Below are 72,089 nucleotides of genomic sequence, written 5' to 3'. Positions count from 1 at the left end.
CTACAGTTTGCAATATACATTTACAGCTAACCCAAGTTCACTTTTAAATAAAACTTCACTGCTTTGTGGGTAGTCTAAACACCTTAGAGTGACAAAATAATCCTAATTCCTGCCTCCCATCCCTCGTATTATTGCTGTCATTCATTTCACTTATACATGCGTGTATGTAAGCATGTACATAAACACACATAACTGAATATGCTGTTGCTCTTGCTTTGAATAAACTGTTATCTGTTAGATCATTTAAGAATAAGAAAGTAAAAGTTTTGTTTTTTCTTCACTTATTCCTTCTTCTGTGCTCTTCCTTTCTTTATGTAGATCTAAGTTTCTGACTTACCACATTTCTCTCTGAAAAACTTTTCTTGCAAGACAACTTTATGGCAACAGATCCTGTCATTTTTTTGTCTGAGAAAGTCTATTTCTCCTTCATTTTTGAAGGATACATTTTTGCTAATTTTAGGTTAGCAGGGGTTTTTTTGCTCAGTATTTTAAAGACTATTTATTTATTTATTTTGAGAGAGAGAGAGAGAATGGCTCAAGCGGGCGGGACAAGGAGGCAGAGGGAGAGAATCTTAAGCAGACTCTGTGCTGAGCGTGCAGCCTGATGCAGGGCTTGATCTCACGACCCTGAGATCATGACCTGAGCCAAAATCAAGAGTTGGACGCTTAACCAGCTGAGCCACCCAGGTGCCCCTCTCTTAATATTTTAAATACTTTGCTGCACTCTTTTCTGACCTGCATCAAGTCCTCTATAAGTAAGTTTTCCCCCCTCTAGCTTGTTGGATAATTTTTTCTTTATATTTGATTTTCTGTAGTTTTAAAATAATATGCCTAGGTGTAGTTTTTTTTGCTTTGTTTTTGTCTGGTTTTGGTTTATTTATGCTGCTCAGCGTTTTCTGAGCTTCCACAACCTATGGTTTGGTGTCTGATGTTGATTTGGGAAAATCTCAATTATTATTGTTTCAACTGTTTTTTTCTGTTCTTTTCGCCCTATCTTCTCCCTCTGGTATTCCCATTATGCATACATTATACTTCCTTCTAGTTGTTCTTGGATATTCTATTCTGTTTTGTTCAGTTTTGGTTCTCCACTTTTCAGTTTTGAAATTTTCCAAAACTATTGAGACACCCCCAAGCTCAGAAATTCTTTCCTCAGGCTTGTCCATTTACTATTCTAATAAGGCCATCAGAAGCATTCGTTTCTCTTACAGTGTTTTTGATCTGTAGCATTCCTTTTTGGTTCTTCCTTAGGATTTCTCTCTGTTTACATTGCCCATCTGTTCTTGTGTGCTCTCTATTCATTGGACACCTTAGCATATTAATTGTAGTCATTTAAAATTCCTGATCTGATCATTCCAGTCTCTCTCCTGTGTCTGCTTCTGATAGTTGTTTTGTCTCTTCAAATTGTACTTTTTGCTTTTTAGTATGCCTTGTAATTTTTTCGTCATAACTGGGCATGACGTACTATGTGGCAGGGCTCTAAATAGGCTTTCCTAATGCAGTTTGGTGTGGGGATGGGAAGCATTGTATAGTCCTAGGATTAGGTCTCAGTCTTTTAGTGAGTCTATGCCTCTGGACTGGGAACTTCACATGTGTTTCTTAGGGGTTTTTCTCCTTAGGTAGGACAGGATGACTAGAGCGGGCTGGAGTTGGATATTTCACTTCCGCCAGGTCCATTAGGCTCTGATTATATCCCAACAGCTTAGGCACTGGTTACTTAGTTTCTCCTAAGGGCAGATCTTATGAAAAGAACAGAGGACTCTGGTGTATTTCCAAATAGTTCCTTTTCCCCCTCCCCCTGCTAGAAGCACAAGGAGATTTTTCTCTAATATTTACTGTGAGAATCTGGTCAAGCACCCAGAGGTGAATCTCACAAAATTGTGGAGTTCCCCCATGACTGGGTCTCCCTGAAGTTTTTAACTGTTAGAGTTGTCCATACTGAGCTTCCAGAAACTTGTCAATAGTAGTTTAAGTTTTCCTATCCTGGCACCAGTTTCCTCAGTGGTTTCTATTTATGAGATTCTGCCGGAGTAAGATTTAACTCCCTCTTTTTGCTATCTCTACAATCTTGGGGGCAGCAGTTTGCCGTGTGCCCTCTCTTCCCTTACAGATCCTAGAAGTTATTGATTTTTCAGTCTCTTCAGCTTTTTACTGTTGTTAGGACAGAGTGGTGACTTCTGAGCTCCTAACATGCAGAAATGGAAATCGGAAGTCCTTGAATTTTTTTTAACCGTGAACACAGACTTATTTCATAATCAGAAACAATAGCTATTTTCATTTTGGAGTTTTTAAAAATGAAAAATTTTAGAGATTTCAGAGAGATAAGAGACAGTTTCCGTAATTATTGTTAAAGATTCTGATATTTTAAAAAGCCACCATTTCAATCCCATTTAACATGGCGCGCACACACACACACACACACACACAAACCAGAAAGACAACAAAAAGGATCAGTGAATGTTACAGAATAGCAAAAGCCTAAATGAAATTAGTTCATGTTTCCTTAACCACATAGCTAAGAATTGTACCACATCTTCATAAAAACAGGTTATTGAACTTAATCTCAAAATCACACTGTACTTGTAAATATTTTATTTTTTTATTTATCAGAGAGACAGCTCACAAGGAGGGGGAGCAGCGGGCAGAGGGAGAAGCAGACTCCCTGCTAAGCAAGAAGGCTGGCACAGGACTCACTCCCAGGATCCTGGGTTCATAACCTGAGCCAAAGTCAGATTCTTAACCGACTAAGCCACCCAGGTATCCCCACACTGTACTTTTAAAACCAAATAATAAAAACACAAATAATCCAATTTAAAAATGAAATATGATTTGAATAGACATTTCTCCAAGAATATATACATATGGCCTAAAGCTCATGAGAAGATGCTCAACATCATTTGTTTTTAGGAAATTGCACATCTGAAGCCAATTAAATACTACTCGTTCACTAGGATACCTATAATTAAAAAGACAGACAATAGCAAGTGTTGACAAGAATGTGGAGAAAATGGAAGCCTCAGACATTGCTGGTGGGAATGTGAAATAGGGCAGGTACTTTGGGAAACAGTTTGGCAGTTCCTTTAGAAGTGTGACATAGAGGGGTGTTTGGGTGGCTCAGTTAAGCGTCTGCCTTCAGCTCAAGTCATGATCTCCAGGTCCTGGGATCAAGCACCCCACGTTGTGCTCCCAGCTCAGCGGGGAGTCTGCTTCTCTCTCTCTCTGCCCCTCCCCCCACTTGTGCATGCATGCTCTCTCTTTCAAAGAAATAAAATCTTTTTTTTTTTTTAAAGTGCAACATAGAGGTCCATATGGCCTAGCAAATTTGCTAGGTATTTACCCAAGAGAACTGAAATACGTATTTCCATATAAAAACTTGGACACAAATGTTTCTAGCAGCATTATTCATCATAGCCAAATGTAGACACAACTCAAATATCCATCAGCTGATGAATTGATAAACAAAATTTGGCATATCCATGCAATGGGATATTATTCGCTAATAAAGGGAAGTGCCAGTGCTTGCTGGTTGGATGAAAATGGATGAAATCTTGAAAATATTATGGTAAGTGAAAGAAAACAGACACAAGAAAGCATACATTCTACCATTTCATTGATAGGAAATATCCAGAATAGAAAAATATATGGAGACAAAAAGAGGATTAATAGTTTCAGGGGAGGAGTCAGGAGTGACTACAAAGGGTAAGGATTTCTTTCTGGAGATGTGTAAATGTTCTGGAATTAGACAGTGATGATACTTGTCCAACCTCATAGATATACTAAAACCTGCCAAATTTTACACCAAAAGTTTTTTTTTAAGTTTTGTAGAGTAAAAAAATACTCTCTGTCTTTTTTATTGCATAAACACCTTATATCCCCTCTCTGAAATCCAGAAGAAATATAGAAGCAAAGAAGTGAGTTACCAATGATCTTGCCACTCAGAGATAGGCACTGTTAATATTGTTATTTTATTTTATAACCTTCCACATTTTTTCTAAAAAAATTTTTTATGAAAATAAAACCGTTTAAATGTCAACTATTTCTCTTGAGGTCCTGCTCAGCTATCATCTTGAAATTCTCTCTGGGAATCCTGGGAATTCCTTTTGCTCTCATGATTCTATTCCCTGCTTCCTCAGTCTCCTGTCTTCCTGCTTACTGTGGTCCCTTGTTCGGAGAATGTGGTGGGATGGGTTGGACACAGAGTCCCACTGCTGCACTCTGGGCTCATGGTACTCGGCGTGTGACACAGAATTGTCCTCCTGGAATCTCGCTTCACCATCGTCCTGGAGATTCACTGTTTCTTTCCTGTGTTGGCTCTCTAATTTCCTTTATCTTTTTTATCTTCTTTTAGTCTTCGCCTTTCTGAGTTTAATCCCTTCTTTTTGGTATAGCATGTCCTGCAGTAGATTCTGGAAAAAAAAGATGCATGGAAGGTAAAAATACCATTATTCTGTGCCCACATTTGATGATAGCATGGCTAGATTGAAAATTCCAGGTTCAGAGTTTTAACGGTGTTGCTTATTACCTTCTGGCTTCTAGTGCTGGCACATTGGCAGGCCCTTCCAGTCTGGAAAATCTTGTGCTTTGGTCTGGGAAGTTTTCTTGAATTATTTCATTGGCAATTTCCTCCTTCTGTTTTCTCTGTTTTCTCTTTCTGGAATTTCTGTTTTTGGCGTTTGGACCTGTTATTTGAATTTTTGTTACTTGTCTTTTAGACAAATCCTCTTAATTTTCTTTTCTTTTTTTTTTTTTTTAAAGATTTTATTTATTTATGTGACAGAGAGACAGCCAGTGAGAGAGGGAACACAGCAGGCGAGTGAGAGAGGAAGAAGCAGGCTCCCAGCAGAGGAGCCCGATGTGGGACTCGATCCCGGAACGCCGGGATCACGCCCTGAGCCGAAGGCAGATGCCTTAACGACTGCGCCACCCAGGCGCCCCGAATCCTCTTAATTTTCTATTTTCTTTGTACTCTTGCTTTACTGTCTAAGGCCAGAGTTCAACTGCATCTTCCCTCCCTCCTTCACTTTGCTATCACAATCTTAATTCCAGGAGGCCTTTTGTTCACTGAATATTTCTTTGTGTATAAGACAGGAAGAAGCACATAATGTTCCATTCTTTTTCATGGGCACACTTAGCTCTCCAACATAATACTTGTGAGAGGTTTCTTTTTTCATAAGTAGTCTTCTTCCTCTTTCCTCCAAGTTGCTTTTTCTCTGTTTGCATCTCTCTCTTCCAAAGCAGAGACTTTTCTCAAATCTCTGGTATTCTTTGACTATTTATGATTAAGAGTTGGAGGCTAAAAGGCTATTTGAACGCTCCGAATATGTAGGTTGGGCTTGACAGCACAAAGCTCTACTGTAGGGTGAAGTGAGTTGGCCATTTATTGGGAATGACCCCCCCCCCCCCGCCCTGCTTCGGACAGGGCAGATAAAGCAGGGTTTTCTTCCAATCTTCTTCCAAGAGTCCAAAGGACTGAGTGTCATCATTGTGGGACTGAGGGAGGGAAGAGCTGGAAATGTCTACATTCAGCATTCAGAAACTGTACAGTCACTCAATCCCTCTGTTTTAGGTGTTCACTGTTCCTATCAACCCATTAATAGCCCCAGTTCCAGAAGAAGCTAGTACTGCTTGTTCCTGGGACTTTAGGTTTCGTTCTTAGCTCTCTTCAGCACCAGTCTAGATTATTCTTTCCTAGGTCTAGGAAGGAAGGGTTATTATGGCAGAAGAGCTGAAAATAAGAATCAAATCTTAATTTTGACATCTTTAAAGTCTAAACCTCAAGGGACATAGTTTATGTCATCATTCAGGAAAAACTAAAACTTGGAAATAAGATTAAAAGATGCCTGTGTGACCTTTCTAAAAAGTCTGGTTATCTGACTCACTCAGAAAATGTCCCTTTGGTTGTGGCCCAGACATTGTACACCCTGGTAAGTTAAAGATTAACTTGTAGGAAAATGATAAAGTGTGATGATATCCTTAAATGGGGAATCGGGTGGGTAGCTAGAAGATAGGATAAACCCAGCAGTTACCAGAGCATTAGCTTTTTAAATATCTATTTAATAATCCTATTTCAGTATTCCTTTCTCACTATGTAATCTCTGTTTCTCATATTTTCTTCAGGCCAGCTTTTGTCTTGATGGTTGTTCCTTCATTAATGAGTTAACAAAACTTTGGCATGAATTTGCCCTCTATATGGGAACTATGTTTTTTTTTTTTTGGTTTGTTGTTTGTTTGTTTATTTGTTTTACACTGAGAACTGTGTTTTTACACCATGAATGAAGTATCTGGAAGACTAATGCTCAGTAATAATAAGTTGTTTTTCCTGACCTCCCCTGCCTCCCAGATTAAATGAAGGTTTGCCAGGCTGGGAGAGAGAAGAGTCAGGGGAGCCAAAGAGCTTAGGAACTGGAAGGTGTTAAGAAGAGGTCTGAGCTACGGAATGTAAGTAATTTACTTTTTATACAGTGGATCATTCTTTGCTGCTGTTGTATATTGTACTCAATAAAGTAGCATAAACATTTATAGGTCAACAAATAACTCTTCTAAAATATGATTCTTCATTACTACATAGCCTTCCACCACATGAGCTATTTTAATGGTTTAGGAAGACTCTGAACATTTCTCCTTCCAACTGGTAGGCAAACTCAGTCTCAATTATTTTAGTTATTAAGTCCTGAGTTAAAAGAACATCTCCTTATTGGAAGAAAACCTAGACTGGGTAGACTCCAAAAACTGTTGTAGTCAAGGATCTAGTGACCATAGTTGGCAAAACCACGTTAGCTTCTCCTTTAGAAACTCCTTAATGGAGCTGGTCATGTTTAATTCTGGCTGGCCATACTAGGGCAACACTCATTTGACTCCTTACAGGGAGAACGTTTGGAATGGAAGGCAGTGCATTCAGGGAGCCTTCTAATGTGTGTCTTAAGTAATGGCAAAACCTAGTCATCTGTGACCCCCTAGCTGTGTGTCCACGCACAGCCCATGACCAGGAGGCAGGGGTGTGTCTGCTGTCTCCAGACTGGTGCTAGGCTTCTCTTAGCCTACAAACAGAAAGGAATAAGTAGGCCTGCTTGAAAAGGCACGGGGAAGACTGTTGTGGGTGTCCACAGTTGAAGGAAGGATTCCTAATGCAGACAGAGGTACCAGTGTCTCCAGGGCCCCTCCCAGGTGGAACCTGCAGTGTCCTCCGCAGCCCCTGAGCCGCACTTGGGAACAGAGGTCTCGGAGTTGCTGAGTTACCTTTCCCTGAGACGCTGGTTTGAATCATTGCTGATTTTGTGGGGGGAGCTTACTATTACCATAAATCAAAATTCTTCCAATTGAGATCTGTGTGGGGTTTGGGGATCTTGTTATTACCGTGTTTGTGTGTGTGCCTATAGCTTTGAAAAGCACAGTGTGTTTGGATCAGACAGCAGCATTTGGATAAATATGATTTGGTCAAAACAGATTTCTGTTTGCTCTTGGTATTTTGCACATTTTATTCTGAGAATCAGAGACACTTATAATCTATTCAACAAGGTCACAAGAAAGTTTTTTAAAGGCTGTTCCAGTGATAGAAACAAAATATAAATTCCTAGTTTAAGAGAAAAAAAAAGTGTCACTTTCCCCCCAAGTATTAAAAGAAAAAAAAAAGAGTATTTACAGTATAAATCCTGATACTAAATTACAGGCAGAAATGTGACCCATGGCTGTTACTTTATTGTTTTAGAGTGTTGTGTTATATTTGGGGTATATTATCTTCATTAGTTGGAAGAACAAAATTAGAATCATATGCAGACTTTCTTGGTAATTCATTTAATTTCCTGTTTTCTGGTTTTTTGGTGACTTCTGTAGAAAGACTATTTAAAAAGTTTCCCTTTGAGAATGGCCCAAGGAGCAAAGGAAACTTCTATTTTAATGCTTTGTGAGTTGGAGAGAGGAATGCATTTCATCAAGCCTAACTACCATTCCAAACAGTGACAGGACAAAGTTGAGCTGAGTGAGAGAACAAAGTGAGGGCAAGTCGTGGGTTGGGCAATGGAGGCTGGTGCTCATTTGCTTCATAAAAGATAGTGATGATGTGTTTTCCACGTGTTATATGTTAGAATGAGTGATGTGAGGCTAATTGTCTTAACTGGGTCAGAAAAATAATATCGACTTCAGGACCTCATACATAATAATATATGTAACTTGTACACGTCAAAAAATAAAAATGATCGTACCATTAACGGTTCTCAAAATCAAGATCGTTCTGTCCCCTGCTTTAAAAAGAAAACCAGGGCCAGCCAAAGGAACAGACTTCAACCCTCTGACCCATGCCTTCCAGGCCTCTAACCGGACTGGGACAGTTGGCATTGGTCACAGAGGCAGTTAAAATGAATAAAACAGCTTTATTCTGGATTCCTGGATACCTGTGCAGTGCTTTCCCAGGAGACTCTGCGCTTTCCTGGCTGTAGGAACCACCCCTTTTCCTTTACTTTTCTCCAGGAGGACAGAGGAACCGGGGGGCTGCTGGGAATATCAGGTCTCCACTCGAAAAGCAGAAACCCCTGGAGAGGTGAACTTCCAAGATCATATTATTAAATGTGCTATTCTTGTGAGGGACAATAGTCTTAAGTGTGTTTGAAGTACAAAAGCTGTTCATTCCAAGCGGACCATCATCTTTGGTAAGAATAGAACAAAAAGGTATATCCACCCTCACCCTTAACCTCCCCCTGCCTTAAAAAAGAACTGGAATCCAGTGAAAGGGCACATGTCAGAAAATCTGATTTGGAGAATACGTGATGAAGTTTTATCCTTCATGAAAAGAAAGTGTTCTGTTTTTCCCATTATAAATACCTTGGTTCCTGCCAAACCTCTTTTTATCCCAAATGTCAGAATATCTTGGTATAACACAGCAGAGATAGGGTAGCACAAACACTGAGTTATAATTTAATGTATACTCATTGAGAATCATTATAGTAAGAATACCTTCCTGAAATCCCTTCCTCTGTTTCCAATAAAATAGTCTTTGATATTAAGAATCTCCTTTTTAAAAAAAATCTTCCAGTAAATAAGACAATAATGTTTCCACTTGGACCTCGCCACAGGTGCACTGGACTGTAAGTGGAAAGTGTTGTCAGTCTTTCTCACAGTGAGGAAGATTCTCAGGGCCCAGTCCTGGGAGCACCACTTTGGGCACCTGGCTCGTATTAGGGACTGCACAGAGGGGCCAGCCTGGCCATGTGACATCCCAAGGCCAGGTGGTCATGAAAGACCTGGGGGGCAGGGACTCTCCGTGTCTACCATGAAGTGGCTGGTCAATAAATGTGGAGATCTGAAATCTCAAGATTAGAACGATCAATATGTGCTTTATTGGCTATAAAAATAGACTCCTCTCTTCTTGTACCGGCTCAGAGAAGTGTGAGTGTGTACGTAGTAGAGCAGGTTGTTTAAGGCAAGCAACGCTCTGTTCTTTTTCAAACATGCCTCTTGCAAACATACTGTTCTTTTTTTTTTTTTTAATGTCTTCTATTTCTCCTTGCATTGCCTTAATCATTTAAACAGAAGGGCTCCTCTTTGAGGCTCTTTAAGATAGAACAGAAGGCTCCATCCAGCACGCTTGCTTTGCACAGACCCCCAGCCTTGTCACCTACCTCTAAATCTATGTCTGTGTCCCGCACTCGCTTGAGCTACCTCCACACCTCTATTTCTGGCACCCAAGAAGGGAATGACACTTGCACCTGTTGTGGGAGGGGTCATGGCTACATCAGCTCAGGTCCTTATTGCAAGAAGTTCCTTGGATCTCCTTTACATCCTGGAAAAGTATCTATTAAGTTCAGAGACCTTGTCAGAGTCATGTCTGATCTTTAAGGAATGAATGCAACAAAGTTAATGTAGCTTCAAGTATAACAGAATGAGTTTATATGGATTCTTATGGTTCATGTAAACCCTGTTTCTTCCTTCTCAAATTCAAAAGCTGTTGCTCTCCTCTCCCACCATCACCCATTGGGTACCATTATTTGTGGGAGGGATTCTGGTTCTTAGAGTCATTAAATTTTTGTCACCAGAAGGGGAACTCGGCTGCCTTCAAGGCCAGGAAGGTAACACAGATATGTGACTCTGACCAGGTGTAAGCCACCGGGGTGGGGGAAGGGGGGGTGCAGGCTGGAGTAAAAGGAAGACCTTGAGCCCCATCTTGATGTATTCAGATTCCATTTTAAAAACTACTGAGATCCAAAAAAATAAATAAAATAAATAAAAACGACTGAGGTCCAAAACAAAGCATGTATGGACTGAATTGCCCCCAAAGTGCAGCAGCGCACCAGAGCTAATGAGTTCAGTGCTTTTCACTGTGTAAGGGGAAGTGAAATTTGGACAGAATGAGTAATTTGCTCAAGGCCATGTAACTACTTAGTCAAGGCTGACCTGGCCTTGGATTTTTCTTTTAAGTAGGCTCCAAGGCCAACTTGGGGCTTGAATTCAGGACCCTGAGACCAAGAGTCACATGCTCTACTGACTGGGCTGCCAGGCACCCCTGGCCTCAGATTTCTTTTTTGTTGTTGTTTTTTGTTTTTGTTTTTTGTTTAAAGATTTTATTTATTTATTTGACACAGAGAGAGACAGCCAGCGAGAGAGGGAACACAAGCAGGGGGAGTGGGAGAGGAAGAAGCAGGCTCCCAGCAGAGAGCAGGGAGCCCGATGTGGGGCTCGATCCCAGGACTCTGGGATCACGCCCTGAGCCGAAGGCAGATGCTTAACGACTGAGCCACCCAGGTGCCCCTGGCCTCACATTTCTAATTCCAATATCGGCGGCTCTTTCCCTGCCCCATGCTGGCTCCGGCTCTTAAAACACCCCTTTAAAAATGAAGAAGGACCCACTTACATGTTGTTCTCATTAAATTAAATGTGGCCAAATTTCGTGTCCCCGGCTGTCCTTTAACAACAAATTCTGAATAGCATCAGAGTATATAGATGCCTTGATAAGTTGGTCAAAGGCTGAGCAGACATGCAGGCCTGGGCCTGGGTTTTTTGTTGTTGTTGTTCTGTTTTGTTTTGCTTTGGTTTTTAAGATTTTATTTATTTATTTGACAGAGAGAGAGAGCACTAGTAGGGGGAGTAGCAGGCAGAGGGAAGGGAAGAAGCAGGGTCCCCACTGAGCAGGAGCCCGATGCAGGGCTCCATCCCAGGACCCTGGGATCCTGACCTGAGCTGAAGATAGTCGCTTAACCGACTGAGCCACCCAGGTGCCCTCCAGGCCTGTTTTATGAGAAGGCCATCGTACAAGTGGGCAGCTCAGGGTTTCTCCACCTCAGCAATGAACCTAAACAACCACAGAAAACTTTGTAAGTCACCGAGCAAGTCAGAATCTCTCACCTGCCTCCCTCAGAGATGGGCCCCAGAAGCCCTGACACCATCACTTCCCTGTCACAAGGTAGCTGGAGGCCAGAGTTTTGCCTACAAAGCGCCCTGACAAATTCTTTGGCCCAGCGAACAAAGACTGGCAGAAATCACTTCTGATGTATAGACCCTGGCTGGCCACTCTGTGTGGCCTCGTGCAGGGTCAAGAGTTGCTTTTGGTCTCCCCGTGGCATTACGTCTGTCTTAAATGAGTTGGATCACGCAGGAAAGGTACAGTGTGGTGTGGCAGCGGGAATGTGCTTTTGGAACAAGATAGACCTACCTCTGAATGCCCTCTCCAGTGTTTCAGTGTTCAGTCCACAAGTGCTTTCTGAGTGCCCACTATGTGGCAGGCACTCTTCTAGGCCCCAGGGAGACAATGGTGAACAAAACAGAAAAGTCCCTGCTTTCCGGAAGTTTACATTTCAGGGTGGGGGGGGGTGGAGACTGGCAATAAATAATTAAATGACATAGTATGTAGAAGGTGATGGGTGCTGAGGATAAGATTAAGTAGGGACGGAGAGTGGACGGTGCAATTTAGTGTGTTCAGGGAAGCTTCACTGAGCAGGTGACATCTGGGCAAAGACTTGAAGGGGGTGAGGGACAGAGCTATCAAAGTGTGCAGGGAGTGGGGTTCCATGGGAAGGCCCTAAGGTCGGAGCCCGCCTGGAGTGTTCAAGGAACAGCAGGGAGGCCAGCCTGTCTGGATGGCACTGGGTGGGAGTGGAGGCAATCGTTACTGAGGCCTAAGGGGTGATCAGGCCATTGTGAGCGCTTACCTTGCATGAAGTGGGGAGGCGCTGTGGGCTAGATTTGGAAGAGTGGAGGTGCCATCAGCTGAGACAGGAAGGATGTGGGAGGAACTGACTGCAGCGAGGGGCAGAATCCGTTCCCTCCAGAAATGTTCCGTGAAGATGAGGGGTACACAGTGGCATAGGAGTCCGAAGCACACAAGACAGACCTAAACTGAGGATATGAATTTGGGGCCATATAAATGGTATTTAAAATTGTGGGAATCAGTGATATCACCAAAGAGTGATGGCGGACAGGAAGGAGAAGAGGCTCTAGGATGGAGCCCTGGGACACAGTGACGTGAAAAGTGCAAGCCTGGGGCGCCTGGGTGGCAAGTCGGTTGAGCATCCGACTCTTGATTTCGGCTCAGGTCAAGATCTCAGGGCTGTGAGATGGGGCCCTGTGTCAGGCCCCCTGCTCAGTGGGAAATCTGCCCCTGCTCGTGCGTGCTCTCTCTCAAATAATAAATCTTAAGAAAATAAAAATAAATAAGAGTGCAAGCTACCATGGAGGAGCTGGGTGGCTGCAGGGGTGCCAGGGTTAGGACCAAGGCACTCATTCTCCCAGCTGCTGGCAGTTAACAGCCCCCCCCCCCACACACATACACCTCTTCAGGAATTGCCCTCAGACGAAGGAGGCTACCATGCCCAAGGTTATGCCCTCATCCCAGGGACAGCCTGAGTTCATTGGCCAATTTAAGGGTTAAATGCCACCCCCTTATCTCAGTTCAGAAGAACTCTGAGGGGCCCATGCCAGCTCCAGAGCGTGGGTGGGATCGATCAAGGCCGTTGTGCACCTGCTTCGCTGTTCCACTTCTCCCCCTGCCTAACCCTGTTGCCTTCACGCCCTTGCAGGTGGTGTTTCCCAGAGCACCCCTGTGTGCAAATCTCCATGTCAGTCAGTTTCCCAGGGACTCTGTCCTAAAACGGCAGCCATGGGCATAGTGCTTGGTTTTACGGTTTCTACATTTGTAATATGGCAATAATTATACCTACCTGGCAAGACTGTAGTAGGGAGAAGAGACATTATACGTGAGGTGCCTAGAACAATGCTTGGTTAATAGTAGACACGCAAAATGTAAGTCTTGTCAGAATCAGATTTTCACTATTGCACCTTCTCAAACAGTCAAGAAGATTAGAAAAGGTGGTAACACAGTGCTCTGGAGGCCTGTCTGTCCTTTCCCTGAACTCCCTAGACTACATTCAGATGCTTCTTTTATGTGCTCTGACAGCACCCTGACTTCTCATATCATAATTAGAGATTCCACTACTCCATATTACAGTGGCATATTTAATTTTTTTTCCTACCCCTCTTTCCCATAAGTTCTATGTCTATCTTGTTCATGTCTCCAGGGACTAGCGCACTATAGGCATTTCATAAATATTCATTGAATTGAATTTAACTGAATTGAATTGACCTGTGCCTGAGTTTACAGACTAAGGCGAGGCTCAGTTTGCCTGAGCTCTGGGAATTAGACCCAAGTGACCTTTATGAAGTCGCCAAAAAGACTATTCGTCTGCCAGTCCATCCATCCATCCATTGACTCAACATTTAGAGAGCACCAGTCTGTGCTAGGCACTAGACACAGAATATCAGACAAAATCTTAGAGTCAAGCAGGGAGACAGGCAATGGACAAAAACAACCATAAACTCTCCTGTGAATAAATAAAGAGGGAGAGAGAAGGGCAGCGGGGCCTCGGTTAGATGGAATGATTAGAGACTTCTCTGATAAGAGGAAATTTAACATGACCTGAAAAAATGAGTGGAAGCTACATGTGAGAAAGGTAGGAATATTTCAGGCCAAGAAAGATTCTGAATGGGGGAGAGGTTGATGTGTTGAGGGAGGAGAGAAAAACAGTGAAGGGAGCGGAGGGAGGGAGGGAGGGAGAGGCTGAGATGGAGGGCGGCCGGGCAGTCCCTGCAGAGCCTTCGATGTTTCTCGCTGAGCAGGACACACTTGGAGAGAATCATTCTTGGTACCAGTGAAAGGAATGACTCGTAGGAGAGCAAGTGTGTGGGTAGGAGGGACTAGGTCGAGGTTGTTGCAAGAAATGGCAGCAGTGGAAGACGGAGAAAAGTAAATCTCTTCCTGATACACTTTGAAGGGAGCCGTGATAGGACGGACTGACCCACGTGGAGGTGAGGGAAGGGAAGAGTCAAGGATGGCCCTTAGGTTTAGGACTTGATCTACTGAGTGGACGGTTAGAGGAATGAGGGAGAACGGGGGCAGTGAGCAGGATTTTAGGAGAGGACCGAGTTCCTGTTAGGAAAGGCGCCGTTCCCTTTGGGAAACTCCAGAGCCTGCCTCGGGATGGCCAGCTGCAATCCTTGCCCAGACTCTGCTGGGATTGCCTGAAGTTCTTGGGGCCCCCAGGGAGCCTAGGGAAGAAAAGGCCCGCCATGCCGGGGACGGGGGTGGGGGTGGGGGGTGGGGGGGGTTGAGTAACCACAGAGAGAACAAAGCATCACACAGCGCTTGTCTCCAGCAAAGATCAACACTCTGTGTTCTTGGAAACCAAAGTGCATGAGTTTGAATGTCTGTGGCCCTTGACCAGAAGGAGAGGTGTTCCCCCATCAGGAAAACAGCTCAGTGGAGCGCTTGGCGTGCTGCCCACGAATCCCTGAAGAAGGGTCCCCTCGTCCCACACGCCGCAGGAATGGAAACCAGATCTGAGAGCGAGCACAGGCCTGCCAGCTGGGTGCCGTTCAGACATCTGCAGGCAATCGGAGGCCTCTTCTCCAGTCTGGTCCTGCTCACGACTGGCTCTGTGCTAAGAAAAGCACATTTCTTCTGTGACCATCGGTCTGTCTAATCCACAGAGTGTTCTCTGGGACTCATGGGGCTTCTAGGGGTCTAGGATGGGCGAGGAGAGTGGCCGGGAGACTTGTCTCCTAGCTCGAGCCCCAGGGGATGTGAAAGCCTGGAGCCCACCACCAGTTTTTTTCAAGCCAGTCCCAGGAGGAACTCAAGCCCAAATGCAATTTGGCTGTGAGCACCACAGAAATTCTGTCTCTGGTCAGCCTGGGTCACAGAGCTCCTGTTCCTCAGCCGTGAGGCCTCTCTTTTAGCTGCTGTGATTGGGCCAGTTCTTGGTACAACCCGGCAGGATGATGTCCCCATCAGGGACATAGGAAATTTTCTCTTTCCTTCCACTTTTCCATGCCAGTGAGATGGTTTTCAAATGCTACTCCATCACCACCGTTCCCCGCTGTGATAAGGCTATTCCCATTAGCCACCAGACACTGAATATACAAACGGACAGTGGTCAGACCAGACCTCAAAAGAGAACTCTGCCCCACAATACGCAGCCACCTGCCTAGGAAACCAGCCCCTTATCTATAGTAAACAGCCCAGGAAGCCAGCCTCTTCTTCGTCAGGCTCGTAGGAACCAGCTTGCCATCTCTACTGACAGTTCAGAAAGCTGACCAGTAGCTTCTCTAACAATTAGCCCCAAGTGACCAGGACTTGATTAATAACCTCAGCTTCCCTAATTTTTGTCCCTGCTTTCAACTTAGGATCAGAGAAAGCCAAATATGCACCTTCAACCGATCACACAGGATGCCCCGCTTCACATTAGCTTACCTCCAGCTGCCCCATGCCTCCAGCATCCAAGCAGACACACCGAAGCCTTCCCTTTTCTCCACCATAATGCTTTCCCACTCTGCCTGCCTTTGAGTCTCTGGCAAAATGTGAGTGACAGTGGCTCACTCCCCTGCTGTAGCGAGCTCTGCATAAATAGCCTTTGCTTTTTTCATTTACTTGATCTTTGTTTCTTTCTGTAGCCGTTTATGAATTTTGTCCTTTATGAATTTCTAAAAAATAATTTAACCACACGTTTGGACCACCATTTTGAGCCCTAAAGTAATAGTTAAGGTACAAATTAACCTGCTGTAACAGACCCCAAAATACTATGGTAATGTCAATACCGGACTATGACAGAAATTCATTTCTTTCCCACATATCTGTCTGCAGCAGGGTGTAGTTGAGGCTTGGGTGGGTAGCTCTCTTCCTTGAGACCACTCAGGGACCCAGATTCCTTTTTCCTTGCTGCTGTACTGTTTCTCAGGGTGTACGGAAAACAAACGGACTCAGTCCCACACTGTCTGTGTTCTGACCATAGAAAGGAAGAAAAGCTTCCCTTTCAAGGATGTGGTCTGGAAGTTGCACCCATCACTTTATCTTACAACTGGCCAGAACTTAGCCACATAGCCACACGTGGCTGTCAGGGAGGCTGGGAAAGGTCATCTCTAGATGACCTAACACCTATAGAATGAGAGAAAATGGGTGTCGGAAGACAAGTGACAGTCTTGCCCACATTATGCTGGGTGAAAAGGCATACACGGTCGACATAGCTTTTGTCCTCAAAGGTTAACCAGTAATGGTTCATGTGTAGGGTAAAGACTAGATCTCCTAGCCAGGCATTTAAGACCTACTACAGTCTGACTCTTTCCTCTTTCTCCGAAAAATTCCGCTCTCCCTTCCCTCCCATGTGTTCCTGCCAATGGAGTCATGCCACACTCTGCCATAATAACTGCTTTTAAATTCAAATTAAGTCCTTTGAATATTTATTCTATCAAATTGTTCAAAAAGTTTTGAAACCCTGCCCCTGAGGGCTGGTGAGGGTGAAGGAGAGGGTGGCATAGCCCCCGACTGTTGGCAGAGTATTCCCCCCCACACACACCCCTCCCCACACTGTGCTTACCGGACTCTGTTGTCATTAATTCTGTGTGCTCTGCTGCCCAACTGTGAATCCAGTCAGGGACCAAGTCCGTCTTCCCCATCGATTACTTCCTAGCACCTGGCCAGGCCCTGGCACACAGAGTTTGTGTTGGACAAGCAGACTGGGTCACAGCCCTTATTTCTCAGGTCTCATTATGGAGAAAAGCACCTCATGGGACGTGGACTACCCTTACCTGCCCTACCATTCACATAGCAGCAACCCCTGTATGCAAACCAGCATATTGGAGGAATAACAGAGTTTTTTGTTTTGTTTTTTTAAAGGTGTTATTTATTTATTTGTCAGAGAGAGGGAGGGAGAGTGCACAAGCAGGGAGAACAGCAGGCAGAGGGAGAAGCAGGCCCCCCGCTGAGCAAGGAGCCCGATTCAGAACTCGATCCCAGGACCCGGGATCATGACCTGAGCCAAAGGCAGCTGCTTAATGGACTGAGCCACTCAGGCATCCCGGAATAACAGAGTTTTAAGGTCAATATCATCATTGTGGTGGTTAATTTTAGGTGGCAATTTGGGTGAAGGGAGGCCCAGATCACTGGTGTGTCTGTAAAGGTGTTTCTGGAGGAGATTAGCATCTAAATCAGTAGACAGAGTAAAGCAGATAACCTTCACCAATGCAAGTGGGCATCGTCCAATGCATTAAAGGCTTTAATAGAACAAAAAAGCAGATAAGGGCAAATTTGCTCTCTCTGCTTGAGCTGAGACATCCATCTTCTCCTGCCCTTGGACACTGGTGCTCCTGATTCCCAGGCCTTTGGACTCAGACTGAATTATACCTCTGGCTTTCCCGGTTCTCCTGCTTGAAGACGGCAGATCATGAGACTTCTCAGACTCCATAATTACATAAGCCAATTCCTATAATAAATCTCATCTCTATCTATCTAATCTGCTGTTGGTTCTATTTCTCTGGAGAGCCCCGACTAATACAATCAAAACCTGCTCGAGCAAACACAAATAGCATAGTCTTGGAGAAGCTGCTGGGGTGTCCATTCACAGGTTAAAGAACTTGGAAGACTTCTCCCCTGTAGAAAGAGGGCAGTTTTTGGGCCCAGGTGGTCTGGCCACTGGCATGTGACTTTGATCTACTCGTCTGTCCCCTGGACCAGCATCTTCTGTGGCTCATTTTGACCTGGCAGTCACATCCCCTCCCCACAGACCTGCCATGGATTAGCGGCCCTTGCGGGGATTCAACAGGCTCTGCTTTCACCCCACCAACACAGAGCCCAGGCCAGCCATCTTCGGCCTGTGGTGTCCGGAGCAGGGGGAAATCACCTCAGACTGGTGAAAGGTGTATTCCATTATCTATTTAGAGAAGAGGCCGAATTAGCAGCTTGGTGTGGCAGAAGGGTTAGTATAGAGGTGGCAGCATTCTGCCTCTTCTCTGTTGGTCTCAGCAATTCAGCTCTGACCCCAACTTGCATGCTCTGCTCAGGTAAACAGGAAGCCCTGTATGACTTACTTGAAGAAGCCCCATAGTCTCAACACTTATCCTGAAGTAGTTCATCAAATGATTCCTTCCAGTTCTCTTCCTGTAAAGAGTTGTGGTAAATACAATTTTTTTCTGTCCTGTTCCATTTCCAGGACTGTTTTAGCCTTCCTTATGAATTGCTGCCGTGCCCCTAACCCAAATGTCATCTCCAATAGCCCCTCACCTGCTGTGCAACCCCTTCCCAGCAGCAGCAGCCCAGCCAGCGGCTCTTCTGTCTCTCCCACTCCCAGCTCCAAGCGAGGCTGTAGTCGGCTGCCTCTTACATGCCACACTGGGATACTGGTAGGGAACAGCATCAAGTCACTGCATTTCATGCCTCCTGGCGTCCAAAGAAGCACATTAAGTTTTTAAAATAAGACGAACTAGGCTTGTGTGGGAGTGGGAAGACCGCCAATTACCATCTCTTAATTCAAGGTTGTTAGCAAAAAGCCTTGAACTATTTCCACTTTAAAACAAAGTGAAACTTTGATGTTAATTCTGACCTAAAAAGGAGGGGTGTGGTGGGGGGAGAGAGAGAAAGAAAAGAAATGCTTTTCTCCTCTGATTTCAACCAAAAGTTATGTTAAATCGAGCCCTCAGAGCTGCTCTAGTGGAAGGGATTTTTCTGGTCGGTTTTGGACTCCAGGCCCCTATCCGGCTGCCAAACCCAGGTGTGTTCCATTGCTTTCCCACAATTCCCTATAGCTACCAAAGTCACAGACTTCCCGGCTCAACCTTGCAAGGACTTTCCCCAGCTTTATCCATAGGGGGCTCAGAAACGGGATAGAAGTTATTTAGTGGTTTCTTTACATTTAAATGATTACACTGTTCACATTTCAACACCTGCAAATACCTGAGAGAGACCCAATCTATTCCAATTATCTGGTCATTAGCATTTTCAGCTTCCCCCAACTGCTAATAAGAACAGAGCTGTGGGTTAAGGTAGTCCCTTCAGAAAGTAAATTATTTTGTGTATGCAGTAACCATTCCAGGATTATGGCTACACTCCACTGACACAACAGATGTATCAAAATGATGAATAGAAGCTGCAGGCTTTGCCGCCACAGAAAATAATTTTGGCTTTTCCTTGTCTCCAAATAATTTTGGCTTTTCCTTGTCTCCAATGTTATACATTCTTTAATATCTGAATTTTAAAAGCAAGGACCAAGATGGTGGAGAATTTTTTAATGACTTAACGTATTTAGTGTTAGGTACGGCTCGCTGAATCACTGTGCTGGTAGGAGCAGGAAAAAAGGAGGGATGGATAAGAGAAAACTGGGGAGTAGGTGGGAGAGAAAGAGGAATGTGTGGGCTGTTCCAGACTGTTTCAGGCAAGTGCCTGGGTTGGGGTGCCTCTCAAACCACCCTGATTTTTCATCACAGTTAGTGGTGTTGACAGCTTTTCCCTCTTGCCCACACCCCTCACCACCACACCCACCGGTCCATGGAGATTTCAGACTTCCTTTGGGGCGGGGGTTACTCTGTCTTCTGACTTGCCAGGAGCTCATGAAATAATAGACCTTTCAACACCAGTCCTGCAGGGGTAGGCACCTTGCAAAGACGGAAGGCAGGAGTACTGACTCATCCTTGATCAAGTTTTCACAAGTCTAAAGTGATATGAGAAAAACAAGGATAATTATATACATATATATAATTATAATCATATGTATGTGATGGTGTAGGATTACTAACTCATTTTGGGGAAAGACTATTCATTATATTGAGATTATGCTTTTATCACTCAATTGGGGTCAAAAAGTCCTATTGTGGAAAAGGTATGTCAGATGATGCTAGGGTTTTTATGTTTGGTTTTGGTTAATCTGTCATTTGGCCAAATTAAAAGTTGACCAGCCTGGGTAGGTCTCCCACCCTCCCACTTTCTCTTAAAATTTTACTAATTTGGGAAACGACAGTTCTGAGAATCCACTGGCCCCAAGCTCCAGGCCCAGTATTGAGTCCTGCCATGGGTACTGGCACCCAGATGCCCTCTCAGCTGGCTTGGAGGGCATGCCTCCCATTGCCTTTGAGCTCAGTCCATTGAGTTCAAAGCCAGGACTGGGATGTTGTCTAGTGCCCCTTCCTCTCTCTGCTTTGCTCGCTCCATGTGAACCTCTTCTTTTGGGTCCTCTCCAACTCTTTCAGTGTTTCCTCCCAAGCTGGAGACAGCATTAAAAAGTCAGGGAGATCCCTTCTGGGCAAGGGAAATGTCCATGCTCCAGGCCTCCCTCTTCAGGGTTGACACAAGTCTAGTCTAGGTTAGAAATCCCTACCCTGGGGACCTGGCAAAGGGTGCATATTGGGAGAGCTTTCTTCCAGCCCCTTCCCCTGTCCTCCCCCCCCACCTCCCCCTTGCTCTCCATAGGGAGCTTCTCTCCCCAGGAAGCTGCAGTGTCCACTCTACACACAGCCAGGCCTGGCAGGATTGGCCCTCCAGAGGGTCACTGTGGGACCACTGGGAGAGTGGCCGTGAGCACTCTGAGGCTAAACAAGAAGGCTCTCTCAACGATCATGCCCTCAAGAGAGCCCTTTATCAACCTAAAATGTATATTCAGTTTTCAGTGCATAATTGTAAACTCATTCATCAGAAGGCCACTCAGTCTCTCCCTTTATTTTGTAGGAGAGCAGCCATTTGGCATTCCTCACGATGGAAGTTTATGCAAAGGGTAGATTGAGCTCTAGGGAAGTGAACAGCCCTCAGCCACAAAGCTACAGCTGACCATTTCTGCTGCACGTAATGCCAGAGGAAAGTGAAGGTTCAGCAATTTCCCTTTCTTGAGCAATGATGGTGAATAAGGGTCTAAGGTGTATCAGGGAACTGCCTTTTTTTTTTTTTTTAATCTGATCTCCTTGGTGGGCCACCTAAACTGTTCTACAAGTCAACCAGATACTTGCCAGAAGAATGCCTCCCACTGGCCTCTGCAGATACAGCGAAGCATCAGTCATCTGTTGCCATAGCAATAGTGCCCAACAGCCAATCGTGCAGCCCCAGGGGCCACAACAGCAAGTGTTTGTTTAGCTCAGAGTCTACAGCTAGTTGCTTTGCGCTGCCCCGCGACAGGCAGTTCTGGTCTCTGCTGAGCTTATGCATATGTCTGCGGCTCAGCCGGCTGTTGGCTGATCCAGGATCGCTGTGACTGAGGTTACGCAGTTCTGCTGGCCCTAGCTCATCCCAGGTTTCTGCTGGCATGTCCTCAGAGCCCCTGCAGAGGAGCCAGAGGGCAAGCGGAAAGGCAAAAACCCTTGTTCAAACCTCAGCTCACCTCACATTTGTCAACATCTCATTAGGGAAAGCAAGCCACCTCACGTGGCCCAGAGTCAGAGAGAGGGACTGCAAAGTGAGCTGCCGAAGGATGTGGATAGAGGAGGGGTGGCGAGTGGGGAAAGCAGTTGGTCTACCACACTGTAGTTGTCAAGTTTCTATTAACAGCGACCCTGAAGTTGGAGAAAGAAGGGAGGGGAGGGTGGATGTGTTTTTAAAACACCACTTCTCTTGGGGCACCTGGGTGGCGCCGTGGGTTAAGCATCCAACTCTTGTTTCCGCTCAGGTCGTGATCTCAGGGTGGTGAGATTGCGCCCCTTGTTGGGCTCACACTCAGCACAGTCTGCTTGAGACTCTCTCCCTCTCCCCCTGCTCCTCCCTCTCATGCCCTCCCTCTCTCTCTCAAATAAACACATCTTAAAAACAAAAACAACACTGCTTTTCTTTCTTTCACTCCCACACACCTGTGTCCCTCCAACGGGCAGACCCATGCAGCTTGCCTAAGGTGATGGGTGTGCTTGCGGGTGATTATTAGTAAGGAACAGCAGGCCCTCTAGGAAGCCCTCAGGATGGGGCGAGGTGACGCAGCCTCGTGTTGCTGTTTGTAGGAATGAGGGTGCACTTCCCACCCCAAAACCCAGGAGGTGTTGACAAATAAATCCACCTCCAGCAGCCCTGTGCCGTCGGAGCCTTCCGCAACTCTGCCGGCCCAGCAGTGCGGTCCTCTCCCGCCTCCACGCCACCCCCAGGAGAAGCTGAGGGCCCTGAGGCTGGGCAACAGCATTTGGGAATGGGGGTGTCACCACGGTGGTGGAGGGAATGGCTCAGAGGGCACAGGGCCTAATGGAGAGCGAGTGACTTAGGCGATGGGGATTCGGGTTTGGTCTCTGGTCCTGTCGCTTCCTGGCTCAGGGTCTAAGGACTCCCTGATTTCAAGTCAGTGAAGCCAAACTCAAGCAAGATGAAGGTACAGGGGTGTCTCATGGAATCCAGGTGTGGGACAGCAGCCGAGCCTCGGGAAGGAACTGCATCAGAAGCTGACAAGAAAGTGCAGCTTCACTGTTCGCTTTTCCTCACTGCCTCTCTCTGGGCCTGCATCACCAGCTCCTGCCCGTGAGGCCACGGGAGGCCGCAGCCTCACAGCCCCTGGGTTTACAGGGGGGAGGTCCGGCCACGTGTGCACGGTAACTATCAGTCCCAAATTCAGTTTCCTGGGAAATGACCCCGGATGGGCTTAGCCTGGGCCGGGTTTCCACTCCTGCTTGGGAAGGCAGCAACATGGGGCAAACAAGGCTGCTGTGGCCCAAACGAGCATCCAAGGAGGGCTGAGTCACTGTTAGCAGGGCAGAGATCCCAAGCGTCCTCTAACACTGGCCAGGAATTAGCCTCAGGAGGGCCTGTGTCCCGATCTGTAGCATAGAGTTGTGAAAATTGCCTATTTCCATACATTACTAAAAAAGAAACACCTTTCCATGAACTAAAAAACACTACAGAATATTAACTTAATGTCTCTCAGAATAAGTTCTTTTACTCAAATACTTTGAAACTATGGAAAGTACAAGAATAGACGAATCTGAGATCAGGCAGGACTATGCCAAGGAGCAAGTTACTGTTTCTAGACCCTAAGCATTGTCAAAAACAGTGACAGTCCAAAGCTACAGAAAGTATTTTTAAATAATCTTTATTTTTTCTCATTATAGAAAAGCTTGTTCTTATTATTAAGCATCCAAATTGTATAGAAATGTACTCAACAATAAGTAAAACATCTCCCATGATCCACTCCTCTCCACACCCTGAAAATCCCAGTAACAACATCGCTACAGTTTGGTACTTACCCTCATAGGTGGTTTTTAGGCATGTTGGCTTGGGCGTGTGGATGTGCCCCCCCACCACACACACACACTGACTCAGGGTCGTTGCTTTTTCCTGCAAAATGGGGTCCTACAATACATGTTCTTTTGAATGTGTTTTTTTATTCGCCTTTCTTGCATCAGTTTATATAGATCTAGTATCTATGACCGCTCTTAAGTATCCCTTTATATGGCCAGACCACAAAATACCTATTGTTAGGTACTAACAGCATCTATGTAGAGCCTGCCAGAGAACACTGAAGCTAAAAGAAAGTTGACTTTTTTTAAAAAACCTTTTTATCTCTTTTCTCAGAACATTCTGAAAGCCTTTGGAAAGAGAGAAGGGGTAGGCAGACCAAATAGAGGCAAAGGTAAAAATAAATGCAGTCCCCCATCTGGCAGGTAGCTGAACCACGACGAGATGTCTGGCCGTGTTGGTGACCCCACTGGAACCCCAAGGCTCAATGAATTCATGTTGAAAACATTAATGGCTTTAACTTTATCTTCAGATGTAAGAGCTCAAAATAGTATTGAGACATGTTTAAAGACATGGTTCAGATGACTGGCTGGAGGTTTCCACACAGATATCTTTATTCTGATAACCACAAATCCATCCCAAACTCATACTCTGAGTCATACAGGCTTTAGAGAAACACAATTTTGCACTTAAGGCAGGATGGGGTTTCTCTCCACCTGCCGTCTCATCCTGGAAATGGAGCACTTACTCCTTTTCCTTCTGCGGCCTTATCCTCATCAAACCAAGATAACAGAAGAGGTCATTGGAAAGGCCCATTAAAATGTCCAGTTTGTATTGCCAGTCAGCAAAAGGTCACCTGGAAAGTCCCCTGTCGGCATCATTAACCAGGAGAAGAGCCCAGGCCAGACCTTCTGCATTTATTCACAAAGGTCTCTCCAAGGTCCTTGGCCATTAGAACAAGGGCACCTGAGTTTGAAATAATTGGAGGGGAGAGTGCTTTTCTTTATTCCTACTGATAACAACTAAGCCTTTTTTCCTTTTGTTTTCTTTCCTTTCTTCCTTTTCCTTTCTTTCTTTTCTTTTTTCTTTTCTTCCTTCCTCCCTTCCTTTCTTTTTTCTTTCCTTCTTCCCTCCCTTCCTTCCTTCCTTCCTTCCTTCCTTTCTTTCTTTCTTTCTTTCTTTCTCTCTCTCTCTTTTCTTTCTTTCTTTCTTTCTTTCTTTCTTTCTTTCTTTCTTCTTTCTTTCTTTCTTTCTTTCTTTCTTTCTTTCTTTCTTTCTTTCTTTCTTTCCAGATGCTTGTCAACAAGAGATAAATGTGGTAGCTTAGAAGGAGGATGGGCAGTTATTGGGGCAGAATTGAGACAGACAGGCAGAATTGGAACTGCCTGTCTAGCCTATGGTTAAGGCAGGTGCCTCTCCTTCCTCCTCAGAAGGATAAACACCCACTCAGATGGTCATGGAACCAAGTCATTGTGTATCTAAATACAGCCACATTTCTGATGACCTGTATGATGGGGGGTCAGGTAAGGAATTGGCAATAGTTAACCTCATGTGGTCATTGTGGCTTTCTTGGGATCTAAATCAGTGCTGGTGGACAGCACAGTGTCTTTTTTAAGTAACCCCCATGTGCATGCTGCTTTCCATCAAATAGCCATGATGACTGAGGGCTGGTGATTTGTGAAGGATTGTGCCACTTCTGGGATACCAAAATGAAGGAGACACCATCCCTGACTTCAAGGAGCTTACAGTCTAGTGGCCCAGACACTATACAGATGGAATGACGTCAATAAATTATAACTAAATACTAGGAGAAGAAAGAAAGAAGAGAGGCTTATAGCAAGCCTGCCACTTCATAACATGCTTTCACATCAATATACTTACTTAGTAGCGTTAACGTAGGAGTACCATTAGCGGTATGGGACTCTTGCTGTCAGCCAGCCAAGCTATTACACATTCAGGGTATTCACTGTTCCACACCATTAACCTAACCTCTGGTTTCCTTCCACTTCCGTCCTCTGAATCAAGTTTCAAGTTCCACCTGTTTTATTCTTTCTCTTCATCCTAGGACCATACTTGGGCGTTAGGTCAAATTGAAGTGTCGGTAGACCAAGTCAGATAAAGGGATGGTTAAGGATTATCAGTTGAGGGTAGAGAAGACCTCCCTCTTACCTGGTGAAAAAAACTTGCAAATGGAGTCTTTTCCCCACGCTAATCTCACATGGCAGCTCTACATGTTGCTGCTGGTGAGTAGGGGTGGTCAAGGGCAGAGGCACTAAAACTCTTCAGTGCCATCCTGCACCCTCCTTCCTAGCTAGCTTGGTCACCACCCCCTGGATGCCTCTCCTCCCATATTTCCCAGTTCATGCCTTTGCTTGAGTCTGCTTTTAGTTTTAAGCAGCCCTGGACTGTCTACGTCCTTCAGAGCCCCCTCAGGAACAGAGTTCGGTGGGACGCAGGGACGGTACTGCCCTGCCTCATGGCGCTGGAACCATAGCCCTAGGTCACGTGACATGCGGTGATTAAAGTGACCCTGTCCATGTTCCCAGCTGTGCCTGGCACCACAGCCGGCATTCCAGTCCTGGACTTGAAGCTCCTCTGGAAGCCTTTTACAAAGGCTCTCTTCCTTTCACAATGAAGAACTCCTGATTTCACGGTTGTCCTCACAAGAACTCAGCTTCCATTTCTTCATGTGTCATAGACTCCAATTTTCATTATTTTTTTAAACACTGTTTTCCAGATTTTGAAAAAAAATTTCTGGGGGAATCTTTCCCAGAGCCCTCTGAAAATATGAGCTCCTTGGCCCCCTTTCCCCATAAAGCCTTAGTCTAGGCTGTCAGATGCATGGACTTCCTGGAAACTTTTTGGAATTACCTCTAATCCTCTGATCTCTGAAGAAGAGGGATCCAGCAAGCAATTTCACAGTGCCGCCAGAGAGGCTACAGCCTTGATTAAAGAAAGGTGCCTTCGGGAGAGGCAGAGAAGAGCTCCTAGAACCTCCCACACTATGGCCATTCCTCTTGTAGCCCCTCTACCCACTCCTACCCACCCTTACCATTCACCACCCCTCTTCCCATAGGAGAGGGGAAGGGACTATGGCTCCACGTTTCTGAGGTTCCATTCATGAGCCATGCCCTACTGCCTGCTACAGGTTATTCAATTTTAGATCTCCTTGGAAACCTTAAACTTGAAAATCACTTTTGGCCAATTGGCATCCATCTTACCTTCTTGGGGTTACAACACCTCAATTTTCTTTATGGAACTATGTTTCGCCTCCAGTGTGTGGTTTGGAAAAAATGTCAGTCAGTATGCCCTTATCTGCCTTCCCCAGGGGGTGGGGAATGAAGTGAGTGGAGTCACTCAGACTGAATATTAACAAGTGAAATAAGGATGGGGGAAGCGGTCAGAACTCAGGCACCTGCGAGGCACCCCACACCACTGCCTGATGAGGCCGCTGATTAAATCCTGCCAGTTAGTCCTCAAAGCTGTCCTGGTTCCTTTCATTTTTCAAACCTGGTTCTCTTGTCTTTCCTTCAATTCCATAAGCTATTAGCTATCCCCATAATAGATTTTCTTTTCTTTTTTTTTTTTTTTTGGCTTAAGTTTGCTAAAATCAATTTTTGTTGTTTGCCAGCAAAGTGTCTTGACATAGGATTTATGTGATTCTGCCCCTTTATTTCATGAAGAAAGGGAGGACCAGAGTGAGTCTTGCCTAAAGTCACACAGCAGAAGGGAACAGAGCTTGACAGAGAGCTCCCTTAGTCCCTCTCTGGGCTCTTCCGACTCCACAGGCTGACTGTGTGTCTTTAGTAACTCAGTATGCAGGACGCGGAGCTCTGCCCCTCTGTGACTGGGGGAGGCTGACCCCACAGCTCTGGAACCTCTCTCAGGTGCTGAAAGCTAAGAAGACTCTTTAGTGTCTCTGATGTGATCCATTGTCTTCTTGTTGTTCTATGGGCCTGAGTTGCTACATACCTACTAAGAAAATAGCTCTACACCAGACTTGGGGGGTGGGAGGATGAGAGGGTTATAGTGCAGGGGAAAATGCTATCTCAATACCCAGAGGCATAGGACCAACTCTTGGCCCTCCACCTCTGCCCAAGTGTCCCCTGTTGTGGGAGTCCAGCTGCCATGATGGCTGGCACCTCCGAAAGTGATACTTTCAGAGTGATTGTGACATCCCTTCTCCCCTCACCTCCACAGGGTCCTCACTTGTCCCCACTTCTCCACTCCCAAAGCCACTCTCTGAGTCAGGCTTCTGTCATTTCTCACCTGGACATGTGTCAACAGCCTTCTCCCAGGCCTCCCTGCCTCTCTCTATCCCATTTTGGGAGATAACAGTAAGGGTATATCAGGTCACACTGCCCTCACCAGCCTTTGTAGCTTCCCACCCCTATGGAAGGACAGAAAGTTTAGAATAGCAGCCAGAACCTTCCCAACCCCTTATACAGACTTAACTTTTACTCAATCAGTCCAAACACACACACACACACACACACACACACTCACACACTCTCCCTCCCTCCAGCTGTGCTCCCCAGCCTCCCCTCAGCTGGTCCTTTAGAAATTCTTTGATGTTCACACTTCTTGCTTAAGGAACTCCCTGCCCCCGCTCCTCTCCCCAGACTGATGTCGCTCAGAGCGCTCCCCACAGCAGTCTGCGGCTGCTTCCACTGTGCTTTTCCAGTTGGCTTTGCAAGAGTGTCAGTCATCGGCATAAACTCACTCACTGCATTGGAAGTGCCTCCAAGGCAGGAACGAAGTATCCCACCCACAGTGCCTAGCACATACCGCTCAATAAGAATGTGTTGGATTTGTTCATTCAAAAAATATTCATTGAATATAGAACAGGAGGCATATCAGCCTTGATTGGATGCCAGTTCTGACCAGCCTCTTCTCCCTCAAAATAGATTTTTCTCATTTTCTACCAAGAAGCTCTGGTTCTCCTCTATCCCCCAACTTCCTTCCACCCTATAGATTTACACATTGCCCTCTCCCAGCCGGATCAAATGATAACATTTTGTCACACTTGTTTTCTATGCCAGAAAGAAAAAACACTATAGACACTTTACATCTACTAGGATGTCTTCTTTTTTCCCCCAGTTTTATTGGGAAATAATGGTATACATCACTGCACACCACCACTGCAAACCAGCATGCTTTGGCTCGCATATATTTTGACATGATGACCACACTAAGTTTAGTTAGCATTGAATGTCTTCTGGACCCCCTTCTCTTGTCCCCCCTCCCTCCCCCAAAGGTGACCACTTTCCTGAAGTTGGTATTTATGTGCTTTACCTGGATTTATCCTGCACATGGTCTGGCCATTGAACTGGAACCTTGAAGAGACCTGATGATTCAGCAAATAAATAAAATGTGGGCATTTGTAAGTGTGGTGGGGCAAGACATTTCCATATGACCATACGCTGACCCCCAGATTAAAAAGGTTTTAAAGGCAATGGGCTCAGAGGTTTCTTCACTCTGTGAGGGCTGTGGAGACCATGTCCTCGAGGGCCTGGGGAGAGGAGTCCCCTCTCACCTCCACACAACCTTGAGAGTAAACCACCATGGGGGTCATCCCAGCCTAGCTCTCCACCCGCCAGCCCCGATGAGCCTTTGTAAACAGGTCTACTTCCTTATTCTTCATCCATGATCGCAGATTAAGTGTGCATAGTTTCAGATTCTATGTAAATAATGCTTTTGTCATTTGTATCATTCTGCAAATTGCCTTTTGTTTTTGTTTTTTTGCTCAGCCTTATGTTTTGCAGGTTTATAACCACATTAAATCTCAAAAAAGTATGCAGATAGCAAAATTTGTATCTTCTTTTTCCTGGTGAAAAATTACCCGAATTTAAAATTCTGACAAACAGTACTGCAGTGAACATACTCGCATGTGTGTCTTTGTTACAATGTGTGTTTCTTCTTTTCTCCCTTTATCCTTTATGACAGTCTGATGGGAGTGCGAGGCCCTAGCTCCTTGTGGTTACAATTTGTATTGTTTTGTGACTAGATGGAGTCCAACTACTGAGTCAGGCATCTATAAACTTTCTCTGTAAAGGGCAGGATAGTAAATATTTTAGGCCATTCATCCTTTATTGCAATACTTAACCCTGCCCTAGTGGCATAGAAAGCAGCCACAGATGTTCACTCATAAGCTAATGGTCCCTTTCCAATTAAACATTATTTACAAAACGAGGCAGCCAGCCAGTGGGCTGTAGTTTTCTGACCCTTGTTCAAGAGACACTGTCTGAAACACACAAAGCAGTGGAAAGATAGGCAAGGTCTGAACAGGGGATATACAGAAGATAGTGTGCGCATGGCCAATAAATATACAGAGAGTTCCATCTCAAGTCACCAGAAAGTTTGTGATTACATTCTGTCCCTGACACAGCCCCAGAAAGCCTTCAGGTCCTTCTCCCAGGACAGCGGGAGGCAGCTATGTAAATGAATCCGGTGATGAGAACATCCTGAGACAGCTGTCCCCACCCAGAATGAGGGGGGAGGCCCTGTCCTTTATATGCAGTCACAGTATCCAGAACCCTCCTTGGCACCCTCAGATGCATGTGAAATATGTACTTCCTGCTGTTCAGCAAGGGGGGAGGGGGGCAAGAACTGCCTCCGGTGAAATCACTGATGAGACACAGACAATTTCCAGACCATCCTTCCTGAAGGGTAAATTCTTTTCTTTGTGAAAGGAGAATTGGACAATGGGATAACAGCAGCGGCAAAGAGCTTTCCAGAGGCTGTTCTGCTTGGTCAGCTGTAATATGTTTCCTTTGAACATTGCTGATATCATACATTTTAAGTGACTCAAGCTTAACAAGAGTTTACCGTTAGAAGAACGTCCCACGACCCTGAAGTGTGATCAGCAGGGAAACTAATAGGTGCCGAGTTTGCAAAACTCTCTATCTTCCTTGGATTCAGTTTGCAACCTGGGAAAACACTGGGAACAGATGGTTCAAGATCAGGGTTTAACAAGCAGAGCTGTGAGGAACTGAACTTCTGCCTGTGACACACTCTACATGCTACCCCCACCCCTGGCCCAGCACAGTGGGGAGGACCCTTGTAGGACGGTACCAAAGTCAGGGAAGGACCCCAGGGAGCAGGCTTCCAAACGCAGGCCTATCTCATCAGTTGGTGCAGTGGTAGCCCTGCTCTAACCTATCCGGATGCTTCGAAGCCTTCATTATGTCAAATGTCAAACAGCTCTTAGCTGGGTGATGCGGCAGAAGCTCTGGGCCACAGCAGACTTAGGCACAGAAGATACAAACACAGGCCACCCCTGTTTCCCCAAAGACCCCCAAACCATATTCCATTCCAGAAGTCACCAGGGAGGGATGGGCCTCTCGTCTGCACCCCATCCCCTGCCTGCAAACTGAGTGAGAGGCAAAGAGCATGAAAAGCATAATAAATCTGCTGATACCACAGCAGAGGCTTTGGGAGGCTCGTGACTGGCCCAGGACTCCGGTTCTCCGTGTTAGGTCAGATTCCATAATTAGCTACTCCAGTCAAAATGGCTCCACTGCAGAACATCTTCAGGATGATATCAACGCAGGTCTCTGAGAAGGGCGAGAGAAGGGTATGTTTCGGCCCTGACACCTATTTCTCAACAACTGTCTTTCTCAGACACTGTTTTCTTAAAGCCTGTGTGACTCAGGATGGGCCTCCGATCACATGAGAATGTAGGAATAAAGGGTCTGAAAGTACCGCTGGTGACTTGGTGTATACAGGCTCTTGTCCATCCACATGGCTATCCCGCACACAGTCCTGGCATCCCCCAGAGGCCACCCACTCCTACCCCCAAACAAGACGTGTCCCACCGCTGGTGCAGTTGCCGGGGCTGCCAGGAATGGCCCCCGCTCTGCTGTGGGTCTACGCACTCCTACCCATTCTGCCGGGACCCCTGGGCAGCAGTGGCCCCTGCTGAATCTGGCCGGGGTGGGGGAGGGTGCACATGCCCCTATCCATCTGCCTGGACCCCGCCTAGTCCCGAGCAGCCCCTGTTCTTCTCAGGAGGGAGGCCCATTCTCTGACTCTGTGTCTCCCTTTGCTACTTGCACTGAAGCACTTCCACTTGCACCCCCATATCTCACTGAGCCCTTCATAAAATCAATGCTTGCAGTTTCTGTCTTGAGCCTTTTTCCCAGAAAAGCTCACCTGCCCCGGATGCCATAGGATCAAGATAGGATCAAGGCATCACACTGTCCCTTCCATCCCCTCCCTCCTCTCCTCCTCCATCGGCTCTCCACCCTACCCTGGGGCCAATAGCAGAAGCACTCCTGGCAAACCACCTCGCCTGAAATGACACCACCCATGTTGTCTTCAAGCTCAAAGATAGACCCAGATATGCTAGAACATCAATTTGAGTTCAAGGCTGAAGACCCTCTTCACTTAAGGAAATGAAACACAGCAAAAGCTCACTGGGGGCGCCTGGGTGGCTCAGTCGGTTGAGGGTCCGACTCTTGGTTTCAGCTCAGGTCATGATCTCAAGGTCATGAGTAGAGACCCCCATCGGGCTCCACACTCAGTGGGGAGCCTGCTTGAGATTCTCCCTCTCCCTCTGCACCCCCTCTCCATGCACTCTCTCTCAAATAAAAAAAAAAAAGTTTTTTTAAAAAAACAACTTACTGGACTAAAGGGAAAGTTTGTTTGAACTATGAAAAAGCCTACATTTCATAATTCTAAAGAAATCTATCACTCATCTATTCAGCAGCAAACATTTTTTGTGCATTTACTGGCAGGAGGCCAGATATATAGCAAGCATGCCTTCACGCCCCGCACCCTAGCCCCTGGCAGACATCGCTGGTCAGTTCCGTACTTTGCCGCAGAATCTAGATGAAGCAGTATCTTTGTCAAAACTGCACTCCGGGAAATCATTACCCATCAGTTGGAACTGGCCTGTGAAATAAAACCCATTTGCTATTTCTAATCAACTGCACGTCGGTAACATTAGATCCTGCAGATACCAAGATGAGTAAAAATAAGATGCTTGCTTTTGTGCAACAGCTGGGTCGCCAGATACGTGGCATCGATCAATACAGACTTTGAGGGAGGAGGGCCGTGGTCATTAGGGGTATTCACATAACAAACAGTAAACCATCCCAGTGGGACAGGGGACGGAGGGCAGTCCAGGCAGACGGAGCGGCACCATCAAAGGCAAGTGGGCACGAATGTCCACAGTGTGTCGGGGAATGCCTCAGGGGATGGATTGTAGCACAGGGAAGAGAAGGAGGCAAAAGTAGGTTGAAGCCCAAATTTGAGGGGCCTAAGGAGATGGAATGTCAGTCAGAGGACAATGAGGAGACAACTGAAAGTTTCTGAAAAGCGTAGTGATAAGATCAGATTTGAGTTTTAGAAAATCAGTTCTGCTTCCAGGACGAGCAGTAGATGATGGAGACGTGTTGACAGACCAGGCCAGTGGCTTTCAGTTAATATTTATTGAACAAATCAATGAATGAATGATGGAGGCACAGGGTGAGGAGCAGAGATTCAGCCCCACCCCTGCTCCCCATCTCTTTTGTTTATAAATTGGATTTCCATATAGATTTTGCTTGAGGACATTTTCCTCTGTTTTTTTTTTTTTTTTTAAGCCTGAAAACCATGCTGAGGGCAGGAGGTAGTGAGGGCCTGAATTAAGGCAGCGTCCATGAGAGAAGAGGAATAAAAGGCAGTTGAAGAGAGTTCCAAGAGCACAGGAAGGAGTTGGTGATCAACAGGATATGAATATGGTTTTTGTTTTGTTTTGCTTTCAAGAAGAGAATAACACAACCAACAGAATGGAAGACGAGGTCTACCCAAATATGTCTCCAAAATACTTGTTTTTAATAAAAAATAATATTTTAACATTTTTCAAAGATCTTATTCCTAGGTAGATCAATGTTTCCCTGTAAATTTGCTTGATTTGCTTAGTTACCTCCCCTTCCCCCCCGCCCCATCTCATGAGGTAGTGCTCCTAACGGAATGATTAGTCTCTACCTGAAATAGCATGCATTGCTAATTCATCATAATAAAGTTTGAGTTACCCTTGGCTCACCCAGAATTTTTCTTATAAACCATTAAAGAAATATTCCTTTGGAATATTTAATTGATGAGTGAGCCATGTGCTCCTAGGCACCAATGGTAACAAACAAAAACTAGGGACCCTAATTCCCATCTGGTCTTATACTTCACCTTCGGTTCACGTCTTGCAAAGCCCTGAGGAATGAACACTACAGCGAAAAGTCTTCCCCCGCCCACCAGAGAAATGGGGAGTTGTTGAGCAGCGGTTCTCAGAATTGGAGTTCCCAAAACTATAGAATGCAGTTCTGAGGTCTGACAACGTAGGACTGCCAATGTTACTTTTCCAAAAAATATTAAGAAAACATGTACCATTGACTACAATCACTTCCAAAAAGATAATTTAGCACCAAAAGGTAAGAAAAGTCACCTCAGCAATGAAGGGGGGTTCTTTATTTTATTTATTTATTTATGAAGGGGGGTTCTTTAAATTGAATACACTTTGTTTTGTGGGAAACTTTCTGCACTGGGTGTGCAAGTTGTAGTTCACCTTAGACCAGCGAGACCTTTGCCAGTGACCAGCACCTTCCAAGGGCCAGTTGTGAGAGCCAGCACTTAGCAACTTCCCAGAGTTTGGGGGATAGTTCCTGCCTTTTCCCCTGACCCCAAGACCCTGGAGTCCCAGGCAACTGCACGGGAAACCACTACCATGGGGAAAAGAGCAAGATGTGTTGCTGCCTCTTGAGCTGGAGCCTGGAATTTTTGTAACAGTTGGAATATCAGGAATTGTCAGGTACTTCAGGTAAAGTTATGTGTTAAATAAGCTTCTCTAGATGGACCTGGGAATTTAACCAGTTGTTCCATTGTTTCTACCTGGGAGTATATATAGTTTCCAAACTAAGGACTTGGAAGTGAACCTGAAGCACAGTCTGATCAAAGCTAGAGGCAGCCTATATTCATGTTGGCCTCCTGGTCCCTTTGGATTCAACGTACAGTCATTCTTGCCCCTGGTCCCCAGATGCCAGTCTTGATCGGTGTTACGATAGCACCTCTTTGTTAATGTGCTAAGAGGACTTTCTGGAAATGTGTGCTCCTGGCACCTCTGGGGCATCTGCCTGGATGGTGGAGAGGACTCCAGCTGGGAGCAAGGAGCCTGGGTTCTAGTGCAGAAGAGGTCTTATATTAGCTTGAAGCCTTTGGGCAAGGATGAGGGACTGTGCTGTGTACCTTTAAGGTCCTTCCATTGCCAACATTCTATGATTTATGATTTTATGGCAAGTAGATCATAGATGGTGACAGAATCTTTCCATAGCTCCCTTTTCTGGTCAGAATGCAGTGAGAATAGTCCAACCGCTTTATTAGGATGTCTTTATTTTTATGACTTTTCCACCAAATACATTGCTTTCTTTCATTGGCCTGGGTTTTGGGGACATAGACTTGGCTATGATGTCCACAAATGCTCTTGACAACAGGCAACAGAGGATGTGGGAGCCAGGAGCTTTGGAAGTTCTGTAACTGATGGTTCCTGCTGGGGTTTTGATTTGATGAACCAGCTTCACCTTAGTAAGTTGCTGAGGTTTCTCCTTCCCCGGAATTGTTACTTGTGTCTTTGTTCCAAAACAGGCCAAAGAATGTGCTCGAGACATTGGCCACTTACCTGTTTTGAAGGCGAAAGATTGCCGGGTGTCCTCCAGAAAAAGAGAGCTTTTCTCTTAGATGTTTCTGTGGTTCCAAGCCCACGGAGGGATGTGCCTTTGACTTGGCAAAGACAGTCATCGTTTGAAAAGCTATTTCTAACCCAGCACAGCTGTTCACGGCTTGGGTTCAGCAAATGGCATCGTTTTTGCAGACTCAGTCCCAATACCCCCAGAGAAATGATGACAACCCAAGTGTGTGACTTTGATGAGTGAACAAAGAGTGACCACGTGTCCAGGGTCTCACAGAAGTCACCCATTGGACATTTGATCATGTTCTGTCTTTGCTGGCCTAATGCAGGCTCTGAAATGCAAAAACCCAAAGAGAGTCTAAAACCTTCTGGTTCCTGCCCTGGTTTTTCCACTAGTGAAATGAAGGAATTAGGTGATAATAGAGCTAGGAATCGTAATAATAATACAAACAGCCACAGTTACAACTCCCATTGATTTGGTCCTTATTGCCTAGCAGGTGATATGCCAGGTACTTTCAAAAACTGTTCCGCCCAATTACAGATGAGGGGAAAGAGATGTAGCTTGCAAAGAACTCGCTAGCTCAGAAATAGCCTGGAATTTAAACCCAGGTCCGCCTAGGAGGAAGGTTCCTTTTATTCTTCCGTGGGGCATGCATTAACATGGTGATCTGGAGACACGGGCGGGGCGTGGATATATGTAACTGCCTCAGCTCCTTCTAGCTTCCAGATCCTCGTTAAGGTTCTTTTAACGTCTTGTCCTTAATTCTGCTAAAACAGCAGCCACCTCCCCAGCCGGTTCCCGCCTGCGTAATGACAGCACTTCCTCCTCGAGCCTTTCCTCTGGGTCCTGCAGCGGGGGAGTGCAGCCCACATGACCCGGCCCCTGCTGGCTCCTGCCTTGTTCCTCTCTGCGGGCCTCTTCATCGGCTGTGTGATGCTGACCCGAACTTCCCATGACCAGCCAAAGCTCCTCTGACCTCTCCTAGATTTGGGCCACCTACCCTCCTTTCTCCAGGTGGTCCTGGGGCCCTTGGTGTCTCTGTGATCCCTGGGGCCTCTCTCTAGCAGAGGGGAAAGGACGCTACCTTCGGTGTCTTGCTCTTCTGTGCATTTCATTTTGCGTGTTTATGGAAGGGGTGGGAAGACGCAGACCACTAGCAGCCTCACGTGGGCCCACGCTGGGGTTACAGTTCCATTTCTCCATGGTCTTCCCACTGGGGCTGCTTCAGAATGGTTCACCGAGGACATGTTGTGCTCAGCTGATGGGCCAGGGCGCCTTCCTCAGTTAAAGGAAAATTTTCCTCCCAGGGCCCCAGTCCTTCCCTGTAATTGGTGTGCATGTCTGTATGTGAAGCCGTAGGCTTGTAGGTCCCTAAAAATCAGTAAATGTGGCTGGAGGGAGTGCGGTAGTATTTCCTAACACTGGGTGTCCAAGTCTCAGGAGAGCAAATCAGGAGAGGTGTGTGTTCAGGCTGGATGAGATTTTGAGCTATCTATCTATCTATCTATCTATCATCTATCTATCTATCAGGATTTTATTCCTTTTTCCTCTTTTCTTTCAATTCAAGCAGATAATAGCTGACTCTGCTCCTGCCTCACTGAGGCATTGCATAAGCTCCGGAAACACTGGCATACACAGCCATAGGGGGGGATCCCAGGAAGGACTGGGGTATGCATTTTTTTTTTTTTGTTTCTTTGTTGTGTTTTCTGTTAGCAGGAGAAGAGAGACCCTGGCATTGAGAAATAAGTTATTATAGACAGAGAAGGCAGTTATTCCTAAACCTTGAGCTTGCAGACTGGACCCGTGCCAACTTGCCCCTCACTGCCCTGTTCTGTTCCCCCAGGAGGGGAAAGGCTGGGCTGGTGCTCTGGCTGGGCATTTGGCAAGACTCAGACCTTTTATCCTGAACCCCAGAATAGGTAGCCTCGATCACAACTGACTTCATAGTGCTTTCTTTTCCATTCCAATAATCATTCAGTTGAACAGTTTTACATGGAAAGCATTCAGTAAACGGTGCTGAGTTTTTCCAGGACCTGAAACTTTAGAGGGACGTCACAAAATCGTCTGCAGAGAAGTTGAGTGCTTGTAAGGTCAAAAACAAGAGTCCTTCAAGAAAAGTTCTAATTATACAGAGCAGAGCACTATATTTCCTGCCTTGTAATTGTGACGAATGGTATGCCTTTGTTTTTAAACAACACCTAATCTTTAAAATGACTCTGCTGAGAAGCCTAGCATTTTTTCCCCCAGAATATGTCCACTGTGTATATTAAATTGACTAAACATTCAGAAGAAGGAGCACAAATCAGACCCGGGAGAGTGTATCACTTTAGTGAAAGTAGGAGGGAGGGAGATGTTACCAACACTGAAAATACACTAAACTTCTGATTAAAATACCAGATCCAGCCCCATGAAGTCTCTTAGGAACACTCAAACTGTTGAAAATAAAATGGAAAAAAGCGATTACCCGCTGGCATCAGCATCTAATTGTTTAATGAACATTACATGGCCGGGATCCTATTACTAATGTTTGTCTTCTTCAGTGTACGTCCACTGATGAAGGAAAGTTCTTTTTTGGTTGCAAAGTGGCCTTCAGAAGTTGGACGCTCTGAGAGATGACAAACAGGCAACATCTTTTTCTTCTTGCTCACAAGTCAATTTCTGGCAGTTTTTGACAGGTCATAAACACACATGAAATGCTAAACTTAGTGAGTTGTTAGATGCTTTTCTTAAAGTTGAAAAACATTTTTAAAATAAATTTTCCTTATGTCTCCTTTTTTCCACATTCTCAACTCTGACATTCAAGTGCACTTCACGAACTGATGTGTAATAACATTTGAAAACCAAATTCAGAAATCCCTCATGAATCCAGACTCCACTCTTGGAGAATTTCTAAGGTTTTAGGCTAGGGGACTAGAAGGAAGATTATCTTAGCATTCCTAAGGACAGATGGATGAATACTGTAAATAAGATAATTAAGAATAATGTTTACCTAATTAAGAGAAATTTTCCTGTCTTAGATACCACGGGCAATGAGTTACTTTGAAGTTGTCCTTGTTTGGGTCCTTTTGTTAGAGCACTGACAGTCATTAGACTCCTCTGTAAAGGGTCTCATCCATTGGTGTCCCTGACATCACTCTTCCTTGGGTTTCCAAACGGCTGGCAGGACACAACTTCTCAAATCCTTTTTGTTGGCTCCTCTTCCTCACCCACCTACTTAAATGGTGGAGTTACTTAGGGTCCCATCCCTCTTTTTTCTGTCTGTAAACTGACCGGCACTAACCCCAACTCTCCTTAATTCTAGGGCGCTGATGCTTACATTTGTGTCTTCAGCCCCTACTTCTTCCATGGGCTCCCTCATGTGCCTCCTGCCTCAGAGCCTAAGCCTTAAACCCGCACACGTCCTTCATTCCTCTCCCTCACCCATCCCGATCCTAAATATCACTTGCACCATCTACTCTGTCTCTTCCCACAGTTGCCATCTTATCCCTGCTGTCGTCATTTCTTGCCTGGATTTCTAGAACAATCTATTAACTAGGACTTCTGCTTCCAGTATGTAGAACAATCTATTAACTAGGACTTCTGCTTCCAGTATGTTCCCCCGACTGAGGCCACTGGGGCCTTTCTAGAGTGCAAATCTGAACACGTCATCCTCTGCTAAAATCCCTCGATCCAAACTCTGTCGGCTGATAAGGGCCTTCATGATGGAGACCACATTCACCTCTCAGTATACTCTCCCCTACCCACGCGCACAGATGGAATGTACTACACTTGCACTTTCTGTTCCCTGTGCTCAGAATACTCTTGCCCCTGACCCCGACTGTCTCCTCAATCTGTTCAGCTCTCTTTTGGCCAAGACATCACTTCTGCTAGAAAGCTTTCTCTGCCTTCCCAGAACTGCATAAGTTACCTGTCCTATGAGCTGCTATGTACTTCCTGGTAATTTCCATGTCACAGCACTTAACACACTGAATTGTGGTAGTAGGTTGACTCATCAGTTTTCTCCAATGAACTATCAATGCCTTCAAGGAGAGATATGTCCTGTTCATTATATCCCCAATGATCAGTTCACTCCAGACACTCAATGAATATTTGAAGGATGAATGAATGCAGCCCTACCTTAAAGATCTGTTTCTTAGTTTCTTGATTCTAAATTCTGAACAGGGAGAATCTCGGGCCAGTTTCTTCGACTGGTTCAATGAGCTGAGTTAGGGGTATGAGGGTAGGGATGGAATATCTTAGAAAGGAGTGTAGGGGTGGAAGCAATGGGTAGCATGTTTACTAGATTGATACAATGTCCTTCACTGAAACAATACAACTGCATTTTATTTTTAAAAATCATATATTTTCACTTATTCATAAGGCCTCCTCCTATTAGCCCATTATAAAGAAGTGAAACTATACTTTCATTATAACACATAAAATAAAAATACTCACTTCTTACTCAAGGTTAGTCACTCACTTATCCATCCATCCATCCACAAATATTACTGTCTACTAAGGGCTAGGCTCTGTACCAGGTACTGAGTAGAGAGTGGAAAAGAAAACAAATCCTTGTTTTCATGGTGCTTTACTTTAAAAAAATATAGACACAAATGTGTAATTATTAGTTATGAAATGTACTATAATAGAAAAGAATAGGGCGATTTGAGAAGGAGTTATGGGGGGGGGTGTGATTCTGGTATGGAGGTCAAGGAAGGCTTCTCAGAAAAAGACAACATTTAATTTAAGACCTGGCTTCTTGGGGAAGAATGATGGGGTGGCCAGCTGAGGCAGAGGAGACAAGAGGACAAGAGTAGAATTGGAGAATCTCCAAGGAATTATCATGGCGGTCTTGGCCAAAGGCTAGGGCACCTGTGATGGAAAGAGGTAGATGGATTCAGGATATTTTTGGAGGTGGAACTAATGTACTCCTGATAAGCTGGAGGTAGGGGTGAATCAGAGGAAGGTGCCAAGAATAATAGTTGGTGTAGAGGTTAAGCACATGGACTCTGAAGGCAGATGTCTGAGTTTAAATCCCAATTTCACCATTACATCATTGTGTGACCTTGGGCAAATTATTTCACCTTTCTGTGCCTTGGTTTCCTCATCTATAACGTGGATAACAGTAACAGCAGCTACCTACCAGATTTGTTAAAAGGATTAAATAGGTTACTAAATGTAAACATTTCAGCCAATGCCTGGCATGTTAGTAGGTTTTCTTACTAACGAAAATGAGGTAAAGTTCTAGGTCTCTCATTTCAGCAGTGAGTAACTGAGGTGGCATCGAAGTGGGGAAATACAGCAGAGGAGGCGATCTTGGCAGAGCAAAGACCAGAGTTCAGCTTTAGATAAAATTCTGGGATTGCTGCAGAGCCTTTGGGCATCTTTGGATAGAACTCTGATCTCAGAAGAGATGCCTGGGCTGGAGAAGGCAGTCTGTGATACTTCAAAATATATGCAGTATTTACAGGGTGGGGAATGGAAAAGACAAACAAGGAAAAGTGTATAAAGTAGGTGAGCAAAGTAAGTAAGTAAAGGGTAAAAACAGGGCCAAGGATTGAGCCATGAGAGTTCACCAAGCCAAGCAGAAAAGAAACCAACAAATGATTTTTGTTCAGGCTGTTATACATGCGTGTTAGACTAGCAGAAATAGAAACATCTAGTATAATTTGAATATAATGAATACTGAAACAAAGGACTTGCCTTCCATTTCTATTTTAATGGAGCCTGAAGATTTAATTCTGTTTAGTCTTGTTCAGTTGATTTTGTGTCTTCTTCTATTACTCACTGGAGCCTCCTCATCCAAAGACTTAAAAGAAAGTATGGGGATGGGATAAATTTGGAGATTTCTCTGGTTTTGGTTGCTGGATCTTCAATGGTGAGGAAGGAAAGTGGGGCATAGTTGAACATGAACCAGCTAATTCAATGTCTTATAAGTTAAGAAGCTTGGGCTTGGTAACAAGGAACCACTTAAGCAAAAATGATGCATGATCATTTTGCATTTTAGAAAGATCACTCTTGAACAACATGGAGATGGTTGGGAAGGGAGCAAACCCAGAAGCTCAGAGACCAGTGGTGTATCTGCAGCAGCAACCCAGGACAGAAAAGGCCATGGGGGAGCAGAACCACTCAGAGTGGAGCGATGATCACAACGGGGAATGGAGGGGAGTAGGTGCTTGACTAGAAAGAGCGGGCGAGAAAAAAAATGACACCCAGACTTCTGGGGTGTTTTCAGGCACTTCTGTGCCTTTAAAACATTACATTTTTCCTGATACATACTTATGCTTCGCACAGCATTCTCAGTGCTTTCTACAGCGATAACCCTTTAATTTTCAACTATGTTCTCATCCCTGTCCCCTGATGAATGCACATTAAATAGCTCACATGGAAAATAAAGATGCAGATTTACTTCATTTGGGCTCAGTTCTCCAGGCCCCAGGCCTAGGTAGAAGAAACAAATTCTATTACCTAAACCACAGAAGCTGAAATCCTCCAAACAAAGAAAATACTCCAGTGGCTGACTTGGTCTCTGTATCATCTGGTTTAACTAATACTTGATGTATTAATATGCTAGACCTTATTTACGAAAGAAAATAATTTAGCTCATCATTGTGAGAAAGAGCCCGTGTTTCAAATAGCAATATTTTGTAATAAATAAGAAATAAGAACTAAATGGATCTGTTAATGCAGAAGATTTATAAATAAGAAATAAACAAATGGAGCTCTGTTAATGGGGAAGATTAATAAATACGAAATAAATGGATCTCTGTTAATGGGGGAAGATTTCCTAATGACCTAGCTCAACTCTGCCGGCTGCATGCTGGCTTGATTTGCAGCTATACATAAATACACATAAATAAAGAGGTAGCTGCATCCTTGATGGGACCCAGGGGAAGGCAATTTTACCTCTAGATATCTTTCCCAGCCTTGTCATGTCATGCTTTTTACAATGATCATATTCATCATTTGCTTCTTCTCACTCTTCCTGGTACCTTTCCTTCTAGTCTCTCTTGAACCTACTTCCGTCCACCACTCCACACAAACTACTCCTCAAGATCACCAATGACTTTGCTAAATTTGATGGTCAAGTCTCAGTTCCCATCATTTATGACCCATCAGCCACATTCACAGCAATGACTCCCTCTTCCTTAATACATACACATTTTTCATTTGGCTTCAAGGATGCCACATTCTTTGGATTTTCCTCCTGATGCTTCCTTGCTGTTTCTCTCCATGATCTTGTAGTGTTCAGAATGTCCTTGGGTTCTGTTCTTAGTCCTTTTCTCTGTAACTTAAACCCTATGATGATTTCATTCAGTCATTTGGTTTTAAATAACATCTCTATCCTCTTTATGACTCTTCAGTTTGTAGCTCCTGAACTCCAACTCAGCGTCTCGACTTGGGTGTTTAATAGACATCACAAACTCAACATGTTAAAAAAGGAACTCCTAAATTCCCCTCAAAAGCTGTTCTACTGATAGCCTTCCCCCCTCAGTTGCTGGCAACTCAATCCATCCAGCGCTCATGCCAAAAATCTCAAAGTTGTCCTTGACTTCTCTCTTTCTCTTACAACCCACATCTAATTAGCCAAGAAATCTTGTTGGTAGAACCCACAGATTGTATCCAGAATCCAATCTCTTCTTACTACTTCCACTTTTACCATCCTAATCCATCTGAGCCACCACCACCTCTTGGCTAGGTTACTAGAACATAGTCCCAGCTTGTCTTCCTTCTTACACACTTGTCCATCCTCAGTACCATAGCTCAAATAATCCTTTTGAAAAGGATCAGTTACATCACTTCTTTACTCAAAATCTTGAAATGACTCAGAGTAAAAGCCAAAGGCTTGCAAATGTCTATAAGCTCTTACCTGGTCTGCTCCCCCCCTTAGTTCACTGACCTCATCTCTTTTACTTTCCCCCTCGCTCACTCTGCTCCACAGACCCTGGCCTCTTTGCTGTTTCTCAGACATGCTAGACAAGCCCTACCTTAGGACTGTTGCTCCATCTGTATCCCAAAGCGCTCTTTGTCAGGTATCTGGAGGGCCAACCCAGCACTCTTTCAAGTCTTTATTCAGATGTCATCTTCACCATGAAGCCTACCCTGACATATTTAATACTGTCATGTGCCCCCAACCCCCGCACTCCCAGCCCCTTTGTCTTCCTTTCCTTTTTTCTTTTTCCGTAGCCCTTGTCGCTCTCTACTATATTATGTAATCTGCTTATTCATTAAGTTCATTGTTGATTGTCTCCCCTGCTGGAATGTAAGTAACACAAGGGCAGTGTTTCACTCACTGATATATCATCAGTACCAGCAACAGTGCCTGGAAGAAAGGAAGCACTCAGGAAGTACTTGGTGAATAAACAAATGAGTAAGTCCTGGACACCTTTCCTTTCCAGCTCACACCTCCAGCGTATACTTTGCACAGTGTTCTGGTCTTGTCCTCAGGATGGGGAATGAATGCACTGAACATTGCCTGCTTAGGGTTTATCCTCTGTAGAGTATGTTGATTCTCTTCCTTCTCATCTCCATGGGATCCTCACTGTGACCCAATTCTTCAGGCCCTTGTAACTGAAAAAAAAAGAGAAGTTGTGGCTCCATTAAAAAAAAAAATTGGAGATTCTTAAATTAAGCCAATACCACCAATAAATGTAGAGGAAATATAAATGGTTGCTAGACTTTTACAGCAAGAGAGAAGGATAAGGAATAGTAGGAAACCCAAGCAAAGGGCTTGGATGTGAGCTATATGTTATTAGAGCTTAACATAAGGGCACTGGAAGACGAGAGGGGCACGGCTGGTAGCAGCAGACTACCTCACGGGGTATCCACTGTAAGACACACATCTTATTTTTGCCTAAGCTGGACTCCCGTGCTAACTCACCAAAGGCTCTGAGGTGCTCCCATCACGCTGCTGGCAACCAGGAGAGCCTGGAGAAAACTGTGCCAAGAATTCTCAGAAACGCCCACTGAATAAGAAATGCCTGGAGTAGGAATGTAGAGACTGACCTTTCCTACTAGAGTTTTTTTGAAGATTCCAGGCCGTTTCCACATTGCTCTCCAATATTGGTAACACTAACAATAGGATCAACAGAGTTAGGCTGAGCTTTTAAGTACTGAGCTTTTGTGCATAATTAATCTTCAAAAACTCTTTTTCTCACACAGCACTGAATTTGCTTAACCTTGGTCAAAAAGAAATCAACACATTCATGTTTTCATTTTCTTTGGGTAAATACCCAGTAGTGAAATTACTGTATCATATGGTAATTCTATTTTTAATTTTTTGAGGAACCTCCATAGGACTGTTTTCTACAGTGGCTACACCAATTAGCATTTTCAAAGAAAACAAAAACACGAATTTGAAAAGATATATGCTCCCCTATGATTATTGTAGCATTATTTACAATAGCCAAATTATGGAAGCAACTCAAGTGTCCATCCATAGATGAGTGGATAAAAAAGATATATATATATATATATATATATATATATATATATATATATATATATATATACAACAAAATATTATTCAGCCATTAAAAAAATGAGATCTTGCCATTTGCAACATGGATAGACCTAGAGGGTATACTGCTAAGTGGAATCAGTCAGAGAAAGACAAATACCATATGATTTCATTCATGTGGAATTTAAGAAACAAAACAAATGAACAAACAAAGAAAAAGAGAGACAAACCAAAAAACAGACTCATAAATTCAGAGAACAGCTGGTGGTTGCCAGAGGGGTGGGTGGGGGATGGGTGAAATAGATAAAGGGGATTAAGAGTACACTTACACTTATGGTGATGAGCCCTGAGTAACATGAGCGCGGAGTAACATATACAATAGGAAGGGAGGGGGCGTGGAAGGAAGGAATCAACACAGAAAATACCAAATCATAGTGTAGGGCACACAGTAGGCATTCAACAACCACTGGTTCCTGCTTCCCCCCTCTCTTGTTCTCCTCTAGCACCAACCCCCAACCTCCTTTGAGATGACTATTTTCCATGTTTGCCTCTCTCATGGCGTATCTGTATTTCTTCTTATTTGGCCCCACATGTCAGATTGGCTTGCATTACTACAGCCTGAATCATTTGATTTCCTGTCCATGTTCCTAACCTTTCCAGCTCCTTTTGTATCATTTCTCTGTCATTCCTGCTGTTTACAATACCTCTCAATTTAAAGCCATCTGCAAATCTCATTAACAAACCACTGACTCCCCCACAGTCACAGGACATGCTGAATAAAACGAGACCTAACACCGCTCTTCTTCCATCTGAGGCACCACCACTCTGGGTTACTTTAAACTGTAACCATTTTAAAATATGATTATGTTATTACACGTTACTCCCAGTCTAGGCAAATCTAATATGTGAAAATCAGGATTAATCATTTTTAATTTACTATTCACTATATTAAAAATTTAATTATTAATTCCCTTAGTCACCTTTCCTAGCCTACTTAAAATATCCTTTTGCTTACAAAAAGAAAAAAAAATCAGTCAACTTTTCAAGGCTACTCACAACCTTGAATATAGGTATTTAGTGTCCTTTAGCCATTTCAGTATGTCAGAAATTGTTTCTTAGTAGAGTTTTAAGAATAAAATTTAAGTTCTTCCATTTTAATAGTAGGCTTCTGAGGAACCCACCAGTTTTCTCACTGCTGATTCACTGGATCTTGGTTTCAACTCTTCTCCCTCATTTTCCTGATATACTCAAAATGTTTTCAAAATTCTATCTGTTCTTCTTTCCTCAAAAACTTTTTGAGCTCCTTCTATGTCCCCAGCACTGTGCTAAGTACAATAAGGAAAAGAGCCTCCACCCTCCAGGAGCTCTTAGTCCAGGAAAGAGCACGAAAGGAAATAACACTGTTGAGCAGCTGCCATGGTCTGGATGTGCACCGGGTTACCCCATTTAGACCACAGGGAAACCCCATCTTACAGCTAAGAAAACAGGGTTTCAGAGAAGTTCAGTGATTTGCCCTCTATGCAGAGGATGAACAGACAACTCACAGGAGAAGTACAAATAGACTATAGACATAGGGGGAAATACTCAACCTTACAAGATATCAAACAAATACACGTTAAATAAACAAACAGGCTATTTGTTACCTCTCACGTGGTGAAGGCAGAGAGAACCATGGAAACTGGCGAGGTTGCAGTCATGCAGGCTCCCCTACGGAGGGGAGCACAGAAGAAGTGGTGTGAGCTTCCTGAGAAACAATTTGATAATAGGTACAAGGACCGTTAACAGAGGAATTTAGCTTTATGTCCATCACAAAGGAGTGAAATAAAGAGTGCTACATCCATACAGTGAAATTGCACACAGCTTTTAAAAATCATGTCGAATATGGAATGACCTACAAGATCTTCTGAATATTAAATGAGAAAGCATATTGCAGAATGGTACATGCTACGGGATTACAATATACACAGGTTTGTGTATGTGTGTGTGTATAGAAAATAGAAGACTGAAAAAACAATATGTTAACAGCAGTTATTCACAAGAGGTGGGGTTTTTTGAGTAGCTTTTAAATTTTAATAATTAAAAAAACAAACTCGGGACGCCTGGATGGCTCAGTGGGTTAAGCGTCTGCCTTCAGCTCAGCTTCTGATCCCAGAGTCCTCTGGGATCGAGCCCCGCAGGGCATCAGGCTTCCTGCTCAGCAGGGAGTCTGCTTCTCCCTCTGCCTTCTCCGTCTGCTGCTCCCCGTGCTTGTCCTCTCTCTCTCTGACAATAAATACCTTCTTAAAAAAACAAACAAACACATAAACTGTTCATACACTCAGATCTGGTTATTCCACTACGTTGCCATAAATGGCAATGCAGACTAAGAATCAAATAACTTGCTCAAAATCACCAGCTGGTATATTGTGTTAAGCTGGGCTTTCTAACTCTCACATCCACTGTCTTTCAACGTCCCTCCAGCTTCATCCCCAAAGCCCCGATGACATCATATCTAGAGTTCCTTTCTCTTGGGTTCTTTTTCCTCCTCCTCATTTCTGCATCTGCTATATCCCTTCACACCTTTTTCTAAAGCTATTGACTAAACCTATTGACCTGTTTTAGCAGTAGTCACCCTGTGAACTGGCTGTTATATGCAATACAAACTAAATCAGTTCACGAAATGAAAAAGGCAATTTCCGCCCTCCTGGAGGAAACTGGGACACCCAGAAAACTGGGTCAGAATAGGCTATAAGCCGAGAGTCTTCAGATAAGTCGGTTAGCTTCGTGCATTTCACATAAAACTGATGTCTATTTGGTCATAACTGTGATAGTTGGACAATGTCATACTTTCTTCTATACCAAAAGATTTCCTTTTTCAAAATGTAGATTCTTAAAAGCACCACCTTCCCCAAAGTAGGACCTGAGGAACCAATCCTTCATTGTATTTATAAATGTTCAATTTTTCCTATTGTTTTCACTTGCTTACTCAAAAAAGTAGGATAAATAGAATAGCCTCTGTCTCCCTTGGAAAAGAACAACTTTTGGAGCCTCAAGTTGGCTGCGTTAAAAATTCGAAATGTCTTTGATGTTGCACAGCTGTCTTCATATCTTCATCACAGATGTCTCACACATTCCAGGAGGCTGACTAACGTACCTGGTTTCCTAGTCTTCCTCCTGAAGCTCTTGTCTGACCAAGAAGGGACTCGTTTCTCCAGACTCAACACCTAGGAACTTAATTACAAGATGCTGCTGAGTAAGACAAATCCTTTTATTCTCCCCAGCACTTTCCTTCTTGTTTCCATCTTCTTGTCTCAAACATATTTGCCACACTCAGTGATCTTACTGGTTCCCCTTGGTCTCAGTGTTTCTCCTACGGAGATTCACCTAGGACAAGATCCCAATATGGTGAAAATTAAAAGTTTTCCTACAGATAGCTGCTATTAGTGGCAAAGGAAAAAGAGAACACAGTTTATGTCATAGTCTGTCATCCACTGAAGGCCATCATATTAATAGTCCCCAAACAACCCTAGACCAAAGTCAAACCTCCGAGCTAAGCAATTAAGGAGCAAAATTCCTGGAGATCTTTGTTGCGTGGTTCTCAGCTTGAGAACTCCAAATAGTTCTCTTTCCTCAAAAAAATTCCATTATTCCACAGTAGCAACTCTTCTTTCCTGCTCTCTGGCAGAAAGCAGGGGATCATTATTAACCACCTCAATTTACCCAGGAACCTTTCACCTAGAACCTAAAGTTCATATGCAGTTAAGATTTGTTTTCTTTGGGCATAGAAGTATCAACAATGATGTAGCCAGTTTTTCGCGTGAGAGAAATACTTACATAGCACATTTTACTATATGTAAGTTATACTCAATTAAAAAAAAAATTCTAACAAAGACACTCACCTCCTCATGGAAGCTGCCTTTACTTGACTGAAGTTCTAACAGGGTTCTCTATACCCATATATCTTACCCCATTTATAAAGAGGGGCAGCAAAGAAACATGAATATCTTGCTCCTCACACGCACCCCAACCCCTCACCAAAACTGCATTCTTCTCAGTGTATGTCTTCCATTCAGTTACATGGAACATTGCTGGACTGTCTAGGTGGGCAAAATGGAAAATTGAAGAGAAACTTAAAGGGCCAAAGGGATGAGCTAACTGTAGCCCTGAAAAGTTGTGTGAGCTGTCTGAGTCATTCGCATACCAGTGGCTGAGCGAACAGGCCTCTAACCTGCCTCAGCATGGGGTAAAAAGAGCACAAGTGATCTCAACTCATCATAGAAGAATAAACATTTTATAAAGAACAGCCTTCTCTCGAGTTCACTCCCAGCACTGAATAACCACTTTCAACCACTCAAAAATTCTTCCCAATGAAAATATTTACCTCAAGGAATAAATAACATTAAATGAGAAATTAATAAACATTCAGGCAATTTGAGATTTTATTGTGAAAATAGCTATTTTGACATTATATCCAGTTTCTCACTTATCAGAATAAATTCTTTACAACATTGATCATCATTACCACTTCTGGGTATTTATACATAATCTCTGAGTAAAATATATTCACACTGGGCATGACTAAAATATTTAAATAATGACCAACATTGCTTATTTTAAGATGCTTACTTTACAACAAAACTATAGTATTTGTACACCAGTACAGATGTGTAAAATATTTACCAAAGATAGGCTTGGTGGAACAAAACCGATATGTGTACACAGATATTCTTAATCTTCTTTGTGGTCAATCTTCTAGAAAGCCAGAGTTACATTACAAACACCTCAAATTTCCATTTCAAGATGAATAGGAAAATGGAAACATGTTATTTCCTATTATACAAACTAAAACACTGAGTCAGAGGAATAAAGCTCATCTTTATGCAATTAACATAAAAGCCTGGGTATAGTCTTCCTTTCTCCAGAATAGACCATATACTGGGTCACAAAACAGGTCTCAACCAATACCAAAAGACAGATTATTCCCTGCATATTCTCAGACCACAATGCTTTGAAACTGGAACTCAATCACAAGGAAAAATTTGGAAGAGACTCAAACATTTGGAAACTAAGAACCATCCTGCTCAAGAATGACTGGGTAAACCAGGGAATTAAAAAGGAGATTAAGCAATTTTGGAGACCAATGAGAATGAAAACACATCGGTCCAAAACCTATGGCATACTGCAAAGGCGGTTCTAAGGGGAAAATACATAGCCATCCAAGCCTCACTCAAAAGAATAGAAAAATCTAAAATGCAGTTTTTATATTCTCACCTCAAGAAGCTGGAAGAGCAACAGAAGAACAGGCCTAATCCACGCACGAGAAAGCAATTGATTAAGATTAGAGCAGAGATCAATGAATCTTTGGCACTTTTAAAGCACAGCGAAAAGTGATCTGGAAATTTGTCCTGGAATTCCAAGTTGGCTCCTTCTATCTTGGAGATGCCTAAGAACTGCTTAGTTCTCTGGAGCCATCAGGTCATGTCCCTGCACCACTGTTCCAAGCCAGCTGGGATTCTAGGGAAAGGGGCTGACTGACCAGGGGCCTCACATGTGCCTAAATAACCAAACTGTTTAAACCCATCCCCCCCCAACTGCATGGTCCAAGGGAGTCCTAACCTATCCCATTTTTATCACCACTCACTAGAGGGGCACCTGACAACAGGAAACCTTTGCAGTTAGCACCAACAAGCAAAAACACTCCAGGGCAGCATTTCCCTAAGTATATTTCTCAGAATACAAATGCCAGAAGATACCCACTTAAAAAAACAAAAAAACCATATACAATAAATCAGGGAAATAGCATATACAATATAGGCCCTTCTCGGAGACTGAAACCACACAAAGGTTCAGAAAAGCCTATAGTAACTTAACCGAGCATTTCCCAAATTTATTTGGCCATAGAACCCTCTATTCACATAATAACAATATAATCTGCCAAAACACACCTTCTTCTCCAAGGAACTAGAAGACGGTTTTTAAAAAATCTTACAGTATAATTTCAAATTAATAAGAATCAGGGAATATTCTTCTATCACAGCATTCCCCTCTCTACAAAGGTCCAGCTCAAAGTTACCCTTTCTTATATCATTATTCAAGAATGTTAATTCTCATCAGTAATCACTGGCCTCCTCATCTGGAACAAATAATTTCTGTATGCTTTTTGATTCTGAGACTACCTCTCCACCCCAATCACAGTGATTACTAGGGCTGGTAACCTGGGTTCCTAGCAAACACAACATCCCAACAAGATTTTGGGCTTCCTAGCAAACCCTAACTACATCCAAACAGGGGCTAAAATATTTTGAAAACCCTTAAAAAAACCAAAACTTCATCTTTATTCTCTGTGAAAATCAGCCCTTTGAAGATCTAATGACACTTCAGTTAAACCTCTTAGGGTAAGGGTGCCTGGGTGGCTCAGCTGGTTAAGCGTCTGCCTTTGGCTTGGGTCATGATCCCAAGGTGCTGGGACTGAGCCCCACATCGGGCTCTCTGCTCAGCAGGGAGCCTGCTTCTCCCTCTCCCTCTGCCGCTCCCCCTACTTGTGTGCACGCTCGCTCGCTCGCTCTCTCTCAAATAAATAGAATATTTTTTTAAGAAACCAACAAACCTTTGAGGGTAACGGGATTACAAACCTTTAGTTCATGTAATTAACAATAAATCTCTTAATAATCTATTTAAGAAATACGAAAATACTGAAGAGCAAATGTAAATTCCACAGAGCTGAACAAGAAAAAAAGGCAAAAGATAATTCTTCATGCCAACAACATATACAAAAGACCATAATTAAAACCCAAATTATACTCAGTGGCTCTGCTCAGGATTTCAATTATATAAATAACCAAACCAAGGCAAAGTCAACTACGAAATCCCTATGAGCTTAGAACAAAAACCACACATGCTGCACTTTCTTCATCAAAGCACAGTCCTAGTGTCCGTCTCGTCACACCGTGTAATTAGAGAGAACACAGCAAAGTACTACCACCACATGAAGACACAGAAGAACTTTTTTAAAATGTATTTTATCCTAAAAAGTAAACCCAAGTACCACAGGAAGACGATACTCCTACAAATATAAAATCATAGGGTATTTTACAGGGAAATGGAGTTCTTGGTTTTAGGTTGTTGTTTTTTCTTTTCTGGTAAGGCAAAACAGATCTCTAGATAATCATTCGTTACAAACCTGAGGTGTTTCTTTCTTTAAACTTAAGGAGGTAAATTATATTTAATGTATATTATGTATTTGTCTGTATCTGAATACTAAATACTATGTTTGAATCATTAGATTTAAATCATAGTTTATGTAGCTAATGATAAATTTACTTTTTAAAACCCTTTTATTTTGAAATAGAGACTCACAAGAAGTTCCAAAAATAGTACAGAGACTGTGTAACCATCACTCAGCTTCTTGTCTTTAAGTACTTATATTTTGGTTTTAAAGGGTTATTAACACTTTTGACCGTTTATGGAAAACTGCCAAAAAATCTAATAGGCCTGGTGAATATATATTCTTGGAAGAGGCTCTATGAAAACATACTGCTGACTTCAAATACCACTTTTATCACATGAAGGCACCTTAAAAAATTGGTTTTCTGAGATTCTATCACTTTTACCAATTTCTGCCTCTTTTGATGTCTAGTTTCTTTCCATTTTTGTAGACTTCTGAAAATTATAATTTATCTGTGATTGAAATAAGCTCCCTTATTTCTTCATGTTAATAAATCTAGCAATATAAACGACTAGAAATTACAAGTGCAAATCAAAATGCTTTGGATTTATTATAAAAATCTTGAATTGACTAGTGCCCCCAAAATAATACAAACATATCTATGTTGAAATTTGTCAGTGCCAATCCTTGTAGGGTAAAAAAAAAAAAAAACATTGTGAAGGAAATGACTCTCCTCAGTGCTCTTTATAGTGTCTTTAGTGTTCAAAGAAATGGCCAGTCTTATGGATGACCAGTGGCAGTTTGCTGATGGAGGACCTTTATCTTACGGGAATTACCTGACTGATTTTCTAATCCTACACTACCAACAAATATAAACACAAACACAGTCCCTTTGGTCATATGCCACCATCACGTCCTAAAGAAAGTAGCTCACAGTATTGTGTTAAACACCGTGGACCATTTATCTCAGCAACTCCAACTTTGTCCAGAGCATATCCTGACAAGCTGATCACAAGCTCTCTGCCCAATCTGTAAAGTTGTTCCTTTCTAAGAGCTTCCTAGATGTGTGGCTCATCCCTGGAGGGCTTATGCTCAGTTACAGCTTCCTGGAATCTTGCTGGCTTATCCCAAAAGTGCTCAACTAAGTAGCCCAATGTATAAACTCTCACTTAATCTGGGGCGCCTGGGTGGCACAGCGGTTGGGCATCTGCCTTCGGCTCAGGGCGTGATCCCGGCGTTATGGGGTCGAGCCCCACATCGGGCTCCTCCGCTATGAGCCTGCTTCTTCCTCTCCCACTCCCCCTGCTTGTGTTCCCTCTCTCGTTGGCTGTCTCTATCTCTGTCAAATAAATAAATAAAAATATTTTTTAAAAAATTAAAAAAAAATAAACTCTCACTTAATCTAAATCACATTTTGCATCTTAGGAAAGGTAGTCTGGAAACATCCTAGCCTGTGTAGTGCAAGGCTAAAGGCAATTCAAAGCAGGAATGACCAAAAGGAAGTAAATCATATTTACAGCTGTCTTTTCTACTAAAAATAACAAATACATGTTCCTCTAAAATGCTATCTTTTGATTAAACTTTCAACACGTGAAACGTTACAGTCTGCTTATTAGCTGAATTCTGTGTCATAAGAACATGATCTCTACATTCTCATAAAAATATAAACACATTTTCCTTAGCGCGGGTATTAGTTTTATTGACAGAAAACTTTACATAAGCCAGTATTATCTTTGTGCCCATGGAGAAACTTGGAAGTTAAATTTACTGTTTGATTTTAGAATCTGTTAGGGTTGACATAGCTCTTTCTCCCCCATTTTTAATTTTTCCCAAAACTAAATTTTAATTGTCCTGTTTTATGTATGTTTGACAATTTTAAGCCACTTCAAATGCTTCTTGGAAGGCTCAATATAAATCATAATTGAAAATGACCAACCCTAACTAAAGCATAAACAGATGTCTGATTAATGTGTTAACCACCCTTCTCCAATTTATATCAATCCGGAGGACGATAAAGTCCTATGGTCATGATTTTCAACACAGAAAATTCACACGGATTTTGGATTGCTGGAATCTAGTAGAAATTTAATACAAAACACACAAACCCGTTGCTGAAGTAATGTGAAACTCATTAGTTACTTTCCCTAAATACATCCAAACAGATGAACAAGATTTTGAAGACTACCTTGTTTCTCATTTAATTAAAACTTTCAAGAAAAAGTATTTACAATGACTTAGAGACTCCTGCCTCAACAGCTACCTAAATACAGAACAAATCGGGAGGATTTAGGTCAAACACAGCTGAGCTCCATTCAGCTCCAATTAGGGGAGTCTCTTGACTACAAAGCTGTTTTCTTGACGTGGGGGTTTCTGCACGACGTGGTAAGATTTGCTGAGCACCATAGTAATCTTTTGAGACACTAATCAAAAACATGATCCTATATTTTAAAAACCCCAGAAGTGGTTTTAGGACAACAGAAGCACCTCAGCCACTAAAATTAGAGAGATTCTGTTCTAAGTAAAATCACCTGCACAGCAAATCCTTTAACAGTTCAGCAACCAATAGAAAATATTCTTTAAAAACTACAGCTATTTCCGAATAGTCCATTAGATCCTTTGACCATAGTTAAACTATATGGAAAATAATAAGTTGTCATAAAGCTTTTGACTATGTGACAGTCTTCTTATGAAAGAACACTGGTCTAAGCATGGTGAGCTTGGACCAGGCACACAGTAGGTATTTCTATTACTCTAGCCGAGTAGTGTCTGACAAATGGGCAAATCTCAGTAAGACTTTACAGCCTGGCATGATAAATGATGACCAACACACTCAGTTCTCCTGAAATTACTCCAAGAAAGAGAGGACTCGAGTTAAAAATGTACTACAAATACATAGATCTAAAGCTGCCATTGGTCCAATAAACTGAAAGAGTCCTTGCTAACCTTACATTGAACACACCAGCAAATACCAATGTTCTGTTGAAGTGCATACAGTCGGATGAATATTATATGTAACCACCTCTGATACATAAATATATCTCAGATCCCCCAAAAGATTACACTTCTGAGAGCATAATTAAAAAGCACATTCCTCATTGCTTTTTAAATACAGGCTTTTCTACTGAAGTAAATAGAATATCAGAATATTACATTTTTCCTAATGTCTAAAATTGGCATCAAATTTCTAAACAGAAGAAAAAAGCCTCAAAGAGCCACATATTAGATATTCAAACTGTTCCAAGAAAACTAACTAAATTAATAAATTAATTTGAATAAATAAGAGTGCACATTCAGAACAGAATTGTAGCTTTTGGTCAGCAACATGTGAACTAAAGGCAAAAATCTGCCAAGATTAAGGCAGTGTTTTTTTTTTTCTAATATACAGTACAGTGTGTTTTCTTTTTTCCCCAAGTTCATTTAGCATTCACTCTGATGTTATCTAAAGTGCACTGCCAAGCTAAAATACAAGCTTCTTAATTAAGAAAAACTAGATGTCATAGAAAGGTTCTTTTTAGAGCCTTCCTTATACCTACTAATGGCATTTTCTTCTTGCCTTCACACATGTAGTCTAAGAGATGACTGCAACAACCATATGACTTTGGACACAGAGCAGGACGACTGTCAGGGCGATAGGCGTTGTAAGGAATTACTTTCTTCTTCTGCTGGAGTCAATTTAAGTGTTGGCAGTTTCCGAGGAGGAAGCTGAGGGCTTTGGCGAAGATTGTCATCCATCTGTGGAACGTACAAAAGGTACAGCTGACTAACGGCTGTGGCACCACGTATGTGGACTGTGGTCTCCCCGTCCAAGCTATAGCCTAGAAGAGTACAGAACTGTATGGTTCCGGGACTGCTTGAGAAACCTTTTTCTTACAAATCATCTCTCAGGAACTCGAAATGTTGTACCTCCAATACCAGCGAACTCAGAATATGTATAAAAGCCAAACTGCCCATCTTTGATGCCTTCGCAAATTATAGTAATTCCATAAAATGAATATTCTGAACTCAATCAGGTCACAACTTAAGAGATCTTCCAATAGGAAGTGTAAAAGCAATACTTCTGACACACTGAGCTCCCCAGTTTACAAATTATGTTCACGCACAATACCTCTTTTGATCTTCCCAACACAACTGTGAAGGCAAAATGGAAGATGATCATTCCCTATTTTGCATATTAGCAAAACAGAGCTCAGAAAGATTAAGAAATTTGCATTAGGTTGCAAAGCTAGTATCACCAGTTGAAATTAGAGCCCCGGTCTTCTTGTTCCAATACTTTTGTTCTTTCAACCAGACCTCAGTGCCTCAGTGAAAATGACCTGTACTCCCCTCAGGAAGACATTAGCATCCCTGGAAACACTAGGAGAGGGATTATTTAGAACTGAGTCAGACCTGAGGAAGCTACCCTTAAGCAGGGGTCCCACGGAGTGCAAGGTTCAGAGCCTGGTGTTGAGTTCTCGGTCAGCTCAACTTCAGGAGACTTGAAAGCAGCTGCCACCAAGGACCCCAAACCGACAGCATACAGCACCTGAGTACCCACTTGATAAGTAGGCTTTTCTAGAGTTTTGAGCATGTGCAGAGCAAAACTGTCTTATCTTCTCCAGATGCTCTTATAAAGCACCGAGGAGATGTCTCAGCAGAGGCACATGCAACTTACAGGAAAGCAAAGAGGATAAAAGATTAACTTTTAATTTTCCAGTGGAAAAAAGTATTCCCAGTAAACGACTTGAATCAACTGTGTTGCCATACTTTTTTCTTACAAGAATTAAGTTCCTCAAATATTACTTTCTTTTTTTAAGCTCTAGATTGTCCAAATGGTGAACTGTAGTAGCCAATAGATTTGTTGCTCTAATGCCTTGTAGCCAACAGTGAACCACACTGGAGAGCAGCTATGAAACAGGGGTGGAAAGGACAGTGCCCGATTTAGAGTTAGGACACTTTCATATATTGATGATGACCCAAGATGGAAGTGTACAAAATAGTCACAGCGCCTCTTGGGTTCCCTTTCTGCACAGGTAGGTATCTTGTGGTTCCCTCTACATGTCTGTCATGAATTTGCCACACTGAGAAAATGAAAACTCTCCTGGATGGCCCTTACCTAGCAATTAAGTGTCAAAAACAACCCGAATCATCTTTTCACTACCCACACTTAACACTCAATATTTTTCCTCTCAGGGGATTGACTGAGTTGGGCTAAGAAGACAAACTTGGTGTGCAGTCAGCCCACCGAAACTTTAGTACTGGTCTTTTACAGTTTTACTGTTCAGTCCTATTCACGTCTCATGTTCTAAGCACACATGAAATACTGTAAGAAGAAACAGAATGGTCATCCCAGAGAGTGGCGGTTTCTGGCTACTAGTACTACGAGTACTGGACTCAGAATTTCATGTATTTCCTTCATTTGCGGCTGGCTAACTGCAGAGCCTGTGCTGGAATCCAATCTCCAGGGTTCAAATTCCCTCTCTGCCTCTAGCCAGCTGAACGACCTTGGGCAGGGAACATACGCTACTCTCGAAGCTTCAGTATCCTCATCTGTACTGTAATAGGGCTGACAGAGCAGCTGCGCGCACAGAGCTGCTGTGAGGAGTCAACGGGACAACTGGTAACGCTCACAGAGCACGGTGCCGGCTCCTGAGAGCTCAGAAGCTGCGAGCCGGTGTTATGAGGCCACAGTGCCTCATCAGTTAGGGAAAGAATGAAGTATCATTCACTGGTATGAGAAAAAAAGCAAGTTTATCAGACACGTGGGGGAAAAATGCATAACTCTCTTGTGTTTTTCCAATTAGAATCACCTTTGAAATTTCCATTACTGGCTGTCTCCCCTACCTACTTCCTCAATCTCTCTCTCACCAAATGAGCAACCCCAAAGTGGCAAAATATCCCCACTGATGAAAAACCATAGGCGGCATTTAGAACAGAGAAGGAAAGAAAGGAAGGAGAAAAAAATAACACAGTTTAAGTAGAAGAAAGAAAAAGACATCATAGTGCTATTAAGAAAGGACAAGCACAGGTGCTTATGATCTCAAGACATGTTAACCTTCAGAGACTGAAACAGATAAACAAGGAGTGTTTTGGTTTTGTTTTGTTTTGTTTTTAAAGCCTTTAAGGCTTCTGGGTCTCCTAAGTTGAAAAATTACTAATTATGTGGTAAAAGTAAACCCAATACGACTATCAAAGTAATCAGGCCACTATTGGCTTTGAAACACTACGTTACGTACAACTTTAATAAACGTATATTTGAGCAGCTTTATGAAAAAATAAACTTAAAAAAAACTAAGAGGGTAAAGTTAATGCATATTAACTTTACAATTAAAGTTACAATATTAATTTCAGAAAGGAAAATACTAAACTACTATAAAATAATGATTGAAGTAAACTTGACCTTTTCAATCAAGTTGGATTCCTTATTTACAAGTTGTGTGAGTTTCTGCAGATTTGCGTCTACCGTTTCTTGTCCAGTAGGAGAGATGCCTAAGAAGCCAGGACAGAAATCAGAAAGACAGAAAAATTTGAAAGTCTTTAAAGCTGTTTAGACTGAAAGAATTTTGAGTCTATCCACCCTCCCAAGTATGCTGCCCTCCAAAAATAAATCAATAAAACCAGGCAAAGTGAAAAACCGTTATGGGTTCAAAGGCCAAGTTAAGAGGGATAGTAATGCTCCAAAACCAAACCCTAAACAAAAAGACTAAATTTGTCTATTAAGTAGACAGCCAAGTGTTATGCAGTTAGCCAAAGTCATTAGTAAAAGAGCACAGCAGTCCTCATTTCCTTCTCCAATTTGAGTTGTACCTTTTCCCCACGCATACCAACTAGGCCTTTAGTCAAAATGACTGGGATAGCTTTCTTAGGCAGTGACTCCCAAACGGCTATCAACCAGACATCCACTGTATTTGGAGGGACTTAAAAAATACAGATTCCTGGGCTCTATCCCTGTGAGATTCTAATTCGGTAAAATCTGTCATAGGAGCCAAGATTCTGTATTTGTCCTGTAGCCAGGTTTGCTAATCACTGTTTCAGAGTAACAAGGCTGAAAGTTACTTAGTTTCATGACTCTCAAACTGCTAATCCCTCTCTCTCTCTCTCTCTCTCTCACATAACCCACGCTGAAAAATAAACTGTCCCTAAACCAGTTATCCTTGTAACTTCTGTTTCTTAAAAGGACAATTTCTACCAACTCCCCAATACAAATTTCATATTCCGATCACTTAAGCACAAGGCCCCACACTCCCAAGAAATCATATCCTAAGTGACGGGGACCCTCTATTTACAATACCTCCAGTCTGATGCAATCAGTTTTCAAGTAGTGGAATCATGGGAGTGTACCTCACCCAAATCAATCTGCTGCTGATTTCTGTTCATGCAGGAAAATGCTAGAAGCAACATTTAAAATAATTGCCCATTTGCATTAGGATAAATGGTATCTTTCAGCAGGGACTTAACAAATACCTGGGGTTAACTTTTAGAAGAAAATGATCCACTTCAAAGGGGCAATATTTAAAGAATGAGAGGCAAGAAATGTATAAAGTCTAGAAGAATAGACAAAAGGCATTTCTCTGTTTAAAGTAGAACAAATATATGGGAATAAATTTGGAAAAGTGCATCTTTTTCAAGTGCTATAATTCAACATTTAAAGACAACACACAAATTTCTTCAGTAAGTCATGAGTTTTGCTTATACGTCCATAGAAGAATATGCAGATAGTTTATGCAAACACAGATTAGCTAAAGAGAAGCCAGCTTACCTCCAAGACTAAGCCTAAAATAACTGTTTAGGATGTCGTCACAGAAGCGGCACAGGTTGGAGAGCTGTTTCAAATGTTCTTGTAAGTGAACTTTAGGAAAGCGTACTTTATAAAGTGGTGCGAGGAAACCAAACACATAGGCATCCAAGGTAGATGGCCTAAAAATCAATTAAGGATTTTTTTAAAAACACATAGGAAAATATTGACTTGGGATTATGTTAAAAATACTTATTCTCAAATACATTTGCCAATTCTGGAGTATATAATATAGCCTTTTAAAAGATTTACTACACATTTGAGCTTATAAAAATGATATAATGGGGGTTTTATTCAGTAGTTTTTTAAATACTCTTACCATTTATTTTATTTAGAAGAAAAGTTATAAATTAAAGATGCATTTTTTACTCACAAGTGTTACATACAGATAGCAGACAGGGTGGGAATAGCCTTAGATATTTTAAATTCACAGAGATAGCAGACTGAGTCAATGTTTGATTACCATGGACAGAAAAAGTTTACTAGAGTAGCCCATTCAATCTTTTTTTTAAAGTAAAAAACTCATAAATGGGGGGGCAAGAGGACTTGCTTTAAGTAACTGTTCGTTGACTATATGCACACAAAACATCAAAATGATTTTTAAGGGAATGCACTCACGTCTCTCCAAAGAAAAACTGAGATGTTCCCAATCTGTTTGACAGAAGATTTAGGCACTCCTTGGCATCTCTGTATATCTAATAAGGATGAAATCACAACTCAAAAGTAGGAAGGATGCTCTAGAGCTCCTTTCAGGCAGGCATTTAGGTATGTTCATCTCTGCTGTCTCTCTTGTCCCTCCTCTGGAGGGCCCTCGCTTTGAAAGTAATTCCAACCATACCTGAGCTTCCACTTCTCGGAGGTGGTAGAGGGGAGGCTCTCCTCTGGTCAGGAGAATTCTATTTAGTGCTCCCTTAGACATTCTTCCAGGCAGGATCAAACTCAAGGGAAAAGGAATTCGTGAAGCAAACCATGGCTTTGTCACAGTAAAGTAATTGTCACTCTCAACCCAGAATGTGTGAAGCTGCAAACCAAACAAAAACAACTAAAATCAAACAAACAAAAAACCCACACAAAACAAAACCAAAAACAAACCCACTACAAGCATGTTCTTTTGTTAAATGAAAGGTCATCCAATCAATGTGAAAGTTTTTAATAAATATCTTTGTATAAAGTAGCTCCATACAACTTTCCCAGTTAGAATGACTCAAGGATACAACAAGATTTTAAACACATGGATTTGTTGATTGCTATATCCCAGGCACCCAGAACAAGGCCTGGCACGTATGTGCTCAATAAATATTTGTTGAATGAATGAATTATAGTTAGCTAAATTCTATACATGGGAGCAACAAACTCCACCTTCCACAAATAACTTTTACTTCCAAAATGACATTATCTTTCACTTCATTGTTTCATGTCTTAGTTGAATGTCTAACAATCCAGTTTCACAGTAACATAAAAGAATCAAGATTAATACGTAAATGAAATTTCCTCTCTGAAGCCTTTCTCATTATGTTCCTTCTAAATAGACTGAAGTATATTTTTAGTAGGTCACTACAATACCAATGCTCACCACTGCAGGAAGAAGCTTCTCTTCGATGAGAGCAATGTAAGCCAGTGTATCTGCCCCCTGTTTTGCTGAGAGTTCATAATCAGCATTGTATTTCTATGAAAAAATATAAAACCAAAACACTTGAGAAGTCAAGGGCATCCCAAAACAGTGAAGCTAAATGAATTAAGATTCCTATATTCTTCCTCAAAAATGGCAAATATGATATTAAAAGGATAAATACAAATTCAGTGACAAATGCTGCTTAATGCAAATACAGTTCTTAGCACATCACACACAGTAAGGTCAATAAATATTGTGTTTTTGTTGTTGTTGTTGTTAACTGCTATTATTCAGTGATTGTTTATGACCTAGTTTAGTTTAGTGCATGGCATATAGTACAAACTTAAACAGAAGCTATTATTTTTAACAATAAGGAAGAAATTATAATTTGTTGCATTTTTCCCCATGAGAAAAGAAAGAAAACCTCCCAATTTAGAACAGTTCTAAATTTTATTGACACAGGGCTTATTTTCTTAAGAAAAGTATTGGCAAAACCAATTATACCTTTGGTATTTATAAAAGTCTTTGCATGTTTCAATATTTTGGATACATTATACAAACCTTTACATGCTCACACATTTTAGATACATTACTTCATGAAACATTTAATTGCAACTCTCCAGTCAAGTATTATTTAAAAATAAAATAGTTGCTAGTTGGTAGGAACTCAGATGTCATATGTAGCAGAAAGTGTATAGCAGCTTTGTGACTAAATTGACAATCCTATCAGTAAGAGTGAAGATGGCCTCAATGAATCTGCTTATGTCTAAACATCAATCAAATCCAAAAATGTACATGAAAATATAAATTGAGTATATACCTCACTATATGACTTTCAAATCACAATACAACTCAGGATTCAGAGCAGTAATTCTCAAGTCTATTTTTATATCAAACCTGAGGTATCTCCAATTATCTACTGATTTGGTAAAAAAACGAAATTAAAAAAAAAAAAACAACCCAAACTTAAAAATGTTTTTTGAGAGTTTTTTTTTTTAACTAATATTCAAGGAACATGTGAGAAAGGAACCACCCACCTGTTTTCTTAAAAAGTTTAGTATTTTTGCAGGCTGAGAAACAATGTTGTCTTCAGTTGTCAAAATTGGTACATCTCCTATAATCAAAAACAGTTCACATACAAGGAAACGTTTCTATTTCCTCTTAAGAAATTCTGATCCCCTAAAAACTATACCGTTGCACATTTGGAGGGGGAAAATGAGTAAGTTCACCTTAGTTTTTTGCAATTTAACAAAGCAGTTCTAGAGAACACTGTCATTTTTCGTAATTTCCATTGATCTGGCTTGTACTTTAAAGTATTACTCTGAATGATCACACCATAAGCAACATACAGCCAAGGTCATGGTAAGAAGAAACTGAAACCCCAAGGTACTACTCCATGGCTATGTGCCTCACAGGTTTAAATTCGGGGAGGAAGGGGGAGTCACTTTAAAAAGAGCAGGAAGGTGTATTAAACGTTTACACTGTACCTCTTGAACCTCTCCAGGTGTTATCTATGACATTGACTTTCAAGGGTGCACCAGAAAATTTGGCGTAAGCCTGAAAGAAAGTTTGCAATAAAACATTTAGACAGTACATAGTGCAAATCTGCAGAGCAGCTTTACTTTACAGCCTGGTCCCCCTAAGGCAGAAACGCCTGACACGCGCGGGCTGTGTCCCTCTCCAGACAGCCGAGGACCCGCGCGCCAGCTACCCATCTTTCTGAGAATTTGTTTCCTCAAAGGTCTGGGGGATGCAGAGCGGGGCGCGCGCGCACCCAGCCTTGGCTTTTCATTCCACCGCCCAGAAAGCTCCGCAAGGCTGATTAGATTCGGTGCCAAGCGGGAAAGCCAGGACTCTCCCGCCAGGCCTCGGCGGGGTCACAGGCCAGGCTGTGACTCCAAGGGAAGGATCCCAGCGAGGTGCAGCGAGAAGCTACCCGGCCACTCTCGGCCCTGCAGCGCGGCAGGGAACCGCGGCGAGCGGCGGAGACCAGGCCCAGCCAGCCTCGCGCCTCTGGCCCCGCCCATTTTTCCTGCGCCCTGGCCCGCAAGGCGGCCTCACCATCACCACCAGGGACTCGCTGTGCACCGATGGGAGCCCCCAGCCACCTCCCCAGCAACTGAGCTCCAAGGGGGCCGCCATCTTGCCGGGGGCCGACCTTTGCTACACCGGAAGTACTTATCTGCCCAATTTCCGGCACGTTGAAACACGGGGCGGGGCGACGGGAGGGAAGAGTACCTTTGGATTTTGAAGAGATGTGGCAAGGAGCAGTGAGGAGTTAAGAGCCCACTTACCTTGGCTAATTGAATTTAAATTTAAAAAAATAATAAATAAAAAATAAAAGCCCACTTAGAATCAGCCTGGCCTAATGGTTAAGAGTCCTGGCCCTTAAGATGATACATCCACCTGGCAGTCCTCAAATATTTATTGGGTGCCTAGTGTGCTCCAAACCCTTTGAACATTATTACCTTGGGCCTAAATTAACCCATGTGTAAAACAGAAGGATTGTTGTGTTTAAAATTATGACACAGGGAGAAATAACTTGACATACAATAGGCACTCAATAATTGTTCAACCCCTTACCCATACATTTGACTTTTGCTTCTTCCCACTCTCAATCTTAATTATGTCACCCTCATGTTCACTTGCTCCACTCTTCTTAAAGATAACCCCATTACTAAAATTTGCCAAGTGAATTCTGCCTTTTTTCAGTCTGGAATATCTCCTTTCCCTGCCACTGCTCCCTCAAAAGTGAGCTTAACTATCACCTTCTCTGGGATGATTTTACAAAGTTAGGAACTTTGGGATTCCCACAGACCCTTGTACACACTTAAACTGTAGCTTCTAGTCTATACAGATTTTTTTGCCTTTCGCTGCACTGAAAACTCTCTGAAGACAGAACAGGGTGGCTTCATAGATGTGAGACCTGTGTAGTCACACAGGGCCCTATGCATAGAAGGGCCCAGAATTGCCTTAATGTTCTGCTGCTATTGTCTTGAAATTCTGAACTTTTGAACAAGGCGGCTTCCATTTTTATTTTCTACTGGGCCCTACAGATGATATAGCCAGCCAACCTGTGGGCATTAACTAAATGTTTTTTTGAACATCACCCTGACAGTTGTCAGAGAAGCTGTTAAGGAGGAAAAATAGGCCTTCAGAATGCCATGATCCTGTCATGCTTACAGGGTCCTGGAGTTAGGACTTGGGTGCTGGGTCCTTCTTCTAGAAGGTGCAACAATCTTTCTGGGATACCCTTCCAGTCGTTTCTCTGAGTTCTTTCCTTAACTCTGCCACACTGAGGTACTTGGCTCCCCTTAAACAACTGTAAGTGCAAAAGAAACCTCTGCAAATTTTCATAAAATTACAATTCAACAAAGAATTGATAGGCGTTCCCTAGGGTTAGATGGTTTATATAGCCATCTAAATTGCAGCGTCAATCTGCTAAAAATTTTTTCCCCATGTTTCAAAGGCAAGAGTTCTCAGAAATGGGAAGGATAAAGTATATCAAAGGTGGGAATCCATTGATAATACTTTATAAATGTGAAATGCTTAATATATGCACCATTGAAGCCAAATATCAAAACATTTATTGAGCACTACTGTATCCAAGACACTGTGAGGTTCTGGAAGAATACAGAGATAAATAAGACCTGAACTCTAGTCTCAGTTTATAGTCCACAACAGAAACATACAACTAAGCGTAACAAGTCAGATTATCATGAGTGAAGTTCGAGACATAAATAAAATACTATGGAAGCACAAACCAGGAATGATGCATCCTCTCTGGGATCAGCAGAGGCTGTCTGTTCAGTCTTCAGGGTAAAGAAAGTAATTCAACTTTCAGATTAAAGAAATAGGACCTCCCTGTTTTGAGCATTAAAATCCTAAACCATAAAGCTCAGAGTCCATATACTGCAGTCAGGCATTTAAAGTAATCATATACAGATTGGGGCGCCTGGGTGGCTCAGTCAGTTAAGCATCCAACTCTTGATTTTGGCTCAGGTCACGATCTCAGGGTCATGATCTCAGGGTCATGAGATTGAGTCCCACATCAAGCCCCACATGGGGCTCTGCGCTCAGCGCAGTCTGCTTGTCCCTCTCCCTCTGCTTCTCCTCCTGCTTGCTCACTCTCTCTCTCTCTCAATAAATAAAATCTTTAAAATAATCATACACCGAAAATGTGGATTACCTTAGTCTTGTTTGCAGGGTGGGGGTGGGGTGGGTAACGGATGCACATTTTTTATGGACACATAATTAGTTCAGCTTTCTCCCTTACTGCTGCTGTTACATATGACAATTTCATTTGCATTAAAGAGAAATTAAATCTCTCCTCTTAGCATTGAATTGAGACAGAAAATAGCAGGCTATTGCATCTGATGAGAGAATCCTTACACACAGGTTTATTTGTGTCTATTTAATAGCAATCTTTCATTGTTGCAATTCCTCCTGAGAGTCTGTATTTGCTAGATTGAATTTTAAAATCCTAGCACAGCTGATTGCACAACTAGGCTGAATGTTGTTCCAGAGAACCATGCAGAAAGTTGAAACCTTCAGAAATTATGCTTGGTATGGATAGTTGGCCCCTGTGCCTTTTTCTGGATGCTAAAGTGTGTTGTTCAGAGTCCATCAAAATCATAATTTCAGATTCCTACTAGGAAACATATTATCTGCAAAACATTCACATATGTGTGGGATGACTTGAATCACAGCTTTATAATGAGTATTCCAGACAATGTTTTCTCTTAAAAAGAAATATTATTTTTCAAAAGATGGACATTAAAAATGGCCTCATCTAGTGATAGTCATGTGAACTCAGGGGACCTGACCTTGGCATCAATTTCTATCCCTCCTGTGTTTCCTAACTTGAAAGCCGTGGTGCAAGTTCTATTAGGATCTTTTTGTCTGAGTGATTAAGAATCTGTGAAATGGTACTGTCACCGAAGATGAAAGGTTTGTGACAAGTGATTGTGCAGTATGGTCATTTGTGAGAAAGTTGAACTAAAGATGCTTGAATGTCCCTTTCAACTCTAAACTTCTATAATTTAGTTCGTGTTCAGATATAAGATCTTTGGGGAGGAAAAGCAAACACCGAATAGAAGTCAGAAGAGTTGGTTTCTGAGTTTCCCCCTAACTAACCATAAGACCTTGAGCCAATCATTTTACCTTTCTTCCTCAACTTATTCACTTATGAAGTGAGCATTCTTTTAGCTCTGAGATACTATCATGCTATGTATAATAAGCATTTAATAATTGCTAACATTCATGCAGCAATTTCTACATGCCAGAAATTGTCTCATGTATCTGACATAACTCATTTGATCTTCATAGTGACTCCAGTAGGTAGGTACTGTTACATTCCTCTGCTTTCAAGGAGCGAAATTAAGGCACAAAGATGTTAATTAACCTTCCCAAGCTCACCCAGCCAATAGATGATAGAATCAGGATTTGAACCCAGGCTCTCTAGGCTTGTACTCTAAATCACTATGTCATACTGCTGGTAGCCTTCTAAGTAGTCCGTTAAAAATCCTAGTTTCACTCAAAGTGAAGTTCTCAATGCCAAGATAGTACTATCATGACCTATTTCAAAAATATTTATTTAGTATTAAGGCATTAAATAAGTTCCTTAAGCAACTTCTGTATGCCCAGCACACACTGCTGGGCTATCAGAGAATAAAAACTTACATTCATTGTTCATGATTTCAGACAGATAGTTGACAAGGCCTACATATTTGAGGTAACTAGAGGTAATTAGGGGTACCATTTTATCAAGAGACCCCAAGTCTAATGCTGTTTTAGACAAAGGACTTCAATGTACTGCTCTGCTTAGTGAAGGCCTAATGGAAGAGGTAGGACTTTAGCTGACCTTGCAGGAAGGCTGGGTACATTGGATTTAGATTGGCACAGGGAAGGGATTCCACATGGGCTATGCTACATTAAGTTGTAGAGATGGGAATGAATGTGACAAAGAATCTTAAATAAATGGATGCTGAATTTGATAATAAGCTGGAGACTGATCAGGAAGACTGTTGATTGACTAACCTGAGAACCAGAACTGGCGATATTGGAAGGCATGGAAATATGTAGTTTTGAGAAGGTAAAAAAGAAGAGTTAAAGTTTAAATACAGTATCAACAGGTGCGCATTGTCAGGGATGGAAGGTGCGTGGACACCATAGGAGGAAGGGTTTTAGGAACCCATCAGTTGTGTTAAATGAAGCAAAATGTTGTGAAAATAGTGTGAGGAGACGCTGCTGAATATTTTTAGAAGAAAATCACCTGGCATCCTTGTACTGAGCATTTTTCATTGCATAGGTTGTTTGAAATCAAATTGCAAGGGATTGCTGAAGAACATGGTATTAGGAATAGGGGCAAGTATAAGATCATGAGGCATATGGCAGATAAAGAAAGGAAAGGAATGGGACAGGAGCAGAAGACTCAAGATAAATGTTTTGAAGGAGATGACAAGATGAATCTACAGACATATGAAGACAAAAGTGGCTGCTAGTGAGCCAAGTCTGAAGATGCCAGAGAGAGAAACGCCCAGTATCCTATTCCTAGGATTCTCAGAATTACCCGAAGAGTTGAGAGGCTGAGATCAAGAGCATGAGTAGTGGAGCTGGCACTGAAAATGCGAGAGGCTTTCTCTCCAACACTAAAGGAAGGTTCAAGGAGAGCATGGGATGCTGAGTTAGCCCAAACCAGTTACCTTCAAACAAATCAGTTACCTAGAAGACAAATCAAAAGAGTCAGAGAGAGAGATTGGGGCTTTGAACAGAAAGGGGATAATTTAGAGAATGTACCGGGGAGTTAGTGAAGAGTGAATGGAGGGGCACCTGGGTGGCTCAGTCGGTTAAGTGACCAACTCATGATTTCAGCTCAGATCATGGTCTCAGTCTTGAGATACAGTCCGGCATCTGCCTCCATACTCAGCTCAGAGTTTGCTTGGGATTCTTTCCGTCTTCCTCTCCCTCCCTCTCTGTCCCTCCTCTCCTGCCCCCTCCCCCACTCATGCACAAGCCCTGGGCACGTGCTCCAGCATACACGCTCACTATCTCTCTCAAATAGATAGATAGATAGATAGATAGATAGATAGATAGATAGATAGATAGATAATCTTTTTTAGAAAATGATTGGAAGTATTACTGGCAGTGACAGAGGTCAAATTTAAATTAGTATGAAGGAGACAAATCAAGTGAGAGCCATGGACAGGCTAATAATTCAGTGCCCTTTCAGTTATTCTTTTTTTTTTTTAATTTTTCAGTGCTTGAATTTATTTTTTTATAATAATATTTTTTTATTATATTATGTTAGTCACCATACAGTACATCCCTGGTTTTTGATGTAAAGTTCGATGATTCATTAGTTGCGTATAACACCCAGTGCACCATGCAATACGTGCCCTCCTTACTACCCATCACCAGCCTATCCCATTCCCCCAACCCCCTCCCCTCTGAAGCCCTCAGTTTGTTTCTCAGAGTCCATAGTCTCTCATGCTTCATTCCCCCTTCTGATTACCCCCCCTTTCTTTATCCCTTTCTTCTCCTACCGATCTTCCTAGTTCTTATGTTCCATAGATGAGAGAAACCATATGATAATTGTCTTTCTCTGCTTGACTTATTTCACTTAGCATTATTTCCTCCAGTACCGTCCATGTTGCAGCAAATGTTGAGAAATCGTTCTTTTTGATAGCTGAGTAATATTCCATTGTATATATGGACCACATCTTCTTAATCCAGTCATCTGTTGAAGGGCATCTCGGCTCCTTACGATTTAGCTATTGTGGACAATGCTGCTATGAACATTGGGGTGCATATGGCCCTTCTCTTCACTATTATTCTTTAAATATTTATTCAACCTCTTTTTAAATTGAAATGAAGTTAGCTAGAGAACATTAACAGGATCAATTTAAATTTTACCAGTTCCATCTGTTGGAAGTCCTATGTGGAGACCTGGGTTCTAGTACCACTTAAAGTTTGGTCCTGAGGATAACAAGGAAGAGGGAGTAGATCCTATGAATGGAAAGAAGATAGAACCTATAGCTTCAGCAATGGGGCTCAGCCATCTTTAAGTCTAACTAGGTTAGCACCGTTGTTCTGTGGCTTCCTCCAATGCTACTTCATTGCCCAGAAGTGTAAATAGGGGGCCAGCTTCATTCATTCATTTGGTATCCAGGCTATCAGGCAAGTGGTATATATTGAAAGGGATTCATTCTGTTCTTCCAGCATAGTGAACCTGATGTCTGTGTTTTGTATGAAAAAGAATTAAATGAAACAAAATGGTAATGTTATCTGACATAACAATCAAACAGGAAAATTCTATTTTTTTAAATTTTTTTTTGAGATTTAAAAAATTTATCTGAGAGACAGAGAGAAATCACAAGAAAGAGGAAGGGCAGAGGGAGAGGAAGAAGCAGACTCTCCATTGAGCAGGGAGCCCAACGTGGGGCTCAATCCCAGGACCCTGAGATCATGACCTGAGCTGAAGGCAGACTTAACCAACTGAGCCACCCAGGCACCCCTGGAAAATTCTGTTTTAAAAGTGAAGATGGTAAAGGGTCCTAAAAGGAAATAAGGTTTTTATATTTCACTCAAAGTGATAAAGCATCATATACCGGGAGACTGTAATGAGTTATATATGTATATTGTAATACCGAGCAACCACTAAGAAGAGTATACAAAGAGATATACTCAAAAACACTAAATAAAACTAAATAGAAATGTAAGAAATGTTAAGACAAAAAACCGTGCACAAATGTTCATAGGAGCTTTACTCATGATTGCCAAAAACAGGAAAAAACCCAAATGTCCTTCAATAGGTAGATAAACAAACTGGCTTATCCTTACTCAGCAATAAAAAGGAATGAATTATTGATACGTACAGCTTGGATGAATCCACAAGCAATTATGCTGAGTGGAAAAAAAAAACTTCAAAAAGTTAAATAGGGTATGAGTCCATTTATATAATATTCTTGAAATAACAAGAGATGAAGAACAGATTAGTGGTTACCAGAGATTAGGGCTAGGGGTAATGAGGTGGGTGTGGCCACAAAGGGATAGCTCAAGAGCCTTGTAGTGATGAAGTGATTTTGTATGTTGATTGTGGTGGTGGTTATTCAAATCTGTGTGTGATAAAATTACATAGAACTATATACACACAGACACGTGCAAATAAGCGCACGTACAACCAGTGAAATCTGAAAGGCTTCACGTATTGTACCAATGTTAACCTCCTGGGTTTTATATTGTATTGTAGTTATGCAAGATATTGTAATTGGGGAAAACAGTATGAAGAGTATACAGAAGCTTCCTGTACACTTGTTTTGCAACTTCCTATGGGTCTTTACTTATCTGAAAATAAAAAGGTTCTTATGATGTAATGATGTGTGATGCAAAAAATTAGTACATAAAATATCCAGAACCCTCAAACAAATGACAACTAAAAATGTGGACCATCTGCCTTTATAGACTTTTATATTTAGGACATCTTTTCATCGGCACGGCCATGACATTTAAATGTTTTCCCAGAAGTGGTGTTGAGCTATGTTCAGCTGACCACATGGTTCTCCATAATCAATAATGATGAATAAGGATGGACAGCTGGGATTAAGGAGCTTTAAAGGACACAATCTCAGCACCAGATGAACTCCCCTATAGAACTGGGATTGAGTCAACCTTGGAAATCATTGGAACTTCTATATGATCTACAAATAATCTAGCAACCTCTATTTTGACTAAAGATATATTTTAGATTTTTTTAAACAGTGTATAAAATTGCATATATTCAATCCAATGGAGGAAATATAAAGTAATTTATATATGTATATAAAGTTATATATGTACATATAAGTATATATACATGTTACATGTAATTATATTAAATATAACTGTTATAAAAATAAAATATAGTTAATATAATTATATATTCAATGTAATTACATCACATATAATTATATATTTAATGTAATATTACATATAATCATATATATACTTTTAATATGTATATAAATTCCTTTATGTTTCCTCCATTGAATTAGCCCAATTTAGTAGGGGAAAAAAACATTAAATTCAAATGCCTCATTTTTTATGGTAGTAATTAAAAAGTTATAAAGTACCATCTTCATAAATGTTTTAAAATGAGTATATAAAATAATCTTAGTTATTTCCAGAACTTAAGTCATTCCTGATATTGTTAGGTTTTTAGGAAGCTGTATTAACTTTTCCAGATTAATAGGCTACCTTAAATAGTGAAGGACAAACAAACCTACTTTATGAAATCTTGCCATGTGAATACATAGGGGTTCATTTGAGGGATTCTTTGCTCTATACATAAGTTGTTCTAAACCGCAAATCCCACTAGCATTTAAAAATAGTCCATATGTATAAATTCTATTTATACACAATCATATCAGTTGTGTAAAATAACACATATCTGGTCTGATACCCTATTTCATGAAATCTCCTCTTGAAATAACCATTACTTACATCAATGTTTTAAATGTTATCTTTGCAGGCTAGAAGGAGTTAGTGTGTATTCTGAGTGATGGAAGTGAATTAGAAAGAGGAAAGGACAGAGTACAATGAATTTGAAATGGCGTCACAGGACAGTTTTACATGTGTATATTGTCCACAGCTCTTGAAATATTTTTGTTCCCCATATTCATCAAGGGGCTGAGGCAACAACATTACAACCAAGCCAAAAGATACATTGAATAAGTATATGAAAGAATGGAATTTATGTTGACTACTTGACAAAATGTCTCTATGTAAATAATTGTGAATTCTTATTAATTTTGTGTTATTGTATCTACTCACGATATGGTTGCCCAAACATAAAGGTGCACTGGTTTTCTGCTTCAAATGCAGGGTCTAAGTCTTATATCTGCCACAGCCAACAAGCGCATCATAGGTGCTTATAGTTGATGGCGTTCCCCAAAAGGCGAGAGAAGGACACAAAACGTGTTTAACTATTAAAATAATAAATCTTTTTAAGAGCAGAAATTGCTTCTTCAGTTTCCAGTGTCTCAAACTCACTCAT

At 42.4% G+C, this 72,089-nt stretch overlaps 1 protein-coding gene across 6 annotated transcripts; it reads right to left on the bottom strand.

Moving 5' to 3' along the window:
- Positions 1-37,376: 37,376 nt before the first annotated feature.
- Positions 37,377-63,216, bottom strand: MTX3 (metaxin 3). Of its 6 annotated transcripts, XR_015724458.1 has the most exons (12): positions 63,119-63,216; positions 62,545-62,614; positions 62,095-62,171; positions 61,019-61,111; positions 60,284-60,466; positions 60,064-60,140; positions 59,410-59,567; positions 58,051-58,139; positions 55,208-55,406; positions 47,664-47,893; positions 46,174-46,237; positions 37,377-43,641 (listed from the first exon to the last, which is right to left on the bottom strand). XR_015724458.1 is itself a non-coding variant. In XM_045796391.2 (9 exons), the coding sequence occupies exons 1-9, from the start codon at positions 63,197-63,199 to the stop codon at positions 55,296-55,298; spliced, it is 939 nt and encodes a 312-aa protein (XP_045652347.1). In that variant the 5' UTR covers positions 63,200-63,216; the 3' UTR covers positions 48,931-55,295. The 6 variants fall into 6 exon arrangements, 4 of the variants coding, with proteins under 4 accessions (XP_045652347.1, XP_087718164.1, XP_087718163.1 ...); XR_006779428.2 differs by having other exon boundaries at positions 46,174-47,893; XM_045796391.2 differs by lacking the exons at positions 37,377-43,641; positions 46,174-46,237; positions 47,664-47,893 and having other exon boundaries at positions 48,931-55,406.
- Positions 63,217-72,089: the final 8,873 nt, after the last annotated feature.

Source organism: Ursus americanus, chromosome 5, assembly GCF_024610735.1.
Source record: "Ursus americanus isolate L20-20 chromosome 5, mUrsAme1.1.p, whole genome shotgun sequence".
Classification (NCBI taxonomy): Eukaryota; Metazoa; Chordata; class Mammalia; order Carnivora; family Ursidae; genus Ursus; species Ursus americanus.
Note: the sequence above shows the minus strand (reverse complement) of the source record. Positions and strands in the feature narration are given on the sequence as shown.

Coding starts and splice junctions, on each gene's coding strand:
- MTX3 (XM_045796391.2), bottom strand. CDS start 63,199: ATGGCGGCCCCCTTGGAGCTCAGTTGCTGGGGAGGTGGCTGGGGGCTC. Junction 62,615..63,118: donor GCGAGTCCCTGGTGGTGATG/GTGAGGCCGCCT, acceptor ACTTTCTTTCAG/GCTTACGCCAAATTTTCTGG. Junction 55,407..58,050: donor AATCCAACTTGATTGAAAAG/GTCAAGTTTACT, acceptor TACGTTCCACAG/ATGGATGACAATCTTCGCCA.